The 72089-nt window shown below is 40.3% G+C and overlaps 1 protein-coding gene across 2 annotated transcripts; it reads right to left on the bottom strand.

Annotated features, from left to right (window-relative positions):
* Positions 1 to 25431: 25431 nt before the first annotated feature.
* Positions 25432 to 58789, bottom strand: LOC102027589. Of its 2 annotated transcripts, none has more exons than XM_013518596.1 (7): positions 58660 to 58789; positions 51890 to 52037; positions 49056 to 49149; positions 34149 to 34267; positions 31895 to 32037; positions 28871 to 29068; positions 25432 to 25810 (listed from the first exon to the last, which is right to left on the bottom strand). In XM_013518596.1, exons 1-7 carry the CDS (start codon positions 58704 to 58706, stop codon positions 25699 to 25701), a joined length of 861 nt encoding a protein of 286 aa, XP_013374050.1. In that variant the 5' UTR covers positions 58707 to 58789; the 3' UTR covers positions 25432 to 25698. The 2 variants fall into 2 exon arrangements, with proteins under 2 accessions (XP_013374050.1, XP_013374051.1); XM_013518597.1 differs by having other exon boundaries at positions 25698 to 25810; positions 28871 to 29010.
* Between the last annotated feature and the right edge of the window lie 13300 nt (positions 58790 to 72089).

Genomic DNA, 72089 nt, shown 5'->3' with positions numbered 1-72089 from the left:
GGGACAAGAGAATTCAAACATACAACTGAAACCACCTATGCCCTGTCCCAAATGTAAGAGAGGATATCATTGGGCAAAGGACTGCCGATCAAAAACTGACAAGGAGGGCAATCCTTTAAACTCCAAAAGGGGCAACCCTCAGCTCGACAACAAAAGAGGGAAATAAAGACCACCTCACAGATCCTATGGACTGTGCCCATCACTCAAAACAAGGCACTTTTAACCTTGGAGGTAGAACAAATGTCCATCTCTGGCCTTATAGACTCAGGAGCCCAGCACTCCTGCTTCCCAACAGACCCATATAGTAAGTTCTGGACAACTATTCCAGGGCCCCTTGTACAAGGAGCCACAGGTCAACAGATGGCACTCCAAACAGCAACTCTGTTAAGATGGAGTGACCAAGAAGGACATTCAGGACACTGTCAGCCCTTGTTCTTACAAGGCTTACCCCAAGTCCTTTGGGGGCAGGATATCTTATCACAATTAGATGTTAAATTAACTACTGAACCACTCCCCCCCTCACAGGGGCCATTGCTCCAGTGATTAAATCACAGCCCATACAGCTAACCTGGGACACTGATGAGCCTGTATGGGTGGACCAATGGCCCTTACCATCCCCAAAATTAATTGCTCTTAATCAACTTGTTACAGAACAACTCTCCCAGGATCATATAGAACCCTCTGATAGCCTGTGGAACACCCCAGTATTTGTCACTCACAAAAAAAGATAAAAACAAATACCGCCTACTGCATGATCTAAGAGAAGTAAATAAACATATAATCAAAATGGGAGCACTCCAGCCTGGATTGCCCTCACCCACCACGATACCAAAAAACCATCACATTGTCATCATAGATATAAAAGATTGTTTCTTCTCCATTCCCTTACATAAAAAAGATAGACCTAGATTTGCATTCTCCATCCCTGTGACCAATCATCAAGGCCCCACTAAAAGGTATCATTGGAAAGTTCTCCCCCAAAGAATGATAAATAGTCCAACCATATGCCAACTATATGTAAATCATGCCATTGAACCCCTTCGAGAGTTTTATCAATGCATCCATTATATGGATGACATCTTATTATCTCATACGGATTCCCACCAGCTTCAACTAGGACTACAACAATTGTTAACCAACCTAAAAATCATAGGACTTCAAATTGCCCCAGATAAAATTCAAATCAAACCACCATACACCTATCTGGGTCACCACATTTCTGATAAAATTACCCCCATAGCCCCCAAAATTAAAAGACAAATCGTCCTACTCCCTAACAGAGCTACAACAATTATGTGGGGTCATTAATTGGCTGCGCCCAGCAATGGCACTGTTGTCCGACCGATTATGCCCATTATTTGATCTCTTACAAGGAGATCCGGACCCCACATCCCCTAGAGTTCTTTCCCCACAAGCTCAACAGGCCTTAGACTACATTGAACAGGCCATACAACAGGCTCAACTTAAAAGACATGATTCTAATCAGCCACTTCTAGCCATTATACTCATCACACTGACCATGCATATGGTAGTTCTATGGCAAGAGGGCCCTCTCATGTGGGCCCATGTTGCCTACTCCTCCCTCTCCAAAATTACCCCACTCCTAACACTTATCCGTCACCTAGGAACACAACTCAGAAAGTTGGCTGTACTCCATTACGGACATGAACCAGATACTCTCATCCTCCCTCTCACAAATAATCAACTAGAGGCTCTCCTACCGCACAACTTAGACCTCCAGATGTTGCTATTACATTTTCCTGGCCAAACCTCCAATCATTACCCCTCCAGCCGTACTCTTCAAGGCCTCCATCAGTTACCACTCATGAGGCTGCCTCATTTTCTTTCCTCACCCCTATACCTCACAGCAGAGTTGCTTTCACGGATGCTTCTAAAACTACATATGCTATTATAATTCACCACCCTCATGACTATAACCACCCAAAAACACAACTTATTAGACATAATTTTTCTGTCCAAGTGGCTGAACTTCTCCCAGTGCTACAGGTTTTACAACATTGCCCAGACTGTTCTATCAACATCTTTTCTGATAGCCAATATGTGGTACAGATATGCCATGTCATCCCACATGCTGTCTTAAAACAAAAGGACACTATATTAGACAGAGCCTTGAAGACTCTACAAAATACTCTCCAATACAGAAGACATCCTTGGTACATACAACACATCCGCTCTCATAGTGGACTTCCTGGTCCTATTGCTCAAGGCAACCAACTAGCGGACAGCTTAGTCTCAGTTCAAGCTATACAAACAGTCCTATCTGATCCACTTGCACAGGCAAAAACCTTACACTCTAGATTTCACTTATCAGCAAAGGCCATTCACCAACCCCTCCCTGAAGTTCCAAAAGCCACATGCAAACATCTAGTCCATAGCTGTACCACATGCACTCTTTTCCTCCTGCTCGGCCCACTACAACCTCAAGGAGCAAATCCACGAGGACTCAGCCCCAATGCTCGATGGCAAATGGATGTCACCCATTACTCCCCATTTGACAAACTAAAATACATCCATGTCACTAAGGATACCTTCTCAGGTGCCACTATGGCCATGGCTATGACGGGAGAAACATCCCAACATGCCTCCTGAGCCTTAGAAAAGGCCATCCTCATGCTAGGAATTCCATGGGACTTAAAAACAGATAACAGACCATGTTATAGCAGTCAATCCTTTAAAAACACATGTACCAAATACAACATAACTTTGCATCATGGTATTCCCTACAATCCTCAAGGACAAGCTATCATAGAAAGAACTCACCAAACACTTAAAACATTATTAAAAAAAGAGGGGGAATTACACCCTCGGAGTACACCAGATGAATTGCTAACAAAAGCTCTTATAACCATAAACCTTTTAACTTTCGATGACAAAGGTCTTTCCCCAGCCCATAAACATTGGGGCCCATTGCTGGCCTCTCCAACACCACTTCCCCTTGTGCACTGGAAGGATTCCATGATACAATCATGGCAGCCCCCAGCCCCACTCTTAACCCAAGGCCGAGGTTTCACTTGTGTCTTTCCAGAAACAGCACCCCATCCAGTGTGGGTTCCTGCCCAAGATGTCCAACCCGCCACAACTGCCGACCTCAGCAATGAGACAACTGACCCTCGATGACAGACATCCAGGGGGCAGACCGACGCGATGTAGGAGACGACCCCTAGCTACAACCCCCCCACCAGCTCCCCCTATTACGTGGGAAGCCATCAAAGTGATTTGCAACAACGCCTTTGCAACACGCTCCCGCCTGAAGAAATAACCACTGCCAAACTGTTCCTGATGATGTGTGCCATGATTTCCCTCAATTCTACTCAGGCAGCCGAGGTTTCTATCCCTGTCTGGGCAGCCCTACGCAACCCACCTGGTCTTCTTATTGTTACCTCTGACTCTCCCACTTTTCCTAAATTCTTCACTACCCATTGCTTTCCAGGAATTCCTTGTGATCCCGACGTAAAACCCACAATGGTCTCCTTTTCCAACTGGACTCTGCCTACAAACCTTCCAAACCCCTTTACTTTTCAGGCCTGCGCCAACACCTCAGACTGGCCCAGCAACTTAACCGCTTGCTTAATGCTTTTTAATTACACCACAGCAGACTTCTCTAGGTTCAACATGAGTGGCCAACAACAAAAATTTCTCCAGATTAACCTCCTTGCCCCCATGAGCAGATGCAAGCCAGGACCAAACACCATGCTTCAAAACTTTCCCTCTTCTTTGATAAAATCTTCGATACTGCTCAACCACTATTCACCCCTTGCAAACCCATACCCTTTAAACCTAATTTCCTACTTACAGATATCACCTGGGATGCCTGCCTTTCTTCACTTAGACCTTTCAAAAATGACAACTATACAGCTCTATGGATCTCTCCTTTTCTTCACCCTGGGGACAATGGATCCCTCCCCTTTACGGGATGCAACCCATTTTCCTTCACAGGGAGATGCTCTATATTCTCCTCCCATCAGTTATGCGGAACCTTCAGATGCCTTGACTTCCTTCCGTTGATGCTCATGGGAAATACCTCTATCACTAACGGCACCTATTCCATTCCCAACCTTAGCCTCCTTAATGCCACCAGCGACTTTGGCGGTATCACTGAGATGTGCACTGGTGGTCTTGCCCAAATATCAACAATCGACTCACTCTGCTCACAAAGCTTGCCCCCCAATGACATCTCCTGGTCACCCTTAGTTAACCTCACTCACAAAAATAATTACTCATATTTTTCAACAGCCTGTGTTGCCCCCCCTTTTTACTTCTCTTATCCATGAGTGCCACCTTCAACTGCTCCTCGACGGGTACCTGCTGTCTGTCTAACTGCTGGAATGGAACCCCTCTGTATATGCTCATTCTTCAGACCCCCTCTCTCCTCTGGGTGCCAGTTAATATCTCTAACTGGGTAGCTCCCTCACTCCCTATCTGGCTTTCTTCCACTTCCCTACAGATACACAAGAGAGATTTCAGAGCCTCTGCTATTATAGCCCTTATTATTGCTTTTATTACAGCCGCAGTAGCAGGAGCCACAGCAGCCATCGCACTCACCCAATCCACTGTGACCACTCAAGGACTTAACAACCTTTCCCATACCGCCGCTGAGGCTTTCCGAGTGCAACAACAGCTTAACGCCTATACCCATATGGCTCTTAATCTCCAACAACAACTTGACCTCACAGACAATGAAATTCAAGACCTTTGGCGCGTTGCTACCACTGTCTGTGACCAACGCTTCTCGTCGACCCTACTTTGTGTCACACCAAAACCAGCCAACCTCTCTTCTGCTCGTCTTTCGCTCTGTGAGTGGATCCTTGGTCCATACAACAGCACTTACTTCAACCTCTCCCTTCAACTGACTGAACAAATACAAACCATTGACTCTATCCAAGTTCCTATTCTAACAGACAATGTCCTCTCCAATCTCCTACACAACCTATAGCGCCTATTCTCACCAGACAATTTACTTACCCTTGGATTCTTGGGACTTCTAGGACTCCTTGCACTAATTGCACTTCGTATAATATGTGCCCGGTTACAAATGTTAACCTCTAAACAGGCTATGATGGCCTGAATTCAATTGGCTTTTATAAAAAAAGAGGGGGAATCTGTGGGAAAAAGGGGTCCAGAGGTCTGGTTGACGCCGTGGCGGAAGAGGGGGTCTGAGCAAACTCAGACTTGTCATGTCCTCGGCAAACCGAGTGAGTTGCCCGCCTAGGCTGTCCCGCTCTGACCTCTTACTTCTGCACCCCCCTCCCCCGGCAATAGTACCACCTCCAAACCACGCCCTTAGCCCGCCTCCATTGCCATGCCTCTAGCCTGCTCAATAAAACACCTGGTACTTCCGCAGTAAAGTAGATCTGTGCCATCAGCCTGGTCTCCGGTGTCTCTTTCTTCACCGTACCGCCACTTGCCACGGGCTCAGGTCCCTCCACCAGAGAGGTTCAACCTCACTGTCTGCCTTGCACACTGGTCAGGGAAGCACCCCCGCACCTCACTGGGCTTGCTGAAGATGTCTGGGACTCAGCCCCACCACTTTCCAGGTTTCTGCCTGGTCTCAAGCTCATGAGTGGGGCCAGCAGCAGCTCACCTGAGTTTCCAAAGCCGTCTGAGGTGCAGCTCTGCTCTGACTGATTCTCTATAATTTTGATGAATTTATTCATTTGCTGTAATATTTTTTTCTGGGTTCTTTAAGATTTTTTTAGCATATTTTTATATAAAAGATCACTTTATCTGCAAACAGATATATTTTTACTTATTATTTTTCATCTGGAAAATACTACTTGACCTGCATAATACCTTCTAATAATACTTTTATATAAAATTGTTTTCTGTCTCAGTATTGTGAACTGCATCTAATATGACTGTAAATCACTTTTAGTCTGGTAATTTACTTCACTGTTTTCTTATTTTTTTATGATGTGGCTATATTTGAAGAAAATAAGCAACTTCTTTTATAGAATATACTTCAGTATGGGCTTATTTGGTGTTTTGTGATAAGTAAATCCAGAAATGGTACTGTGTTCTTGGTACCAGTACAAGTATTAGACCTGGGAAGTTAGCATTCCTGCTACTTGCTAAAGCACAAACACACTTGGTTAATTTTATGTGTCAAGTTGACGGGACCATAAGACTTTCAGGTATTTGGTTAAACACTATTTCTTGGTATATCTGGAGGAGATATACATTTGAGTTCCTGGATGAGATCTACATTTGAGTTGCTTGGCTGAATGCAGAAGAATGCCCCTGCCTGTGGGTGAGCTTCATCCAAACTGCAGGAAGCATAAAATTAAGTATAGAGCAACAGCAAATTTCCCTTCTGCCTAACTGTGCTTGAGCTGTGTCTTCCCTGCCTTTGAATTTAGACTTGGACTGAAGCTTACATCAATGGTAAGAAACTCAGTATCATTCATCCCTGGACCTATTTCATCCACATCATGGTTGTGTAATGATCATGAGTGTCTAATAAGGTTCATAACGTCTGTTAAGGGCCTTCTGGTTTCTTTTCCCTTTAATGATCACTGATGTGCTTGAATTTTGCCAGGAGAACAATCTCCTCTCTGCGTCTCTGCCAACCTTTATATTCTATAAAAGCTGCCACCAACTTTTCCTCAATCCTTTGAGTTTCTCATGATCTCATTCAAAAGCTTTTGAAGAGTCAATATCCATCACTCCCATCGAGAATGGGAAGAAGAGATGACAAAGGGCCAATTTTTCTTAAAAAAATACTGTGTAATACATGACCTTCTTACTTGTACTATGAGAAAGTTCTAAGGTGGGATTAGAAACTGCAGGTCACAGTTCCTCAAATAAAAAGAACAAGATTTGAATAATGACAATTGCTGAACAAACCTGATTAATACAGAGTTTTTATACAATAGGATAAGAGGTAATAATAGTGAGGACAAAGTGTAAATTATAGCAGAAAACATTTTTAGCATGAAAGTAAATATATTTAAAAGAAAAAATGGTAACAAAGTATTTAAACTGAAAAATGTGCTAAATATTTGCAAATGAGAAATATTTCTTAAAGATCGTATCCACATTTTCTTAAATTTAAGTTGAATCTATTGAATAAATATGTAAAACAAAACATAAAAACAAATGTACATTGAAATGGAGCAACCTATGATGTTTTTGACCATGTATATATTATGTAATACTTAAATCAGGTTGAAAATACCTATTTCCTGAAACATTTACTATTTCTTTAGGACAAAAAAATCCAATATACGTTCTTCTAGCTTTTAAAAAAAGGTAAAGTTCATTATTCATTTCTACAGTCATACCCAGACAGAGGAGAAGTAGCCTAAATCTTTCTATTTCCTGTGACTGCAGGAAGGGAGCGTGGTTCGGCTGACAGCTGTCACTTCTCTTCCGTTCCCCTCACTCTCAGTGGGACTCTTGAGGATGGGCTGGGAAAACCTGCCGCATTGTCACCATCCTGCCCTCCCTGAGGTTCCTTCACTGCAGCTCTCCCAGCCGCTCTGAGAGGAGGCACGGGGTGCCCCTCTCCCTGCCCCACTGCTCAAGAGCTGCTGCTGCCACCTTCCTGAGGAAATAACAAGGAGACCTAAAGGACAGGGATGAGGAGGGATGCTGGTCCATTTTTTGCTTCTACAACATTCCCAAACTTCCATGTGCCTTAACACATGCTACTCCTGGAGATTCTCCTCAAATGGTGGCTGTCCAGTTTTAGCTCTGCCCTTTCATGGAGAAGTGGCTCTTCTCCCGTATTCCCAGAACTGCCGTGACACGTGGAGCTGTCCAGCTCTCTGTCCTGTCTGGGAGATATCTGCTCTGACAGCAAGAAGCCCAAATTTGAGCAAATCAGTATGCTTCAGTCAGTAAGCACGGGTTTGGACCAAATCACAGGACCAGACACTGCTCTTTTATAGACTGTGTTTAACGTAGCACTACGTATAATTGCAGAGGCCTAGGTAAGATTATGTTAAAGAATTTTGCTTGGAAATGTTGGGTGACTCTGGGTGAAAAGGTAATTTAAATACCAATGGCATCGTAGATTGACATACAAGAACTGGGGAATGACATGGAAAATCAAGTCAAAACAAACATATAACCAAATGTTTCACATTACAACTTGACAAGTATACAGCTATTCCTTCATGGCAGTTCTTTTATGCATGTATGATCTGAACATAATGGTGATTACTCTGTCAACAAAAGTGGCTTGCAGTTTAAGCTTAGCCTGGAAATAAATTTTGATGTCATGGTGTAATGACAAGAAAATAATCTGGAATAGCTGCTCAGATTAAGGTGTTTACCCCAGAATGTAAATCTGCTTCCTGCTTTCAATATTGTAAAATCTTGGTTTGAGGAAAAAATATTAGCTGAACTGAATTGTGAGGCAAGTAGCAAACAATGTAATGCACAAAGCAAGTATACTTAATTTGAGATTAGTCTCCTTGGTATATGAGTATAAAGAAGCTGATCATAAGCAACAAGCCACACTGACACGGCTACTGAGGGGGAGCGTTCTGTTGAGAATGTTTGCGTTATGAAGAAGACTCAATATTTCTATGATGTTAGGAATCAGTTCAGTTTCAACTATTAAAGATCGTCGACAAGATGCTAATCCTACACTTGCTTGATATGGGTAGTGATTTTACTGATCGTCATGTTTTATAATTTACATGTGAAGTGTCCCCCAAAGACTTGAGGGCTTGACCACACTGCAGCAGTGCTCAGAGGTGGCACCTGAAGGAAGGACTGGGCTCGCGGATGAAGGCTCTGACTCGTGGATGGGTTGGTCCATTGGGCTCTCCTTGGGGTGTGTGGGATGGAGGTCGGTGGATTCAGGTCTTTGAAGGGTGCATCTCCCCCCTTTCTTGGTCTCTCTGTCTCTGTGCCCTTCTCCTGTCTCCCTCTGTCTGTCTCCCTCTGTCTGTCTCTGTCTCCTTGTCTCTCTCTCTCTCTCTCTCTCAGATGCTCTGAGGTGAGAGGTGGGCTGCTTTCCTCCACACACCCTCTGCCGTAGTGTTCTTGGCTCACCACAGGCCTAACAGCATCGGAGCCAGCTGACTACGAACTGGGACCTGTGAGACTGTAAACTCGAATAAACTTTGTCACATTTGAGTTGTTTTCTCAGGTGTTTTGGTCACAGAGATGCACACATGACTATTATATCATGCAAGGAGAGAGTCAATATTATTTTCCAATAGAAGGTAAAATGAAGCAGCAAAACGGAATTTACAGTCTTTGAAGAGCATTTTCTATAGATTGTGATGCGGGTCTTGCAATTGAGCAGCTCTGTATGAAGTAGGTAATGATCTGATGAGCCACGTAAACTTTACGTTTCCAGAGGAAGGAAGTAGGGTGTTTTTGCTCTAGGGGATGGCAGGCAGCAGGCGGGTCCCACACGCAATCACTCTTCCTTCACTTACCTTTGTCCTTTGTCCCGCTTACTTGGATTCCATTGCTTAATTTCTACAAAGATAATGATAGTATAAAAATGTGTAGTTTACTTTAGAATTTACTGTTTTTCTTTGCTAAAAACATTCCTTTTGGCACTGTCCCTTACTAGTGGAGGCATTGGTGGTGATTGTTAATATTACTTCTCTAGATCACCACAATTTAAGATATAAAAAGTCTCTTTCGTCCTCTTAGAAAAGTACATTTCATATTATTTGACTCTTTGTCACTGAAAGTGACACCTTTAATCTTTTGAGAGTCTTGGTATAATGCCGCAAAAGCTTTTAAAATGGCATTTCAGTGGAAAAAGATATTCTGGCTATGAAAAACCACACTTAGGTACAAATTATTACCCCAAATTTCTATTTTTTACTTTTCTTATTCTACAACATGAAATTTTCAGGGAAGAAAATCTGATTCACTTACAAAACCTGTGGATGGTTACATCACCGACAAATGTGGTTCTTTCTTGCCCTCACTCTGCTGGGAAGAAAATGAACAGGGGCGTGTTCTGCTGATCCGCTCAGGTGCACGGTGCCACATGTTTAGCGATTTTGAAACGGCTCATAGTTGCACGTTTTTGTTCAGTTCCCCGAGTGAGAGTTTACAGGTTTTGGCCCCACGTTTCATCTTAAGTCAGCACCACGCGCAGTTGTCCCCTCTTTCCCACTTCCTTCTCCTCTCCCTCGCATGGAATAGATCTGCCATGCATATGCACGTCTGTGGTCATAAAAGAGCTGAGCTGTTGAGGGGATGGCAGTGACCGGGCTTTACACGCATACCTGCACGATGATGACGAACTTCAGACCCAGGTACCAGCTAAAGTGAAAGGGCATATTGGGCGTCAGTCTTGCTAACTGGGCAGCAAGTGAGCAATTGCCTACTAGGCCTGTGTGATTGATGAAATGCACTTTGAGTCTCTGGGAAATGTCTGTAAATGAAGGCGTGGTGGCTGAAAACTGTAAAGGACGTAGGTGACATGGCAAGATCATATTCAGTGGCCCCAATACCTGGCTTGGAGTCAGGTCCACACAACACATAGCAGCTGGGTGATCTCAGAGCAGACACTCAATTCTCAGAGTGCCAGCTACCAAACCGAAACAAGAATAACGTCACTGTGTGGGCAAGTTATAAGGGTTATATATGATATTATAAGAAGTAAGTTTTAAACCTTCGATGCAACTATATAGCTTTATAGTATGAGCTTCCCTAATTTTTTCTGTGTCGGTCTGGCAGTTTATCTCTAAAACCGAGGGAGCAACCAGTAGCTCCTAGCGGGCAATGTCCTTTCTTGAACTTTATATAATTTTATAGACCCTTTTTGACATTCCTGAAGCTTTCCTGACTCTGTGTTTGGGGCAGGGGGTGACCCACGGAGATACATTTAAAATTAGTTTGTCTTTCTGTGCATCTGTCCGTCCACTGCTCAGAAACCTGCTTTCTCTGTCGCTCATGCACCCAGCCCGATTCTCCCCCCGCCCACTTCTGGGCAGCTGTGCCTCTCCCTGGCGCAGACTAGACTGGTGAAGCTGGCTTGTCATGCCAAGCTCTTTCCCTGTGTGCAGAGACTCTTCTGTCAGGGCTGCGAAGGGTGTTTCTCCAGTCTTGCATCTCTTGTACTTCAGCTCCAGTGAGATCCAGACTGTCTTCTCTAAGTCTCCTAAGATGTGTACTGCTCAGATGGTGCCTAGATGCTGCTGTGTATGCCAGTAAAGCGCTCATGCCAAAGACCCCAAACCTCACCTAGGACTCACATTTACTGTAAATAATATGAGTGAAAATAACTGAATTGGTAGGAAAATAAGCTTTTCACATAATCAGGTAGATGGTAGCAGAATAGTGAATTCTTCAAAAGCAAAACTCCTTCGAGATTGATACGGGCTCTGATAGGCTGACTCTTCTCTCGCTGTAAAATGTCATTCTGTGTGTGTAGCAGCAATTTTTATTTTAAAGTCTGTTTTTCCTGACAGCGGTGTAGTCGTTCCACCATTTTTTGTTAGCGCTTGCTTGTGTCTCTTTTTCTATGTTTATATTTTCTACTTACTGTGTGTTTGAATCTAGTGTATTTGAATCTTGTGTATGCCTTACAGGGACATATAGATGAATCCTTTTTATTAAATCACTGTACATTGATTGAGTGTTTACCTTATTTACAGTTAATGCAGTGTACAGATCCTTTGGGTCTTTGCTGTACCCTGGGAAGGAACGGCGGTGAGAATGAGGGAAAAAATAGACAAGAGACAAAATGCTGGGATCAGGTGGAGGTCCTCTCTCCTGAGCAGAGAAGGGGAACTGCCCCAAAACAGTAGAGCCTTTATTTACACCCTTGAGAGGTTGGTTAATTTCTGCCTCGCTGCCCAGCAACAAGTTACCAAGTTATAAGGCTTGTTTACTCCGAGGAGCTCCCGTGTTCTCGGGCTGGTTTCATCCTGCACATGTAATTATTTTCCAGCTTCAGCGGCTCCCAACAATGTAGTTATTGATAATGTGGAATAGTAAGTACTAACAAGTCAACATCTATTGTTCATCCTTTATAGGGAGACTGTCATTCCTGAGTTTGTGTGTAGATCAGTCAATAATAAAATATTTCAACACTCAAATAGCATAACTTTGGTAATCTTTATTTTTTCTTAAATACTTATCATGTTATTTGGTCAGCCCATTTAATTAATTAATGTTTACTTTCATGCCCCTTTTCTCCAATAAATGTTTGCTCAATAATGCCATCTGAACTTTTGTTTGACAGCTTCTTTCTTGAATTCATTTATTCTTCTTTATTAAAATTTTAATGGGAATTCTTATATTTATATTCAAGTAGACACCCACTCTTTCTTTAGAATACAGTCAATGTACAGCATTATCAATGAATATTAGTTGAATACTATTGCTTATCTCATTTGAGCCTGATATTAGCTTTCTTAAAATATTAGCACTTATTAGCAATATACTAAAAGTGCCCTGTAGTAAGCTGAGGTTTCACTCTTGATTAGCCGGGGATATGAAAGAGCACTTACCGGGAGGGGCTTCAACTCCTGCGAGTCAGTGTTACCTAAGAGCCCACATGATGTTCCCTGTAGTCCACATTTACAAACTGTAGCCCATTTCTGCTACTGTACAAAATCTCACAAGCTGGTAATTATCAATAAGAAAATGTCTCACAGCTCTGCAAGCTGGGAAGTCCAAGATCAGGCAACAGTATCTGGTGTCTGGTGAGGGTCTTCTTCCTATGTCCTCAGATGGCAGAAAAGCAGAAGAGAAAGGCCGCTTTTGCACAAGCCATTTAGTATCCCAGGGCCACTCATGATTTAATTACTGCAAAATAACTTGCAAAGAAACATCTATAATATCATTTAGCTAAATACCTGGGCAAATGATATTATAATAAAACCCTAAATACTTAATGCTATCACTTTGATAATTAAATTTCAGCACGAATTTTGAGGAGCATTCAGATCATAGCTTGTTCTACTGCTGAAAGCTGGCTAAATTTATCATTTTTTAGAGACTCACAGTTTGAACATGGAAAATACTTGGGGTTATTTCACTGAGCCTAGCTGAACCACTGATGATATAGAAATGGTGGTGTTTCTAAATGATTTTGATGTCCAAACACTGTAGCAGTCCGAAGAAGGAAAACTGTCAGCATGAAAGGATCACTGTCAGAAACGTTATTTGTGTGACTGGAGTTCTTTCGTGATAGTCAAATTGTTCACTGAACAAATCACCAAAGCTACTTACCTACCTCTCTCTCCCTTCTAATGGTGAAACCTCAATGGAGCAGAATATTTCCTTCCACACGGATCTGGGCCAGCTTGTAAAAGGAGTCCCTGGAGATAACTTTATAGGCAGCAGAAACAGTATGAAGAGCCTCACATCCCAAAGACTTATTTACTATAAAAATTCTTTTTTATTTTATTTTATTTTTGGTTTTTCTTCCAGTACCAGGAATCGAACTCACAATCTTGCACTTGCCAGGCAGGTGCTTTGCCACTGAGCTAAATCCCCAGCCCCAAGAATTATTTTTTAAAAAAAAGATCAGAGAGAAGTTACATATGTTACTGCACAGGATCTAAAATTGCTAAAACAGGTATTGAATAGTATAGCTGTTGCATAAATGTTAGTTATCTTAGCAACATTAGCAATATGTGATTTATGTCTAGAGAGTCACCATGCAACCTATCTCTTATTTAAGACTTATAGCTCTTAAATCAGATCTACATCAGATGATCTCTTTTGTGTAGATAAAAGAGCTGGAGAAGTTAAGGATGGGGGCGCAGAGGACGGGGACAGATATGCTCTTCTCAAGTGAAGAATATTTGAACAACAGTGCACGATAGAATTGATTTTCCTTCTTAAATTTATTTCCTCGTATCATCAAGACCTTTTCTATGTGGTTCACTAGGAGAAAAAGGCACAGCTTCCTACAAGTGTGCTCCGGACAGGTAATGATTGTAAAAGGATAGAAAATATTGAATCATTGAACAGGTATGTATTTGCAAAAGGAGGTACGTGCATATCTTAAGATAATTTTTCATCAAATGAGTTTTTCTTCTAAAAATGATGGGCAATATATACTACTGACACTTAATAAAATCATTCAAAAGGCATCTTTGAGCTTTATAGCTAGTGATTAAAAGATTTTGGTTTTGGAGGAGGGAGAAGAGCAGGAGATCCTCTGAATAATACAGACTAATATATTTGCTTGAATTTTATAGTTCTACGAGAATAGATACAAATTCACGTTAATCCCTTGTTTTCATCCTTCATTTGAGCACAAGTGTTTTCTATGCTATTAACTTTTTATCCAATTCAGTATGTACAGGAAATGTCTTTTACCTAACTATAACCATATTGTCAGTGAGAGAATACATTTGAGAGTACATATGATTGATATCTATAAGACATGAATACAATAGGTTTTTACTTAGAACTGTTTCATATCAATGTTCAGTATGGAACTATTAACATATTTATATCTCATATGAAAGACAGACCTTATTGTATATGAAGAATAGGGTAATATCAACATATTATTAAAGTTATATTTTGACCACAAATCTCAGGAGTATCTGAATATTTCTCCAGAAAAACACCTCCCATAAATTTCTGGACAAAAATAAATGATATTTTATCACCATCATGGTATTTTCATCATCATGATAATGAAAATAACCAGGGAAATAAAATAAAAATTTATTAAAATTAGATCTCTGCCTCAAAACCTATTGAGAAAACTGTGCTGAGGTTTAATAGGACTCATGCCTGATCTGAAGCTATGAGTAGCTGCCATCTTATTGAGCCCAGAACTGCCATGTAGAAATGACCACTCATATTAAATAAAGAAAAACACACATCTGCCCCCGAGAGAAAATAGAGACAAGAAAACAGAGAAGAGTTTTGCTTCACTTGTCTAGCACGGAGGCACCCACTTGCCACACAGCTTTCAAGCCCAAAGCAGAGCCTACTGCTGTGCCAGGGAGTGGAAGAGACTGTGTGTGTGTGTGTGTGTGTGTGTGTGTGTGTGTGTGTGTGTGTGTGTGTAGAGACAGAGAGAAGCAGGAATGTAGTTCCCTTAAAATTTTCCAGAGGGAAAAGAATTAGAAAAAGGAAAATCTAAGCCCTCCAGAAAGTTCCACCCATAGAAAATTCAGTTGTGTCATTACTCACTGACCTAGTACTTCAGCACTCTCTCCTTGAGCAGGAGGAGAGGGAGGAAAAGCACAGAGCTACTGTTGATCTGCTTTAATTTTGGGAAGGAAATAAAAGTCTGGAGTAACTTCAAGATTAATGTCTGTCCCTTAAAGAAGTTCATTATTCAGTCATATTTTTGGTTTTCAAAAAATATTTTTTCAGCGCTGCCATGGCTTGTACCTAGATGTCCTCTGTAAATAGCAGTCAATCTCTTTCTTCAGCTGCTCCTGTCATTGCCCAATGGGATCGTGAACAGAGGGACCATCCTGGCAGGGATGGAGGTTGTGCATGGGCTCAGCAACATGGACCCCCTACTTGCCAAGATTGACCTTGCTACAGTCACTGCTGAACGCCCAGTTTTGCAGCAGCAGAAGCCAATAAGTCCTCAATATGACACCTTTCCTTGGGGTCATCAGCTTGTGACTTGGTGTTGATTATATCTGATCACTTCCCCCATAGAAAAGACAGTGCTTTGTCCTCACTGGCACAGACCCTTGTTCTGGGTATGGCTTTGCCTTCCCTGTACATAATGCTTCTGCCAAAACTACCACCCCTGCTCTTACAACAGGCCTTATCCAGCGTCATGGAGTTCAGCACAGTATTGTCTCTGACAAGGAGCACATTTCCTGGCCAAAGACGTGGTGCGATGGACTCACACTCAGGAATTCCTGACTTTACCATGTTCCTCAGCACCCAGACATAGTCACAGCACTAGCTAGGTGACATTAGCTTGCAGGGTTGGGTAAGGTTCTCCAACAGGCTAGATATGCTTTAAAACAGCATCCGCTCCATGGCACCGAGTCTCCCACAGCCAGGACTCACCAGTTCAGGAATCAGGGGGTGGAAGTGGGAATGCACCACTCTCCTTCACCCCTCGTGATCCACTGGCAAAGTTTGCTTCCTGTTCCTGCAACCTTATGCTCTTCCGGCTTAGAGGCTTTGCCTGAGTAGGGGCGGCTTGTACCAGAAGTGCGATGATACCGCTGAACTGGAAGCTAAGACCCCTCCTGGTTACTCTGGTCTTCTCATCCCTCAGGCTGTATACCCAGACTTGGGCAATGACTGCTGGCTTTATGTTCCTCTCTCTGTTCTTTCCTATTGAGCTCCAGGTCTAACTCAAAATAATTCTAAGCTCAATTCAACTAATGCTCAGGATCTCTTACTTCAGCTGCATCCTACAGTAATATGGGGAGACGCTGCCTGTTTGCTGGGTTCCACTAAGGGTCAAAGTGCTTCTGCTGACTGCATAGACGCACTGACTGCCACCTCAGGGTCCTTAGCAACACCCCCTTGGAACTTTGTTTGTTCTGATAGGGCACATCAAGTGTTCATAACACTGAAATGAGTCTTTGTGTACCTGCTTTTCTGGTACCCGACCTCTGTTCCCAGGTCAGCAAGGTCTGACAAATCCCCATCAGTCACATCAGAAACACGACCCCGTGATATTGCCCACACTGGCTGTAGAGCAATAACAGGAAGTGTGACTCTTAGTGCCACAGCTATGGGTATCGGCCAACAGCACTATAGTTAAGTACCCAGAGAGCAAGAAATTTGACAACATACACAGCTCAACAAATGTTCTGCAAGATGAGATAGATTCTTTGGCCACAGTTGTCCTTCAAAATTGCAGAGCTTTAGACCTCCTAATAGTCCAGCATGGAGGGATCTGCCTATTCTTGGAAAAAAATGTTGTTACTATGTCAACAAGTCAATAAAAAAAAATAATAAAAACTCTCAACAGTTACAAGAGCATCTCAAAAAAACAAACAAACAAACAAAAAACAAAACAAAACTAAATATGCAATGGCTGACTCATCCTGGTGTGGATCTCTAGACTTTCTCCCCTCATGGACAGGAGCTTTCCTTGGGCCTAATGGCCTTCCTGACAGTTCTTCTTTTAGGCCCTTGTGTGATTTGCATTCTGACCTGCATCCTGGTAGAACGCTTTGAGGCTATACACCACTAACTCTTTTTAAAAGTTACCTCCCCTTCTCAATGCCTTAGTACTGAGGAAATTGAGGAAGAAGAATCTTCCCCTTAATAAAAACAGGGGGGAATGTAATGGCAAATTTATAGAAGTTCCTATAGCAGAAATTAAACATCAATTAGTAGCCTGTGACCACTTTAAAACAGGCTAGGCTCGTGCTGCTTGTCGCATAGTTAGACTGACAAGCTCAGGCAGCCTTGACTGACTGTGTACAGTTGCTCCTTCCAGAAAACTAGCCGGGACAGCTTGACACATGCAGCTGGGCTGTCTGTGTTTGTCTACTCAAGAGTACATCTACAGTTTTTCCAACTTGCTTCAAGGACTTGATGCCCAGAACAGACCAGCCGAGTCAAGGACACACTTAGCTCTGCCTGCAGACCCCCTTCCTCCCTTCCTCTTGAAATGTTCCTGTCTTGTGATAAACAATTCCTTTTAAGTAAACCTGCTTAGAGCAAATCTGCCTGACAACATATGCCTGAATTCATTGTTACGGTTGATACACTGTGTCAACTTGAGGAGTCTAGAAGCTTCACTGAGTAACTCAGCAGTTTTACATCATGGGGTGAAAAGGACCTGCCCTTACCTCTCTAGAATGTTGTTTATTGTGTCAGTTTGAGAAGTTTAAAAGTTCAGCTTGGTGACTCAGCAGGGAGCCAAGGTCCTTACTTTGTGGATGTCCTCAGCATGTGGAAAGGAGGGCATGGAGTTGGTGTGGGAGTGGGTGGATAGCCAATATACAATATAAGGGAGAAAAAGAGGCTTGCCCTCCCCCTGTGCTCTTGTTGCTTCTGCTTCTTCTGCAGCCTTGAAGTGTTGCCGCTGTGCCACGCCACCCTGCCTGGGAGCCAGCTGAGTATGGACTGAGACCTCCACAGACTGTGAGCTAAATAAACCTTTCCTTCCTTAATCTTTGGTGTTGGGTATTTTGTCTCAGCAACGAGAGAAAAGTAACCAAAATGAAATTTGGCACCGAGAGTGGGGCCATTGCTTTGACAATACTTGACCACGTGGTTCAAGAACCTTTGAGAATGGCTTGTGAGAAGAGTATGGAAAGGTTCCGAGATTCAGCCTGAAAGAGAAGCACTAGAACGATTTCTGCTGTCCTGACTGGGAGATTCTGGTCAGAGCTCAGAAGACCAGAAGGTTGATAGAAATTCTGCTGGTAAAGACGAGGCTTGGGAGGGTTTTGCTGGGAAGAAGGACTACAATGGTTGTTGGACTCCAGATGGTGTGCATTATGGCTTGGCGGAAAGTTTGTCTGCATCTTGCTCATGTTCAGAGACTTTGCCTGAGACTAAGATTAAGGGTGGCAGACTAATCTGGCAGAAGAAATTTCCAGGCAGTTGAATGTTGGGGCAGTGGCATGGCTCTTGTGAGGGCTTTTAGCCAGATTTACGCTGAGAATCAAGAGCAAAGAGACCAGCAGGATGATTTAAAGTGCCTTGAGTTTGGCCAGAAGAAAAGCTCCAGTAAAGCTGTGGACTGCAAAGGTAGAGCTGAAGAGCTCTCAATTGCTGAGGAGGGATGGGAGAATATAAACGATGGCCTGAGGGCATCACACGAAGCACCAAGCCTCCACCCTTCGCAGCCTCAAACCTGCGAAGATGAAAGACTTTGAGAAGAAAGCCACAGAGTGCCATGTTCCAGAATGGTGGCGGCCACAGCAGTTGCAGAATGGTGGTAACATAAAAAATTTGTTCCTCAAAATTGTATTCAGAGTGCCCGGTGACCCAGGCGCTTGACCCCTAAGAAGAGGAAAGCCTGGCTCCTGCTTCAGCTGATGGCAGACCTTGGCATCATCCGCGTGGCACTGGTTTTAGGTGCATGCAAAATGCAAGAGTTCTGGGGTTAAAAATGCTTCCACCCCAATTTCAGAAGAAGGTCTGGGAGACCGGACAGTGTGCCCTGAGAGGTCAGTGTGTGAAGCTTTGAGTAAAAAGCCTAGAGGGCAGCAGAGACCCCTAACAGTTTAAAAAAGCCAAAAACATAGATCGTCTAAGACAAGCTGCAAGGAGGGAGCAAAGTGGGCCTAACAGAGAAGCCATGAGAGCTATAACCACCAAAAGGGACATAGAGGTGAGTCACACACGCCCTTTAGAGCTCACAACTTGCCACAGATGGCTTCAGATGGTGGACGTGGAACTACAGGACTAAATGCTTGCCCTGCTGGATTTTGGACTTGCTTCGGTCCCACTCCTTTGTATTCCTGTCTGTAACTTTTGAAATGAAAATGTTTATCTTGTACCATTGACTGCTGAAAGTGTTTAACTTTTAATTTGTACAGGTGCTGAAAGTGTTTAACTTTTAATTTGTACAGGGGTTTGCAACTAAAGCATTTGCCTTACATCACTGAGGAGACTTGGGACTTGGACTTTTCAGCAGTGCTGAAACTGTTAGGATTTTGGCAACTCTTGCAGACAGATAGACTAAATGCCTTTTGCATAAAGGGATATGCATGAGTCTTTGGGGGGGGCAGGGGCAAATTGTTATGGTTCTAATGTAATATAATGTTGATAGGCCTAATACTGGTTCTTAAAGATTGTGAAACCAGTGTTATAATGTTTCAGTTATGCAATAATAAGAATAATGCCTTTGTGTCTGGTAACTGGTTTAAAGCAATGTCTCTCATTGCTAAGTGACAAGGGGTGGATTGTTATGGTTGATACATTGTGTCAACCTGAGGAGTCTAGAAGCTTGACTAAGTAACTCAGCAGTTCTACATCCTGGGAGGAAAAGGACATGCCTTTGCTACTCTAGAATGTTGTTCATTGTGCCAACTTGAGAATAAATTTTCAGATGAGATTGGGTATGTTCAGGGTGGTAAGGCTGTAGGGGAGAGGTTTAAATTTTCAACTAAGTGATTTAGCAGGGGGCCACTGTCCTCACTTTGTGGACATCCCCAGCTTGTAAAAAGGAGGGCATGAAGATGGTGTGGGCATGGGCAGAGAGCCAATATACAGTAAAAGGGAAAAAAGAGGCTTGCTCCCTTCCCTTGTGCTCTTGCTGCTTTTGCTGTCTTCTGCTGCCTTGGATTATTGCCCCTGTGCCATGCCACCCTGCCCTGGAGCCAGCTGATTATAGACTGTGAGCTAAATACACCTTTCCTTCCTTAATTTTGGTCATTGGGTATTTTGTTTCAGCAACAAGAGAAAAATAACCAAAATATTCATGTAACCCATGTATCCAAACATGTAATAACCTGATATCAGCTTTGTACTTTCTACTTGCAAAATGTGTTTAAACCGAACTCTAAGTTGACTGACTTAGAGACTGATGATTTGGAACTGGTTCCCATCGGCCTGCTAGCGTTACATTAAAGTTGCCTTCCAAAATCTCTCTGGTGCGCAGTGTTTTCCTTTTGGGCCTGAATTTTTCCTGCAATAGGATGTGCCTTAGTTTTTTGGGGCCAGGGGTGAAATGTATGGCTTGTGTCTAGGTGTCCCCCTAAAGCACTCATAGGTAGGGAGTTTCAAAGGTGGTTGGGTTAGGTTGTGTGAATTTGGATTAAGTGATACTGGGATTAAGGGTGGTACTAAAGTGGTACTAAGTTAGTCCACTTATTGGAATTAGCATAGTTCTAAGTGATAACACCAGAAAGGCTGATAGCCTACATGGGAAAAAGAGGAAAGGCAGGCTGGCTGCTTGCGCTACTGCTTGCTGCTTGTTGCCTTCTGCCTTCCCTGCCGCACCACAAGCTGTTTCTCCACTCTGATGCCCCTCGACCATAAACTCCTGCACGGGAGCCAGCTGATTATGAAATGGAGCTTCTACAAACTGAGCTGAAATCATTCTTTCCACCTTTCACTTTGAGCATCAGGTATTTTGTCTCAGCAATGAGAAAGGTACCCATGATAATCCCTATAACTTTCATTTCTTTAAACTACTAAAATACAGTATTTTTAAAAACTTTATAGTACTAGATATCTAATCTCAAGGAGAAAATATTCAAATTTTATCTAACCACTCATTGAGAACAACCCTCTTCTTGAAGTATATGCAGAGAAATTAAAGTGAATCTGTCCTTGAGGTAGTTTGTGTTTTAGTAGACATTGTCAATAATAATTAGAATATAAATTATAAAGTGAGAAATGTCGAGCTTCCTGCCTGCTGGCTCCCGGAGGGTGGGCCCCCAGCGCACGGGGAGCCTCGGGCGGGGAGCGCCAGTTTTTTGCGGCTTTGGACCAGCGACTTACTCCCGGCCTTGTGGTTTCCCGGAAGGAGGGCTTCCGGCACACAGGGAGCTGCGGGTGGGGAGCACCAGCCTTCTGGCTGGCTAGCTTCCTGCCTGCTGGCTCCTGGAGGGTGGGCCCCCAGGGCATGGGGAGCCATGCGGCGGCGAGCGCTAGTGTGCGCCGGCCCTTAGGCCGGTCGCCGCTGCTCAATTGGGATCTATATGACACAGAGAAACAGTGACACAATTGGCCCACCAGGTACCGACTGCAGTTGCCCACCCACGGATGTGTGTGAATCATTGAAACTTTGAACAACCCCTGGGAATATATGCCATACAACGGGTCACTCTTTCTCCTGCCATTGGGTACCAGAAAGGTCCAGAGCCAGCGGAGGAGCAGCTGCTGAACAAGGACTCAGAGAACATGAGAATGCAGACTAAGCCCATGGAGTCAGAGGTCCTGTGGACTGGGGTCACGAGAGCCGCTAGGAAGCTGTAAACCAGGAGGACCTTGCACAATACCTGCAGAGACTCATTGGAAGCCATTCTTCCCCTGACAGTACAGGATGTGGTGGAGCTCCGGAGAAGTCTGCAGCAGGATTCCTGCTGCCTGTGCTGACAGTTTGGGAGAGGACACTAACTGGTTGTGGGGTCCCAAAGCAATGGGAAGCTGGAGAGAAATAGCTACAAAGACTGGCTTTCACCTCAGATAGCTCACTTGAGATGTTAGTAAGAATTGCCTCCTCAGTATTCTATAGCCATGATGAGGAGGAGGCCAAGGAGAGAAAACAAAGAGACTGAGAAAAAGCAGCTGCTTTTGCTGCACCACTAAGAGAAACAGATCCCAGGTCTGATTCCCGGGGCTCCAAGAAGAACTCGACAACTGCATTCATCTGCTACCACTGTTAAAAGCCAGGGCACCTCAAGAGGAACTGCCCTAAGAGGCCCCATGGGCCATGCCCTGGATGTAAAGGAGACCACTGGAGATCGGTCTGCCCTCTGAGGTGGAGGCCCCAGAGCTCAGACCCATGCTACCAGTTAGTCCAACAGGAATGAGAGGGCTTGGGGCATGGTCTGCCTTCTCCCTCTGGCCAGACCATCATCTCCATCGAGGAGTCCTGGGTAATCATAACTATGGAGGAACAAGAAAACAGCCTGCTGCTAGTCACAGGTGCAAGTCTCTCGGTTCTTCTTTTCAATCCTGGCCTTCCTTCCAGCCATCATACCGCAGTAAAAGGAGTCACTGGGGAGGAGGTAATATGCTATTTTTGACAACCCTTAGACTGTAACTACTTATTAGATCCTTCTTGCATATCTCTGTCTTCCTGAGAAACCACTTTGAAGATACCACCACATATTACAGCAGCCATTGATATTTTCCTACTAATCTATCCATAACTGTGTTAAGTTTGTAATGTTCCTATCCTATTTCATAATGTATGTTTATTATTATGTGTTTCCTACAACAACCATTGAGAATAGTTAATGATTTTTCAATAGGTCACTCATGTATAGCTCTATTTATTTTCTTTAGAAGCCACTTTGAAGATACCAAAGTATAGCACAACAACTCTTAATAATCTCCTACCTCTTTTGTCTGTAACTCACTATTATTTGTCTATTTGTTTTCCTGAGAAACTATTTTGTAGATAATAATATGTAAAACGATAACCATTGATAATTTCCTACCATTTTGTCTGTAATTTGCTAAGTCCCCCCTATTATTATGTTATCCTTCTTTTATTCTTTAAAATAAAAAAAAAGTGAGAAATGTCATGAAATATGTGTAGCTCAAGGACACTGATATTTGGAGAAAAATTTTAGCAACAGATTTCACTATGATTTTTATATAAAGTACCATAAAGGTTTGGCGTGATCTTTTAGACATTTTAAACAAAACTCATGTAATACTTCCAGTGATGACAGAGAAAAAGCAGATATAAGCAAATACACACCCGCATGGCTCAAATATTGATGCATCTGTTCCAAAGCACTAACACTAATGAGAAATTTTGTTTCATGCCTGCAATTAACCTTCAAAAAGATGGCCATCCATTAACACAGCTTGCTAGTATAATGACAAGCAATTAGTTATAACTGTTCTATTCTGGAAAGAAATAATTGAATGTAGATGACTTCTCAAAAATTGAAAAATAAGTTTGCTAGCTCAGTTTTTAAAATTTGGTGTAGCAGATTCATGTTAGGCATCTTCTACTTTGGTTGAATAAAGGATATGGAAAAAATAAAGTTTTTTTTTTGCTTTGGTTTTATTTTAGTTAGCTTTCCCTACCCTCTGGCCATCCCCCTCCCTTCACAGAATCATAGCTTAACTGTTTATATTTCCTAAGTAACAACACATAAAATATCAGGGTACTTTCAAGAACCTTGAAGCTGAGGAAAATTCCTTACAGGATGGAATTAATTATAATAATTTGATAAAGTTGAAAAATTACAAGGAAGTTGCAGAAGGCAGATTATCAATTCAGTGTAAAGGAGAACTTCCTAAAGATTAGGATTGCTGAGTATTACTCACAGTTCAGTATATTCAAATGTGAACTGGAAAATCCTTTAATGAATATTGTAAAGTTGATACAAGCATTCATTAGGGTCAGTGAGGAGCTAGACTACAAGAGTAAACTATGTAAGTTTTCTTTTCTAAGAAGAAGTGTAAGCTTTAGTCACTGGAATTACCTTACAGTAGTGGGGTTATTTGCATTATGCCTCTCTATTTTCCTTACCACCCTTAATATTCTGTAAACCAACTGTTGTGAGAAGGAATATGCCTAGAGATTGGAGTCACTCTTTATTGTGGCCTAGTGATACTGTGTTGAGAAACATGGGTGACTTTTTGCCAGCAGTGAAGCTAATTTATGGAAATTTTAAGTATAAGTGACAAAGATGGCAAAGATCAAGTGAACAGATATGTTTTGAAATGAGGCAATGCCGTCACGTGACATGTCACCACTGGTGACTGCTGAAGCTCCTTCCCACCACTCCAAAGAGTGGACAAGACTAAATTTCAGGTCTTATGATATTCAGTTCCTCCTGAATACACCTTCCTCTATTCGTTGCCCTTGTGAGAGAGAGGCATCAGCAACTTAAGCAAACCCCTTCTGCCTACACTGTCCGAGAACATGCACCTGTTCAGAACAGAATATGAGATTGCAAGCTCGGCATAGTCTGTCTCCTAGGAATACGTATGTACACCCTGAGACCTTTATTAGGGAGCATAGCCATTCTTTCTCAGAGTTAAGTGCAACAACCCAGCACCTCTGATTCTCCATTATGAAACCCATGATTTTTCTTGTCAAAATGTTTTTGCCTGCAAGTAAAAGAAAGCCCAATTTAAACTAGCTTAAACAATAACACACTTACAGGCTGTCATATCTCCCTGATTTTTTTTTCATGCCCTCATTACTTCTATTTCCAATACTGTTACTCTAATTAGAATTTTTAAAAAAATTGACATAAACCCTAGTAGTTGTTTTCTGCCTGATAATTCCCCTAACTATGAACGATTTCCTGCAATAGCCATTTATCCACCACTCACTGTTTTGAGGTTTTACTGCGCTATTTCTGGGAGAGGGACACCACATTACACAAGCTTTGCTGCAGTCTCTAAATTTACAGTGCCAGTGGGGAGAGGTGAGCCTAGGGTGTGACAACAGGAAACCCCCAAACTGAAAGCACAGATGCCCTCTCTCTTGCTGTACATCCTCTGTAGGATAACTGCTGTCCTCACCACAGGCACTGCAGATCCTATATAGGCTCAGTGAGGAGCCACACTACAAGATACGTAAGTTTTCTTTCTGAAGAAGACGTGTAAGCTTTTGTCACTGGAATTATTTTCCAGTGGAGCACCTTTATTCTAGAAGCTTTCCCACTGCTGTGACACAAGGAAAGAAAATGTGACAAAATACAAATAGTTTCTTTGAATGTCTGACTACTAGGGACCTAAATCAAATTCACCTATTTCACTGGTCAAAGCAAGCTGCTTAACATGTCCAGCTTAAGGAGTAGGGGATACTGCACATACAGCTCTTCCAGACAAGGCATGTGGATACTGCTAAGGAGCAATGCAATCCACCACAAGACCTTAAAATTCAAAGCAGATATTAGCAAACTGCACTGTGCCATATTTTTTACAAATAAACTTTTATTGGGACATAGCCACATCTATACATTTACGTATCTTCTATGACTGTTTTTGTGCTACAATGGCGGAGGCTAGTGTCTATGACAGAGACCATAAGACCAGCAAAACCTACAGTGTTTACTTACTGTCTGATCCTTTACCGAAAGTGTCTTCCTATCTTGATTAAAACTACAGTATTTAATCATGCAGTTCCTGCAGCTATTATCTCTTAGCAGTAGTGGTGATTGCTTCCTTTCTATACATATTACATTAGGATATAACACATATTTGTGAAAAAATATTGGGTTTTGGTGACGAACAGTCTTCTGGTAGCTTCAAGATCCCATCCAGCATCTTTAAATTTGGCAAGCAGGAGAACACTCTAAAGCAAAAATATAAAAAATAAAGTAACTACGTAGAAAAAAAGCATTTTCACTTATTCTTTATAAATGACTGGCCTTGCTTATTATTACAGGAAAGATGACTGGCTGTCACTTTATTCTTTGCAGTGGTGTTAAAATAAACAGTATTATGTGTGTTCATTGAGCTGATGAACGTGCCACGTTGGCCCTCTCAGGCATCTAACAGGTCTTTCGGCAGATGATACATATTGGTCAGAGAGGCTGCACACAATCTGCCTTTATGAGAGAACTTCATTCAGTTTTTACAAGTGCTACAAGGAAAGAATCAATGCCTGGATATAGTCAACTTACCCTAGAAGAAGGATCGTGACAAATGTACCCATTATAAAGTTAAAAGTTTTAAAAGAGAAAGGGAGAAAGCAAAGAAAAAGCCCCTGTTGTTTAATGATAGCAGGGAGGTATAAAGGGAGGTTAGGAAATAATATTGTTCTGAGTTATTTTCTCTTGACAGAGAGCACTTTTGCAGCTCATATTTCAAGTTTAGCTATTTCCAGATTCAAGAAGAGATCTGTCGGGGGCTCCATTTAAACAGTGCTTAATGCACAGCAGTGTTATGAAGCAGCACTGACTTCCAAGAGGACAGTTTCCCTAGATCTGGGAATTCTACTGGCTCAGGTCAGAGGAATCTAGATTTCAAGTTTTCCGGATGGAAAAGACTTCAGCAGATGTGTTGAGTCAGCTAATGCTGGTCGGTCCTGCAGTCTTAAAATTTGCTATTGTCTCGCTGATTTTAAAAAAGCTAAATGCTTGCTCACATTATCTTAATCCTCATAACAAGCCTATGAGGTTGACTTTTATTCCTCGTTTTAAGTAACTTCTCCAAAATCATAAAGCCTGGAGATGAAAGCAAAGATTGAAATCTAAATTCTCCTTCTGAGTCCAAACTTATGCATAGGTGGCAGGAACTCCTAATTACTTGTATTTTTATTTTTAAAACATCTAACTATGGTGATATAATACCATACCGATTTCTAGAAAATGGCCAGAGAATTTTGCCTGTGGGTGTCCCATGAAATGTGGCTACCCTTTTCACCCACTGGGACTTACACTGTAAATTCTATCATTAAGTCCTTTCCCTTTTAAATTGTGCTATTTTCTTATTAGAGCAGCTGAAACAAAGGAGGAAGAGAAAAACAGTCTCAATTCTAGATGACAGTAATCAAAAAAATCTATACTTCACATGATTCTGAGAACGGCATAAAGGATCTTTGCAGGTCTGGTCCGAACGCTCAGTACTGATACCCAGTCACAGAATGAATAATGCCACAGTCTTCAACATGTGGACTATTCTCTTGGTAACTGAACCCAAAGTTAGATGTACCTTGAACTTCAGCCTAGGGTCTCAGTACGAGTGAGCGCTTGAACCCTTTCCTCATTCTTTAAAATGAGCACACTTCTCTGTTAAAGCATTCTACACCACCTAAGTCAACATAACCTGCCTCTCTAGTTTTAAGAAGTCAATATACATCCATCTGGGACACGATAGAGTGGAGCTAGAACTGGGAAAAGAGGAGAAGCTTGTTGTATTCATTTTCACATAACTTTATACCACATCGTGAATTCTGAGGACAGAATTATTGCGAGCCCACGGGCATGCCAGCTGTCAGACGGTCTTCACACTGTTGTGGCAAGTCACTTCAACGGAAGCGACTGAGCTGGAACCAAAATCATTCATAAAGTCTCACATACAAATGAATAAAATTGAAACATAATACTTTGAAGTGTTCCTTCTGACTGACAATGTCCTCCTTTATGAATGATGCTGAAATGTCCAGCTAAGGCTCCTGTGACTGCAGGAAATATACTTCTAAACTTCAAAATATTATTTTGCCTAAATCTTAGTCCAATATTAAAGCAACTGTGCCACCAGTTTTTACTATTATATAAAAATAATTTGAGAATTTACGATCACAGACAGAAAATGCAGCTTTCAAACTACACTCATATGGGAGACAACAGCAGTAATGAGATTTAGACAGTAACAAGAGAGTAGATTTTTATTTCAGCAATTTTTCCTTGTGCATCAAGAATTGAAAATGGTGCTATTATATAAGTCTCTTGAATATACTTGTTATCATGGGAAAATGCCGACGTGAGAAAGGAAGATGCTAAAAACGACATCTTTTTATTGAAGTTGAATGTAGATAAAGGACTATAATCAAAGAGTGGAATATGCTGCCCTAGAAGTAATCTAACTTCTGTAAAACATAGTCATCTGAGAGGAGATGACCTGAAGTCCTCTGGGAGGAAACAGAAGTTTAGAATTTAGTTGCTTGTTTTGGTCTTTTTAATTACTTTAAGTACATGAATGATGGTGCTAATAATTAGCTGGAGGTAAATAGGTATATGCTGCTATTAATCCTGATGTCAATTGGACTGAATTAAAATGCCTAGAGGATCTTTGTATCTGCAAAATCACACTACAAAGGGAGCCTAAAATCTTTACAGCAATCTGGAAGCAGCCAAGGTAGAAAACTGTATTAAAGATGAAGAAAGATTACTTCAGAGTTCTTTAGGTGGCCTTAGAAGCACGAAGCTTTGAACGTATGACAAACACTAAGTGAAAATAAACAAGAAGGGAGCAAAGTAAAAATGGTTAAAAGTGTAGCTTCAGCGAAGTCCTGCAGTGTGTCAGTGTGAGAAGTTTAACTGAGGAGTCAGCAGGGGGCCAGGGTCCTCACTCTGTAAGCATCCTGAGCCTGCGAAGAGGAGGGCACGGAGATGGTGTGAGTGCTACACCTGCGCTGGGTGCGGGCTGGCATGGGTAGCCCGCTTACAATATAAGGGAGGAAAAAAGCCCTGCCCTGCACCCCCTTTGCTGTCCTCTGCCGCCTTGAACTGCTGCCCTCCGCCATGTGCCACCCTGCCTTGGAGCCAGCAGATCATGGACGGAAACCTCCACAGACTGTGAGCTAAATAAACCTTTCCTCCTTAATTTCAGGGGTTGAGTATTTGTCTCAGCAAGGAGAGAAAAGTCACCAGACAAGTAGAAACAAGTCCTTAGGCATTTGGGGCCTCACCTTTTTCTGTAATTTTGGTGAAATTCACAAGGGTTCCTGGTGAGCACGAGGGATTGCAAAGGCGTGCACTGCAAACTGGAGAGTGCATCCAGGGTCTCAATGTGGTTTTCAGCCAGGGATAAATGCTGTATCTGAGGTATCTTTGGCAATTTTTTAAAAGATGTGAGACAATTTTTGTTCATATTTAAAATTCTGCAGCTGAATACAAAACACAAAGCGCTTGTTACATTTTTGTATTTAAAATGTTGAAGGGGTTGCCATCACACCTTACCCAGGACTGGCATGCATCACCTAGAGCAGGGGCTCTCAATACCGGGACACTGATATTTCCTACAAATGCACTATGGTATCAGACGTTAAGAGAAAATTACCAAGATACATGAGCCAGGACTACACAGCAATCAGTTTTCTTTTCCAGTGTGCGTACTGAGTATCGAGCACAGTACTGGGCCCGTTTGGATTCCTGATACATCCTGAATGAAAGCATGCACAGTTGCATATACTCAGTGTAATACAAAAGTGTACACAGAAATAGAGTAACTTGGGAGGAATATCATCCTACGTAATAAAGCTATTGTCATTTTTCTACTTTTCTGTATTTGAAATGTTCTATATTGAGCTCTATATATCTAATTTAAAATACAGTCTTTTAAATCAGAAAAGGGGCTTTTTTATATAAAGGAAAACTAAAAGTACCCTTAGGGGAAGAAATTTGTATTAGGCATTTTAAATTCAATATACTTTTCTGATAATATTTTTGCTGTAAAACCATAATTGTACAAGACTGTATATGTGGAGAAAATAATTCAAAGCCTATCAATGACACCATGCAATGACAAAATATTTCTTTACCTATAACTTGGAATTTAATATCATGAGGGAAACATAGGGAACTTCTTTATGGGCCTTGGATTCCACAGTGACACGTGTAAGTAATACCTGCTAACGGTAAGTGGGTCACCCCCAGAGAGAACTGCTGCACAGAGGCTGCAGAAAAACACTTGTGGTCTGAACCCTAGATTTCATTCCCATTTTTTCAAGTGCATTATTTTCATTTTCCTTGTTTCCCTCCAATCCCTCTCCAAATACACATTTCATACAGTCTTAATAATACCCTTGATAATTTTGGTCACTTTTTTTCCAGGTTACACACAATATTTAGGAACACTTTCCTCCTAAGGCAGTTTTTCATTGGAAACACAGCTCAGGTAGTTTCGCCCGGTCTGCCTTCTGTGACTCGCTTCTGAAATCTGTTCTTTTCTTGTTTATCAGTCATGTATCCACTTTTAAATGCATGTCCTGTGACCCTTTCAGTCCCTGAGAATCACGCCATCACAGACAGGCCATGCAGTAGAGGTGACGGGGCATAGTCTGGACCCACCTAATGGCTGTGACACAAATTCTCTTCTCTGGGTGAGAAGAGGAGTGAAGATGTATCCACTGTTTTTCTTCCTTGAGAAACTGATTTGGAAGCTGTAATGTTTGAATTGCAGCTGTGTAATTTCATGTCATGTTGTCTTATTTCTAAAGAAAATAAGAACCAAGAGTATCCTTCTAGAGAACGTTGAAACCGAGTCTTTTAATGACCTTGTTGTTTTTTTACATAAAATGATAAGATCTCAAAAGCCTGTTAATCTGAATCAAGTCAAGTTCAAATACTCCAAGTGAGTGATCTTTTAGGTCAGTATTTCCAAAGTATGCTGTGGACAAATGCTACCACTAAAGTATTTCTGTTGTGCATTCACTTCAATGTGCATCAGAAAAACCTAGTTAATGCCTCACTATCACATCCCCAGTCCGTATCTGTGAAGAGAAATCACCTCCCCAAAATACTCACCAGATAAGTTGACACCCAGTGATACTGATTTTTAAACAATTTGTTGATGTAATGTTTCTCTCTTTCTCTCTCTCTCTCTCTCTCTTTCTCTCTCTCTCTCTTAATTGCTCTTGTTTTCTTTTTTGGCAGTTTCTCTTACACAGTCCAGGCTAATTTTACAGTTGGTGATGCTCCTGCCTTAGCTTCCAAAGTGCTAGGATTTACAGGTGTGTACTACCACCCCTGGCCTTAAAGTTTACTTTGAAATGTTTTGTTTAGATATTTTAAAATTAATTATTTCAAAAGAGCAGAATTAAATTCACCTGCTATACAAGTAATGTAAAATTTCAAAACGACTTTGAACATGGCAGGAGGCGGGCATGGACACCCAGGTGGACTGCATACACCTGCCTGCCTGGGTCCCTCTTCTATTTCTGCAGCCTACCCACAGCTCCAGATCAGACATTGTCTATGCTCTTGAATCTACCTTCCCATCTGTCTAGGCTCCACTTCGGTTGTCTCCTAACTCACTCCTAAGGACTCTTCTGCTTCTGAAGCTCATGCCACCTACCAGTTCTGCCTTGTGAAGCTGACAGAAAAAGCGTTCTGCCACAGTCCTGAGAAGAAAAGCCTGTTGTCCTTCATAGTAGCAATTTGGGATCTTTGGCTGATCTAGTACAGTTTTTAATTTTTAGTTTTATTACTAATCTGATCACCAACCTTCATCACTACATTAGAATGGAAGCCTGAAGCTCACACTCAGCGACCTTGTTGAGTCTTTGCTCGTAGGTTTTCTGTTAGTATAGCTAACAGTTACTATCTCACAACTATAGCAATATGTAAGTAATGGAGTTATATTTTCCAGTGTATAACACAAGAAAAATGGCAAAGTTTTCTGCACATAGTTTCCCATTATCACAATTATTCTCCTAACAATCAGTAATAAGAGTATTAATTTGCAAAATGTACAAGTAAGTGGTATTTAAAACAAAACAAAAAAAGAGTATTAATTTACAAAATAATAGTTTCTTCCTTCTAAGATGTGAGATTTTTAAATATAACTTTTTCTTACTGTCTTGCCATATATGTCACTTTGGCAAACATATCACTCGTAAGACCTGACCACATAAGGTGATATATAATGTGTATAGACAAAGTCACATATATTCAAATAGCGAAGCTTTAACTTTAACATAGTAACTAGGTACCTTGGCAATCTTATAGCACTTAAGTCCACCAGCGAATTATCCACTAACCAGAGAGTTTCAACTCGAATTAATCTTCGAAGAATCCTTTTAAAATTTTCAATTTGATAAGGGTCCCCCAAATCTTGAAATGAAATGTTCAAGTTCTAAAGCAAAACAAATAAAAATTAAAAAGTCAGTTTTTGTCAATTATGGAAAGGAGCTATTAATTTAAAATATGTTATATATATTACTTCAGCCAGTAGTTTTCATCTCTTTCTTTTTTTGAAATTCATAATACACATTCATGAAAAAACTCACAGCTATGTTGCAGGGATTCTCGATGTACGAGAGGGTAAAGAACTGGGTCAGGATTACTTCCTGTTACAAAAAATTTTCAGAGGTACAGGAAGGGGAAAAGAACAGGACCTTCAAACTTATTCTGATATTCTCTAGCGGTAGAGTGGAGGGCATTCATTTCTCTTGGAGAATTGCTAGCCTTAGTTATAACTTATCATCAATCTTTCTCAGAAATACTCAGAATTCATAGCTATAAAAATTTCAGAGTAAGCAGTGTCATTTAAAAGATGAAAACTATTTACAAGTTTTTAAAAGGTGAAAACTATTTTGTTTTAGAGCAACTAGCGATACATACCTAGAAACACGTTTGCCTATTTCAAATGCAGTGGCTACTTTACTTTCAGGGTCAGTGAATTTGATGCAAAGTAAATTAAAACTGCTGTTAGCAGTAGCATTGCTCTTAAAAAAACTATTCCTAAAGGTCAGTTTAGCCTTTTTATCTATCTTTCACTACCAATTGCAACCGATGGAAACTATGAACGTTGGATGATAATCCTCTTTTCAAGATTTTGATATCTGGGGGACTCTTACGATATGCTATTTAAGGAAATAAAGAAAACTTTATTTTTAGAAAGACTAAGTCTTGATATTTTTCAACAATATAAAAATTTGATACTGCAAATTCCATTTCCAAAAGTATTAAAGGTCTTCATTTTAAAATAAAATTTAAGAAATGGTAAGTGTATACCTATCATATATAATTAAATGTCACCTCATTTTCTTATTTACCATTATTTCATAATTAAATTTTCTATGACAGCTTAGAGTTTGCTTCGCCATTCTCTTAGAGCACAGGTAATGAAAGGTCAGTTAAGTTTTCTTTATTAGCAAGGCCCCATTGGCTTTTACGGTATTTCCTTGCTTTAAAATGCCGCTATACGGAATGACCGTGTATAAATGCCAAAATGGCTCCCAGAAAGAAGAGTCATGGGAGGGGCAGTCAAGGCTTTGAGTGTATTGTTCACATTTTTAGAATATGTCAGCAGGTATAAGATGTACATGTTTAAAGAGTAATATGTATCCACTTACTATATGTGAATAAATTAAAAATAAGTTTTTTTAAAAAAATCACTGGACTAAGATAAGATATTCCACATTTAGATCTTCTTCTAACAACCTGTGCAACCTTGGGCAAACTGATTCGTTATGGACCTCCTTTTCCTCTCGAAAGGACAGGATCTAGACCGGTCCCTCTCTGAAGCTCCTCCCCACTGCTTATACTTTTATGACATACAAGATCAGTCTGTGGGGCAAAGGAGGGACCGAGAGACCCCAAAAGGAGCTCTCAAACTCACTGTTGTTTCTGGAGAGTTCCTACAGCCAGTTACCATTTGAGCATTCCACTTTTGGGTGAAGAAGTTGCACTGTTCTTTTATTGCTGCAAACATTTATCTTTCTCAGTTATATCTTCAACCTCCTTCCAAACAGGACTTAGCTGGCTGGGACTAGGAGCCTCACGGAGGGCAGCCAGCTCACTGCAGGCCTGTGCCAAGGCCGGGCTCAGCGCAAATCTGATTTGTCGCAGGGCAGCTCTGCGTGGATCAGGCCGGCGCCCCCACCTGAGCAGATCTGTTCCCCTCACGCATGATTCAAGGGATTCCAGATTGCATCATGACCTCGCTCAAAGAGATTATTGTCCAAAATCTGACTACTTTTTAAATGAAAAGAACAATTCCATTCTTAACTATTTTAAACATTTTCCGGAGGAATTCAGCAATACTTGCATAAAATCGTATTTAAAGTATGTCCCACACCTTGTGATGAAGAGAAAGGTAAAAAAAGAAAAGTAGCCCCAACTCTGAACTTGTATGAGAGCTCTGAAAAGGTTGAAAGGTTTGGTACTTACGGATAACTGCCCCACAAAAAGGGGCGTCGGGCTTACTCAGTGGGGAGCATAGCTCTGTTTTAAAGTTCTCACCGTGCATTCTTCCCAGTTTTCTTGTAGCCATGCTTCCCATTTGGTTTTTTCAAGGGTTCTTCTCTTTGGCGGCAAGGAACACCCCACCTCTCTGCAAAGCAAGGCTTCTTCAGACGGCCCTAGGGAAAAATTACTGGGTGACATCTTGGAAGGAGGCTAGGGTACAGGAGCGCCCTCACTTGTAAGTCGGCCAGTTTTCTGGGAGCTCCATGTGTATAATGCGAGCAGTAACAAAATGTCCTAATCCGGGGGCAGGATTAAAATCTTCTTAGTAATTTCTTTCTCATCACTTCTAAACAAAATAGTCACACTCTGGACCTGCAAGTTCTCCAACAGTTGAATTCGTGGACGCAGAACCTATGGAAAGGGAGGGCCAAGTACGGGCCTCTGATTTGGACACACTGACTCGGATTCGTAGGACCTCAATGGTACTGAAACGACCCAGTTTCCTGTTTCCCCCAGAGCTACAGAAGCTTTGGGTGACAGGCTTACCCCAGGTCCTCCCATCACAAGATGATTTACACACGGCGGAGGAAGCACCAACCAGAGCAGCAACCTCCTTGCTTTTCATTTATTTTGTTTTTCAAGAAGTTTAGAAGAAAGTGAATATAGTTATTAAAAATTATAAGCTTATTTAAATTACTCATATTTATGTTGCCTTGAGAAGCTGCTCCTTCCTGTCCAGTGTTCAGGGCCTCACACCTACGTGCGCTGCAGCTGCCTTCTTTGGGGTCCCTGCTCTGCTTGCGTCTCTCCTCTAACATAAGTGACACGAGCGACCATCCAGCCTCCCCGACAGTGCTTCTACGAGGCTCACACGCTCACAGCACTGCCTACAAATTCCAGTGTCACGCAGCACTGTGCATCCTGTCCTGGAGTCCATTTCCAAACTTGTATCCCACTATTTCCAGCCTTATCCTCCAGACAAGTTTCATTCAGAATTGCCGTGGTTAGGGAAGACCGCAGTTTCCAGTGCAGAGCTGGATGTAAGGCAGTAGTGCTACTACAGGTCACTAAGTTTGATTTTCTGGGTTTCAGTTTTCCAGGTGTGCAGATACAGGGAAGGCATTAAGGAAGGACCCAACATGAGCTGAATTTGGGGATCTCTGAAAACTGATTTCTATTGCGTTTAGGCCAGCAGGCCAACATCGCCACAGGCCCTACCGTCTCTGCTGTGCCACCAATGGAAACGTCCCTTTCTTATACCCCCAGCCAGCCCGTGCAAACAGTCCCACAAGGGATTATTTCAATTGCCTCCCAACAACGTGTTTTATGTGTGTCATACCTGATGCATCTGTATTCATTTCCCCACTGCATTTTTCTAGTTTGCATGACTCTCTTCATTTTGCAGGTGAACACACACACACAAAATAGAAAAACAACACTTAAGAACAAACTTTACTTTGCTTTTGTGGCCTGTGTGTCCGGGTTATGATAGGAAATAGTGAATCCATTTGTGAAGGATTTATGGAAGGCCGTAAGAGAATAGTCTGATATTTCATTATTTTGTTACAAACATTAGTTTTTTCACCAGAGGGCAGTGGAGGCCAAGCTCTTACCTGCTGTTAAAGGACTTTTCTCATAATGAACTCCACTGTTGCCACCCAGAAATCCTTTGACCTTCAGTGTGATAGGGCTAACCAATTTATAAATGAAATATCCTCAGACAGGAAAAGTTCTTTATTGATGATGACTTGAGTCAATCGTAAAGTGGAAAACCGAAACAATCATCTAATTGGCCAGGGATACGTTTGAGATGTATTATCTTTAATGCACCCCTACTCTCAATTTGGTATCTAGTCTGTGTGAATGAGATACCCCAGTGTTTTTAAACTCTGCCCTGTATTGCTTGTTTGAGTGTTATTGATTCTCTGGTCTTTTAATTATTTGTGTTTACCAGAGCTTTCAAAGATTTATTTGATGTTGGAAGCCGAAGGTCACGTCCACTGTGAGACGTTATATTAAATTGGATTCGTATTTTTGCCCAGGCTTAGTTGGTATTTGAAAATATATCTGTAGTGAATTCATAACCGGTGGTCAACTTATAACCCCCAGCTGAACTGAGTGAGCATGGCGCTGGGTGTGGGAGGCCCACCTGGGGACTGTTGCCAGCAGCATAAGAGACAGCTGAAAAAGGAGAAAGTTGGCTGTTGGGAGTGGACAAAGGCTGTTGGAGCTGGTAGAAGCTGTAAAGAGCTGTTGGTTCTGTTGGAGGAGCTCACCATGCTGGCTTTCCTGATGAACTCGGCTATTTTCATCCTCTGAGGAGCTCGGGACCTCCTTGGCACTGAGAATGGCCTTATTTCACTTTGGGGGAGCTCTGGTCCTCACTTTGAGCATTACTTCCTGGCTCCAGAGGGTAAGTTGGTGCACTGCCGGTCTCCTAGAGAAGCTTACTGCATTGGCTTTCTGGATGGGAACTTGGCTATCTTGACCAGTGGAAGAGTTCCGGACCTCACTGTTGCTGAGGATGGCTGTGGTACATTTCAGGGGAGCTCTGGTTCTTCTGAGCATTGCTTCCTGGTTCCAGTGCAGATCCCTCAGCCTGCTAGCACAGGTCCTTCTTCCTGCTGGCACAGACTTCCTAGATTCCACCACTGACCTTTGGGCCTTCTCAGCGCAGATCCATGAAACAGGCCTGCATGAGATATTGGTATGGGCTCTGGGCCTCCAGGTGGACTCCTGGGAGGCATTATTATGGGCTCTAGGTCTTCAGCTGGACTCATGCAGGACATTTCTGTGAGATCCAGGCCCTCAGCTGGATTCCTTGGTCTTAGTGTATGGACAGATTTCCTGCATTCTTTTGTATATCATTCTTAGGTGATTATTATATATATAATCATATAAAATATGTGTCCTGTATTATATTGTTTCACCTTGCAAAAGAAGCCCCAAACCAACACAGTATCTTAGAAGCTAAGACTGCGAACTGGAATACCTGACAGTCCAGGGTTGCTGGGTTTTGCCTGCTACCTCTGAGCTTGTTATTTATCTTCTCACTGGATGTGTAAATTGTAACAGTCACTGAGTTAACTTGCTGGAAGTTTTTCAAACAAATAATGTATCCTTTAAAAGAATTCTGCCAACAGTTTGCTCTTTTGCTTCATTTAATTGAGAGAAGTTCAATTGCTCTTAATCTGGCACTCAAACCTTTGGGAAATTGCTGTTTGTCACACACATTACCTTTCTTTTCTCACAAACTCCAACTTTGTATACAATTTGGGCCATTGAGATCAACTGAAATAGCTCTGAAGAGCGCTTTAGGACATAATCTAGAAGGAGGAGGCGTCTTACCAAAACGCTTTTCAAAGCACTTGTTCTCCGTCTCACAGCACAAATTTCAAACCAAGTTAAGTGCAGTGAAGATGGGACATCTATTTTCACGGTAGTTTGAGAGCATAGCATTTTCTAGTGTTTTCCATCTTGTAGATCACGCTGTGTTCCTTTATGACTAGTCACTTAGAAGCGATTGGGTGCTGCTGATCATCTATGCACGGGGAACATGCCTTTCCTCCGCAGAACCAGGATGCCCTCTGGGTGATCAGTCCCCGTGGCCATTACGTGTGAGTGGTTTTGCTGATAGATAACCACAGCACATGACCCGGTCACTTAAATCAGGGATGAGGGAGCCAGAGGACTCTCTTTACTCATGCTGATTTTCAGTTTACTTTCACATTTTATTTGCATCATCTCCAGTTTTTGTAGTTCCTCTAGCCTGGTGATGGCAAAACTTTCAGAGACGAGTGCCTGAACTGCAGCCCCAAACTCACTCACTTATCACAAAGTACCAACACTGCAGTTAAACCCAAATGTTGAGATTTTAGTTTAGAAAAAAACTCTCACACATTAACATCTTTTGTCTTCAAAGAAAAGCAAATACCACTTGTACCATAGGTTCACCACCACTGTTCTAGCCTCAACCCTCCTCGTGTACTCAGAATACAATTTGTTTTTGCCTTTACGTACCCTGCGTGCATACACATATACCAGCATACTTATTTAATCACTCTTGTGTTCTGTTCAAATTTCTTTTCCTTTCCTCAACTCTCTTAAATTAGTATTTCTCCTAGGATAGCGATCAGATCATCTGCAAAAGGATTTTCCGCAGTACTTTCTAAAAATGCGTGTTCTGGAGCCCCATCTTATACCAGCTACCTCAGATTCTTTGCTTGCACGGACTTGGATTCTGAATTTTTCACATGCTACACTTTAAGAACCAAACTGAAACCCATCATTTTAGCCCATAACATAGCATTCTCTTCCTTTTACTGAAGAATTCCTTACAAATGTTACACATGTGGCTTCTATTTCTCTAGTCTATTCCTTCTGAATATCATAAAATTTCTCCCTCTTTGAAAAAATATTCTTTCCAAATATTCTTTCCAAGTTGTCCAAAAGGACAACTCTAACTTATCTCTAGTAGTATTATTTACTAACATTTAAAAAATAAGAGTCAGTGCTTAGGTGGCAATAGAGTTGAGTTAGACATGAGAACACATTTTACTCAAAATGTAAGAAAATCATGTGATTTCAATCTTCTTTTGCTAAATGACTTTGAACAAAAGAAGACAGGTCTGATTTAGGTAATGCCATAGAGAGAGAGAGAGAGACAGAGAGACAGAGAGAGAGAGAGAGAGAGAGAGAGAGAGAGAGAGAGAGAGAGAGAGAGAGAGGAGGGAAATGAGCAGATGAATACACCTAAAGTGGCTTTTTCCAAATCAGTACTGCAATTATACGATCTATAGTATTACTACAAGACTTCACATACTGATGGAGGAGTGCCGAGATACTTGATGTTTTATAAAAACTAAGCACTCACTGCAGCAGGAATTATGCTATCTTATTTTCCTGGCTTTTGGAGATACAGAAAGGATCTGAGAAATGCACTGTCTATGGTCTTACAGTTTATAATCTACTGACAATAAAGGCCCAAGCTGTTAGAAATTGGAGTTTTGATGTCAAAAATAAGGAAAAGGTGATTATTCTGGCTCCAGCAGACCCAATTTACCTTCAACCTGTGTTCTTTTCTATCTGGGATTTTAACTAACTGGATAGTTCCCACCTACACTGGAGTGAGCGTAGGTCTTTCTTACTTAGCTTTGACTCAGCAGGTTAGGTAAAGATTTGTGTTCACCCATGTGGGCTGGCATCATCTCATATGTGGAGGGCTCGGAACAAAAAGGTGAAGGGTGAATTCACTCTCTTTTGGAGCTGGAACATCCATCTCCTCTTGCACTCAGAAAGCAGAACTCCAGGTTCCTTGGTTTTTAGACTCAGGACATGTACAAGGAGTCCCCTGGGTGGTCTAGCCTCTGGCCTCATCCTGAGAATTTCACCATCAGCTCCCCTGGATCTTGGGCCTTCAAACTCAAAGTGAATTGTAACACCAGCTTTAGATGGCATAATGTGATAGCATATTGTGGGACAATTGTGTGAGCCAGTGATCACTATTATAGAGGTACTAGTCTGTTGGTTTTGTTTCTATGGAGACCATTGATGAATATATTTAAGATTCTCACCTAGGGCTTTTTACAATAAATAAATCAGCCCCAAATCATCAATTGAAGTGACACTGTTATTCATAGTCATGCATGAAAAATAGTAATTAAATTAAATTTCTTATTATTGCATATCAAATATACTGAATAATGGATTTCATTTTAGCATATTCAAATGTACACTACATATTTTAGGCACATCTACCACCCATTCTCAACCTTTCCCTTCCCCTTCCCGGTTCCTCTTCTTTTTATCTAATAGTGTCCTTGTACTTTATGTCATCTTCTGGTGTTTCCCCGGAATTCACAGACAATAGAAATATATGGTACTTACCTTCTGGCATTCCATCCATTTTCCGGTAAATGACATGATCTCATTCTTCTGTGTGGGTGCTCCATTGTGCATATGTACCACATTTTTGTATTCGTTCATCCACTGATGAACACCTGGGCTGTATGTACCTGTTCTGATATCAGTGCTGTGCTATCTTTGTTAGCACTGCTCTGTAGTATGTATTGAACTCAGGCATTGTGATACTTCCAGCATTACTCTTTCTTCTGAGGATTTCTTGTCTTTTATGAGTCTTTTGTGCTTCCATATGAGTTTTAGGGTTCTTTTTCCTATTCAGTGAGAATATCGTCATTTTTGTTAGGATCACACTATAACCTTAAACCACTTTCTGAAACATGGGCACCTTAACAGTATTAATTCCCCAGATGCATAAACATGGAAGATATTTTCATCTTCTAGTGTCTTCTTCAAGTTCTTCAGAGTTCTGTAATTTTCATTATAGAGGTCCTTCAGCTCCTTGGTTAAGTCCTTCATCTCCTTGGTAGCTATTTTTAAAAGTGAATAAAGTTGTTTGGCTGATTTATTTATCAAGATGGTCATTTAGAAGTCACTGATTTTTATGTTGATTTTATAATTTACTACTTTTGCTGAATTTGTCTGTGAGAACTAAAAATTTTCTAGAGGAGTCTTTAGAGTCTTCTAAATATAGGATCATATCAACTGTAAACACACGCAGTCAAACTTTATCCTTTCTAGTTGCTATCACTTTTATTTCTTTCACTTTCCCAATTATTATAGCTTAAATTTCAAGAATTGTATTAAAGAAGAGTTGTCAGAGAAGATATCCTTGTCTCACTCCCGATTTGAGGGGAGAGTCATAAATTTCCTCCATTCAGTATGGTGTGCTTGTGGTAATGCCATTCATAACCTCCACTATGTCAAGGTAAGCTCATTTGTTTGTTTTTAAGTTAAGTTTATTGGTACATTTTAGGTATACATAGTGATTACATTCATCATAGGGAATTTGTACTTGTGCATGATATAATGATATACCGGTACCACGATTCTTTTCTCCTCATTCCCCTCCCTTCTATGCAATCCTTCTTCCCCTCCTTATTTACAAATGCTTTGTTTCTATTTTTTCCTTTTCTCATTTCACTTCTTTTCCTGTCCTTCCATTCCCCCTACCCACTCCCTAATTTTCCTCATTTTAACATCTTCTTCCTATTTCCCATTGTCTATTACACGTTTTTGTCCTTATTTACACTTTTGGTTTCTCACACCAGAGAAACAATACACTATTTAAACATGTGTGTCTGATTTATTTCACTAAAGAGCATGATCTAAAGGTGTCTCCATTTACCTAGAAATGTCTAAAGTTTATCCTTCTTTATGACTGAGTACTACGCAAATGTATAAAGAAGCCCATATCTTCTCTATCCATTCATTGATTGATGGGTATTTGGGCTATTGCCAAGATTTAGCTGTTACAGATTGTGCTGCTATAAACGTGGGTGTGCATATAGTGCTGTGGTATGATGCTGTAATTCTTATGGGAAGATACCAAGAAGAGAAATAGCTGGATCTAAGGAACATTTAGTTTTAATATTTTGAGGAATCTCCACATTGATTTCCACAGTGGTTGGACCAGTCTACACTCTGACCAAAGTTTTCCTTTTTTCCTGCAACCCTGATAGCATTTGTTATTGGTTGATTTCTTGATAATAATCATTCTTTTGGAGTGAGATGGAACCTTAGCATTGTTTTAAATTGTATGTCTTGAATGACCAGGGATGTTGAACACTTTTTCATATATTTATTTGCCATTTCAACTTCTTCATCTGAGAAGTGTCTATTCACTTCAGATGCCCATTTTGGATTGAGTCTTTAAGTATGAGGGGTCTGATTTTTTTTTTTTTTTTTACTTTTTCATATATTCTAGATATTAGCCCTATATCTGAGGGACAGCTGGCCAAAATTTTTTCCTACACTGTGAGTAGTCTTTCACTCTATTGGTGGTTTGTTTCTTTTTCTGGGAAAAAGCTTTTTAATAAGATGAGAGTCCAGTTGTTAATTCTTTGTGATAGTTCCTATGCAATCAGAGTTTTGTTTATGAAGTCTTTGGTTACACCAATGTCTTCAAGAGCTGTACCTATCCTATCTTCCAGTAGGTTTAGTCTTTCTGCTTTAAAATTTAGATCTTTGATTCATTTCAATTTTAGTTGAGTGCATGATGAAAGACAGGGGTCTAGTTTTCTTCTCTGTTGTATGGAAAGCCAGTTTTTCCAGCACCATTTATTAAAGAGACTATCCTTTTTCCAGTGAAGATGTTTGGTCCTTTGTTAAAGATAAGGTGGCTAAGTATGTCTGGAGTTGTTTCTGCATCTTCTAATCTATTCCATTGATCCTCAGGTCTGTTTTTTGCTGATATCATGCTGTTTTTACCACACTAGCTTTGTAGTATAATTTCAAATCAGGGGTTGTGATGCTCCCTGCCTTGCCTCTGCTGCCCAGAATTGCCTTTGCTATACCAGGACTCTTCCACTTCCAAATGAATTTGAGGATTGTTTTCTGTAATTCTGTGAGTTATGCTGTTGGAATTTTGATCAAGACTGCATCCTATCCAACCAAGAACAACGGATATCTTTCCATTTTCTGATATTACCATTCCATTTTCTGATATTGTCTTCTGTCTCCTTTTCCCCAGTACTGTAGCTTTCAATGTAGAGGTCTTTTGCTTCTTTCAATGTAGAGGTCTTTTGCTTCTTTCATAAGACTGATTCTTAGGTATTTCCTTTTTTTGTATGCTATTGTGAAAATTGTTTTCATAATTTCTCTCTCAGTGAATTTGTTATCTGTTTACAGGAAGGCTATTGATTTTTGAGTGTTGACTTTGTATCCAGCTGTCCTACTGAACTTGTCATTAAATCTAAAAGACTTTTGGTGAAGTTTTTGGGGTCTTCCATGTAGAATATCATGTTATCTGCAAATAATGATAATTTAACTTCTTCCTTTCCTATCCTTATTCTTTTTATTTCTCTCTCTTCCTCCTATAATTGATCTTGCTAATGTTTCCAGGACTACATTGAGTAAAAGTCATGACAGTAGACACCCCTGGCTTGTTCCTGATTTTAGAGTGAAAGTTTGCTTGTTTGGTCCAGTTGGTATGATGTTTGCTATTGATTTGTCATACATGACTTTTATCAGAATGACGTAAAGACCATCTATTCCAAATTTCTGTAGTGTTTTTATCATGAATGGATTTCATCACTTTGTGCATCTATTGAAAGGATCATATGGTTTTTGTCTTTGGCTTTGTTAATATGGTGTACAATATTTATTGATTTTCATATATTGCTTGTTTGATGTTCGTGAATTTCCTCAGGTTTTTTTGTCATGGTAGTATCTTATTTATCAATCAATTTTGAAAGATAGTTTTGCAGGGTACATCAATCTGGGTTGGAGGGTGTTTTATTTTAGGGCTTGACATACTTCACTCCAATATCTCCTTGACCTGTCGATGTGTGACCTGAAGTCTGCTATGATTCTAACAGGTTTTCCTCTATAGGCAATTTGTTTTTTATCCCTAACAGCTTTTATTACTTTGTCATTGTGTTGAAATTCTGGAAACTTGACTATTATATGCCTTGGTGTAGAATTTTTGATCATGGCTAATTGGAATTCTACATGCCTCCTTTACTGATTGACAAATTCTTTTTTTTCTGCTTGGGAAGTTTTCTGCCATGACTTGTGTGTGCAAGTCTTTTTTTAATGTCATTTGTGCCACCTACTTCTTTGCCACTGATAAATTGTACATTATTTTTCTTTGTATCATCTAGCAACTGCTGGGTTGATTTTTCCTAGTCCTTTGTTGTTTTTAAGAAATCTTTGTTTGTCATGATCGTTAACCACAATCTTCTCTTCTGTATCTGAAATTCTGTCCTCACATTGACCCATTCTGGTACTTATACTTTCAATGGAATTTTTAAACTCCTGGATGTGTGTGTGTGTGAATCTGTTTCATGGATTACATTTCTTTCCTGTGCTGGGTGTTGATGGTCTCCATCATTTTCCTAAGCTCCTCTATTTTTTTACTTTATCTGCTCTGGAGTTACTAAGCATGTCTTTCACTGTGGTCGCCATCTTGTAGTTATCTGATAAATTATTTCTGATTTGATTCTTTTCTAGAGCCTTGTTCATCTGTTACTTTTGCTGTTACCCTTCAGCGAGGTCAGGTTGTAGCTTTCACATTGTCCCACCTCATTGCCCCCTGGGTTTGCCTTCGGTGACCTGGAAATCTGTGGTTGCATTTTGTTTAAGTGTCTTCTCATTTTCTATTTTTAAGGTTAATTCCTGAGTTGATGCTTATAAATTGCCCATGGTCAGTAGCTTTATTACTAGTATTTCAAACCCTTAGGAAATGACTACTTCTTAGACATGTCTTCCAGGTATAGCTGGCTTTTGGATTTTGAATTTGTTGCAGGATCCTACCTCTTCAATTTATTGAGGATGAGAAAGTGCTGCCTATTTGGCCCACCTCCTGGTTATTTGGCACTTGCCTATAGTATTTTTTATGACCCTTCACCAATCTCAGTCTTGGTATACCAGGAAGAACAACTGATTAGAACAGTTATGTCATTTTGGCTAAAATGATACAATCAGTAATATCAGTAACATCAAACACTGAGAAACTCAGGCAACTATTAATTTGCCACCTTTAACCATATGTACTAGATTTGTGGTTATATAACAAATCTACAATGAATCAGAAAATTATATGTAGTAAATATACCAATTTTACCCTCAGAGAAAATTTTAAAGAGGTCAGGGGGAAAAGTAGAGAAATTGAAGAAGAGGAAGAGCTTAGAATGCTGGAGGACAAAAGAAGATCATGTAAATTTTGGGAAACTGATGAATACAGGAGGAAAAGAGAAAGAAGAAATAAAAACAAGAACAAAACAGAACAACAACACCAAAACTAGAAACTATGTTCATATTCATAAACACTAGAAAAAACAAAACAAAAATAAGGAAAGAGAAAATAAGGAAAAAAAAGTCCACTTCAAGGGATATCTCTGCTGTCATTGGTAGACAATGTGGGCAGACAGAGGCCAGATCTTAGTTGATTAACCCTGGCAAGTCAACTCTAGCTTCATGCTGAGGTAGTAGACCATCCCAGTGAGCCTGTACCATTAATTCCACTGAAGTTCAGGCTGGTTTTGGCTGTGAGGCTGGAGCCAGATTTGTTCAGCCTGCTGCAGTCTGCGTACCTCCTCCCAGCTTGAACGTGGCTCCCTGACCCTGTCACTTGAAGCCATTAGATGCAGCAGGCCCAGTCACAGCAGCAGCTGTTATGAGTTCTGAGCTCAGTCGGCCCTCTCCAAGATGGTTATTGGCCAATTTCCCTCTCCCGGGGGCCGTCAGAACCCAAATAACTTACTGCAGACCACTGCTGCACACTGCATCCTCTGCTCTGATTTACTCGTGTGTTTCTCCATGGAGACCTCTGAGGTTACCGGTAATCACAAAGCTTCTGAAGGTTCGAGCTGCCACTCCCGTGCAGTGAGTCTGGATCCAGGGAGAAAGCGCTGCCTGCCGCCTCCTACTTCTTCACTGAAATCTCTCTTTTCGTTCTCCTCATGGGCTTCGATTCTCACTTCAGATCCTTTCTGTGCCCCAGAGACCACCTTCCTTCCTTCTCCTCTGCACTGCTGTATTCCAGGATCTGGAGACATCAAATCTCAAAGAGGCTTTTTGTCTGTTGCTCACAAGTCCACCATCTTCCCAGAATTCCCTGGTGAGCTCTTTCTGTACGCAATTTCTTCAAGGTTTTTAGGATGTAGTGATGTTGAATTTTGTCAAAAGGGTTTTTTTCCTGCATCAATTGAGATAATCATTTGATTTTTATCCTTGCCTCTACTTACATGGTGTATTACATTTATTGATTTTTATTCCTGGAATTAAACTAATTTGATCATGGCATATAATCTTGTGAATGTGTTTGTCCATTTAGTTTGCAATATTGAAGATGTTTGTGTTTATGTTCATCAAGGATATTAGTCTATAGGGTTTTTTGTGGTGCCCAGTTTTGGTATCAGGGTGATACTTGCTGTGTAATATGTGTTCAGAAACACTCTATTTCATAAAATAGTTTGAGGAGCACTGACATTAGCTCTTCTTTAAAGGTCGGGCAAACTGCAGCAGTTAATATCACAAATCCAACATTTTACTTGTTAGGTGACCTATTACTGCTGCCTCAATCTAATTTCATGTTATTGATACCTTTAGTTTTTTATATTCTCTTGATTTAATTTTGATAGGTTGTATGCATGTAGAAATTTATCAGTACCTCTATATTTTCCAATGTATATGAGTATGCTTTCAAAGTAGTCCTTAAGGATCCTCCGGATTTCAATAATAGGTTTTATATCTCCCTTTTCATCTCTGATTTTGTTATTTTAGGCTTTTATTTCTTTTGGTTAGCTTCCTTAAGGGTTTATCAATTACATTTATCTTGTAAAGAAACAACTCTCTTCATTGATCTTTTGTAATGTTCTTTTAATCTTTTTTGTTAATTTTGGCTCTCATAATTATTTTTCTTTTCTCCTACAATTTTTAGGTTTGACTTGTTTTTGTTTCCTAAGACCTTGAGACAGATTATTAGGTTATTTATTTGAAATATCTCTGGTGTTTTGATGTGGGCACTAATAGCCATAAATATCTCTGTTAGAGCTACCTTCACTGTTTTCTACAAATTTTGGTATGTTGTGTTTCCATTTTCCTGATTCTAGAATACTGATTCTAGTATTATAAAGTTTCATCTCTAATTCCTTCAGTGACCCACTAATCATTCAAATGGGTATTGTTCAATCTCATGGTTTGTATATTTTGTGTAGTTTCTCTTGTTAATTTCTAGTCTCATTCCATCAATATCTGATAAGATGCAAGAAATTACTTCATTTTTTATATTGTTAAGACTTATTTTTATGACCTAAAATATGATATACTTTGGAAAACATGCCATGAGCTGCATTTGTTGAATGGACTATTTTATAGATGTGTGTAAGTTCATTTGTTTTATAGTGTAGCTTACTTAACTCTGAAGTTTCTTTGTTGTTTTTTTTTGTCTGGTTGATTTTTCTATTTGTGGGAGTGTGGAATTGAAATCCCCTACTATTACAGAATTGGGGTCTATCTTTCCTTTTATGTAGAGTAGTTTATTTTATGAAATTCAATGTGCCATTGTTGGAGCCTGTATATTTTCAATTATTATATCTTCTTGGTGGATTTTCCCCTTTACCAATATATGGTGACCTTCTCTGTTTCTTCTGACTGAATTTACCTTGAAGTCTGCTCTGTTGGGTATTAATATAACTATTCCTGCTTTTTAAACAATTTCAGTTGTATGTAATCTCATATGCCATCCTTTTGCTTTCAGTCTGTGAATATCTTTGTCATTAAGGTGTATTTCTCTTGCAGTCTGTGTCTTTTAATTGGGAAAGTATACCATTTATATTCAGGATTATTGTAGAAAGGCTTGTGCTAATTCTTGTCATTTCATTGGCTTTTTATTTGATTCTTTCTGAATTCTCACTTGCTTTTCCATTCTTTTTCTCTGTACATAGGATTCCTTTACATAACTTCTGCAATGTTGGCTTAGTGGACATAAATTATTTCTAGTTTACTTGAAGGTGTTTATTTCTCCTTCATTTTGAGGAAAACTTTTCTAGATATATTAATCTAGGGGGGATTTATTTGCTTGAATATCTTCAGACACATCATTCCATGCCCTTCTGGCATCTAGAGTGTGCGCTAATTAAGCTGCTGTTATTCCGATGAATTTGCCTTCATAGATGGCTTGGTGTTTCTATCTTTTAGCTTGCAATATAATTTTTTTGTTTTGTACTCTTTTCCTTTTAACTATTCTATGATGTGTGCAAGTTATTTTCTAGTCATGTCTCTTTGGGACTCTAAAAGGCTCCTGTGCCTGGGTGTGTGTAACTTTCAAGATCTGGGAAATTTTTTACTATTTTACTGAATAGATTTTCTGTAAAAATAAATGTAAATGGATTTTCTTGGCACCCATAGTTCCCAAATTCATGATATGGTCTTTTAATTTTGAACCTGCTCATGTATGCTATGTGCATAATTTCTTATTCTTTATTACTATCTGAGTAAATCAACTCTTTCCAAGCTCTGAAATCTTCCTCCCATTTAATCTAGTCTATTTGTGACACTTTCCACTGATATTTTTATTTGACTTATTGAGATTTTCCTTTGAAAGATTTCTGTTTTGCTATTTTTCACAATCTCTATCACTTTATGGAATTTTTTCATTCCTTCTCTGTACTCTCATCTTTAATTCATGCAGAGATTTTCCTGTATTGTCTTGGAATTTATTGATTTTTTAAAAAAGAATGATCATTTTTAATTCTATATCTGGGTTCTCATCTACTTCAGTCACTGAAGTCAGAAATTACAGAATGAGACATGTCTGAAGGACTCATGTTTCTTTGTTTTTTCATATTTTATTTCTATGCTGAAATTTGCAAATATGTTAGATTGAATATCTTGTCCACTTTTATATCAGTCTTTCTTTGGCACAACCTTCTCTTGATAGCGTGTTCTAGGGTACTGGGTTGCTGTGAAATGCTGAATATCATCCAAGTTCCCCTTTTACCTCTCTGATAGTGATAGTGTACTTTGCCCTAGTGCAATATGCTGACATGTAAGGGTCCTGTTTTCCCTGTAAGTCTCATAAGTATAACATCCTTCTAATGGATCAGGCAATTATGTTACAGACATTGAAATATGTGTGTCATGGCGTGTGTCTATTTTAAGACAAAGGAACTAAAATGCATAGCAGTTATTTTAACTAGTTTTAGTTTATAGATTTCTATCTTTTGAGTTTTTCATATTTAGTATAGAATATTGATTATTTATGTAGTCAGTTTTAAGAATATTCCTCTACAGGAATATTTAATGATTTTACTGTATCAGCCCCATGGTAATAAAGAAAGAATATTTTCTACTTTTAGGTAATGTGTTTTAATCCATAAAATAAAATAAAGCTTCTCAGAGCATGTACACAAAGAATATGCACATTTGTTATTTTACCTTCTCTTACTCTTGGGCAACGCAGCTGACTTCCTTGAACGTCATGTTGCTCTACCTCATGCCAAGTGAGGTGCTTGCAAGAATCTGACGGAAGCTTTAAATAAGAAAGAAGAAAAGTATCATCAGGCAATATGTAATTTATTTACTTCTCTGGGTAAAGGCAATGTGAATCCATGCCAAATATTCAGGCAAATCTGATTCCAAATATTCAGTGATGTGCTTATGAAAATCATCTTAGTCCATTCTAAATTATATGTTCCTATTTAATACTGTATTCTCAGTGCCTACAACTGATGTATGTTTGATGCTAAATGACATAGCTAAGTATATGCTGCATTATTACTGTACTTACAGAAGCTCTGATAAATCACCCTTTAGTATTAATTGAATATTTCATAAGGCATCTCATTCCATTTTAGAGTAGCTCTAATTGATATCTTCACTGTGTGGGTCTGCTTCATTATTATAAATCTTTGGTCTTTCTCCAGTTTTGCAAGGTCTGCCCTTGTAAGTCGACGCAAAATAATCCTTCTATATGTGATTACTATTTTATTTATTTACTTTTATTTTTAGTAGTACATGTTTGCAGTACAGTACATAAAGTTTATACTCACATGGAGTTGGTACACATATATAAAATATCTTAATATGTTTTCCATCCCCTTTCTCTCCCTCCTTCCCCCTCACCCTTCAGCTCTTGATCTCCTTCTCCTGGTAGAGTTGAGAAAGCTCTATCTCCCTACTTCCCATTATCTATCTTCTATTTTGCTCTCTATTTATAATTTGGGTTTCTCATGTGAGAGAAACCGTGCAATGTTGAAGGTTGTTGTCTAATTTATTGCACTTAATGTTATGGTCTCAAGTTACAACCATTTTCCTGCAAATGATTCAAGTTTATCTTTCTTTATGGCAGAGTAGTATGATATTGTGTGCAAAAACCACATTTTCTTTGTCTGTTCATCTGGTGACGGACAGACAGCCTACCTCCAAAATTCAGCTGTTATGAATTGTACTGCTGTAAACACGGGTGTGCAAACATGGGCTTGGTAACATTTGTCGTCTTTTCCCTAAGTCATTTAGTTGTTACAGATCTTGGTTTATAAATTATGAAATATCCTCGTGGTTCTTGGGAAGAGTTCCAATTTATAAACATGCTTTAAAATGTGCAGCCAGTACTGAATTAAATATTTCAGGCCCAGTTATCTGTCTTGTTCTGGACGGTATGTTATCTCCCAAAACATGTACTGAGATCACATTTTGGGCAATTTTATACTGTTTTTGAACACTAAGGTTTTAGTTGCTCAAAATTCCCACTATTTCATATAGTTTATGATGGTTAAAGTTAACATAAACGTGTCATATTACTTGACAAGAATATTATATTAAATACCTACATATACCACAGATTCATAATTCTGTTAGTCAGTTTTGCACACATGTATAAACAAACCAACCCAAAATATTTCAAGAAATGTCATTAAAGTATTTGAAGCAGTTGTCTTCATTTTACTGACTAGACTCCACATAGATTATGCTTTCTTTCACCTACAAATTTGTCTAACTCATAAAAACACAAAAACTATTTCCATCAGATAAGCTTAAGAGGCTCTGGGTTAAACATTTTTCCTTCAGGAAAAAGACCCCTCAGAACCTTAGTATGCTAACGTACATTGTTGGTCCATGCTATCAAGTATTCCTACAGACACTGAAATCATAGAACGTTTTATTCATGGTGCAATACATGCAGTTAGTGCATGCCATGGAGCGGAAGTGGGACAAGGCTGCCAGCAAAGTAAATAGGAAAGAGGTTGATTTCTGAATCATAGGTAAACATAGATCTTAACTATAGTACTTATTAAATGGCATTGATTGCTCCAAAAAATATCTCATTATCTTTATTTTAAAACTAGAACTAGCAACAGAAGCTCTCTGGCTTATCAACAGTAACTCTAGAAGTTAATAGATGTATTTTTGAGATAGTCTGAGAATTTGTTCGTGAGATTTCAAATTGTTTACTTATCTTTTTAAACTGTGTTTTACAACAACTAATAAACAAATATATTTCAATTACTACAGAATATAGCAATCAGATCTATTGCTGGTTATTTAGTTTACATCTTTATAGAAGCTTCTTTCCTAACTTGCTGTCTTTGTAGACTTTTTCTTTTCTTTCTTCTATTACAGAATAAACATTTTTTAAGTTAAATTCACTGGGGCTGCTACACACTTTTTCCTGTTTGTACTATTTCATAGGACTTGTACTGGAAAAAGAAAAGAATTTAAGTTAAAGCTTTATTTGAGAGTAAATGTTTCATTTTTTATCTGACATCTAATTTTGTAGGAAAACAAGCTATTGTACATCTTTGTTTTCAATGTGTTATGACATGTTTCTTTCTAAAGGAAGAATGAATATTTGTGTTTTCCCCTGTTCTTTTTCTCTTATTAATTTTAATGAGCCATTTAACTAATCTAGAGTCTTACTAGCTCTAGATTCCTTTAAAATATATATTCTGGTTTATTTGTTTGTATATAGAGAATAATAAGCTTCATTTCTTTGCATTCAATCAAAAATATATATTTTACCCCAGTTATGAGATCAGGCAGTCCATCGGACACTGGGGATAGAAAGTTGAATAAAAGGTGGTAATTTTGCTTCAAATACTAATTTTCTATAATTTGTAAAGCAGGAATATGAATAACACATCTTAAGCCAGTGGGATAAATGAGCAATAATAAATGAAGGGAATGAGGAAGAGGTATACATAAATTATTTTTAAAATGTTAAACATAAGATAGCATATATTGTAGGTAAAGGGATAATGAAGACTTTTTACCAAGGATGATATTCCAGAATCTGAACGTGAATATAATGTTCTTCTGTCCCTTGACAGAGCTGAAAGAGTATGAGTTTCCCTTGGATCAGAGTAGTAGGAAGAATTAGATGGACGAATCTCTTGACTACTTGTGTTCTGATCTGAGGAACTGAGTAAAATAAAATGTTGATAGTGTTTATATATCTCTTTTAAAGTCTTTAAATGTAAATAGCTTTGTTTAAACACAACAATAAATTATAAGCACAAATTTTTCCGTTTGAAGAAGAGATAAATTATGCCAGAGCACTTTACCTAGATCTTAAAAAGACTTTTACATCTTGTCATAATCCCAAACATTTGTTTTTGGCTAAGAGTTGCTTAAAACAAGTTCTCACCAATGTTAAGAGCTGCATGCACGAACTACGTGTCATAGGAAAATTAGTCTAATAACACAAAAAGACACACCCGTATAAGATACTAAGGAGCGCAGCCTTCACATCGGAATGCGGTCCCTAGTGTGGCCAGGAGTGGAACTTTGGTTCATACACATTCTTAGACTCCAGGCGTGCTCATGAAGCTGGGCCTTAAATGTTCCCGGAGAATTCCTCTTGATATTGGTAATCATTCACTGCAAACGTGAGCTAATAAAACTATTTAAAATTTAGTAGAGAACAAAGGGAAAAGCCAGGTTCCTTGGTCAGTTTTCCCCGACATTTCAGGTATTACTACTTTTACAGTCCCATCTTTATAAAGCTACAGTAGAAGATATCCTTTTTGTTCTTCTATACTAATGTCGTTTACCCTTCATTGTTATTATATTTTTCTCTTCCTCCTCAACAAGAGTGACGAGCTTTTCTTCCTATAATTGAAGGTGTGCATGATTTTAAGCCAATAATTAAAAACAACATCTAAGGATGATTTGTTTTGTGTAAACCTAGAAGTAATTTTACTATTTCTGTCCACTTTTTTCTCTTGATAGATGTTTTCGGCTTTAAGAGTTTAAAGAAATAGCATTTTATATTTTATAGCACAGTTATTAGACCACTCTAGCAGTTTTTCTTACAGGGAAATGTGTAATTCTTATACACGGAGCTCACATTTATGAAATATAATACAGAAATGTCTTTCTTAAACTTACAGAATGAGTTGATACCATAACACAGTCTATATAGCCATTATTTTCTAAATTTCCTTACATTGTGAAATAACAACCTATTATATAATTGGCATTATCATGTCATAAAAATAAAAGAAGAAAATTATTTCTCCAATCTGCCACTAATATCTAACTATTTTGGCCACTAAATTTTAAAAAAATTAATAATTTTTTCTTAATTATGTAAAAAGTCAGAAAATACATGCTCTCATAAGCTCCCATTTGATTCGTTTGGACATCTGAGAATGTCTAGGCATTTGTTAATACTAGAAAGTAATTAAAATTTTGGCAATACAGTATGTACACAGGTAAAATTTTCCCTCCCTCATTTCTCTTTCTGTCTTGTTTTCTAAAGAATGAAATGAAGAATAGTCGAGAGTTCCAGCTCAGGAGATTCTAACGAGTAGATGACTAGTTTTTCCTCAAGTGTGAAATCTCTGGCTTCTTGCTGTCACATTCTCCCTTCACTCCTGGGCACCGTGTCAGGGAGCAGGGATGGGGGTGGGGTGCTGGAACCATCCCGGTAAAACCTCGGAGAGATTCGAAAGATCTTTGTTATGTTACTTCTATCGCAAATTCCATGTGTAATTTTTATTCATCCTGCTTTTTTAAATGAAATCTCAGCAAAATAAGTAAATTCTGATTCTCTAGTTCAAAAAGTAAGTTAAAGCAGAGGCATTTTCCAGAGACATAACGAACCCCAACTTCTGTCCTTTCTGTGGCCGCAATGTGCACAGCACCGGGGCAGAGTTGTAAGATCTGCTCAGGAATCAGGGTGAGAATCTTCTAGGGCACCGACAAAGCAGTTAAAGCCTCTGGTCACTGCACCTTTTATCTCTGATATTTAGAAGATGGTGCAAACTCTACCTGAATGATAGATGTTATTTTGTTGGGTAACACTCTTGCTACCAGTATTACTAGCATAGTAATCATAGCTAACATCCACTGAATACTCACCACATGCAAGACACAGTTCTAAGAGCTTTACAGGCAACTCCTTCAACACTCCATTCATTTAATGAAGCAGGTAACAATATCATGTTGATTTTGTTGACGAGGAAATTGAGGTACAGGAAGGTAGAGTAACTCTCCCAGGACACGCGGGCAAATGTCCATGTGTTAGCCAGTAGGACTCTAATAAGATTCAAATAAGCTGTTGTGCTGCTTTAAATAACTGTACAGCTCTATCATTACTAAGATGAGTTGCTATTAAGGACAACCACTAGTATTGATTTTCTTATTCTAATTGCTCTACTTAAACAAGTAGAAATAATTTCACTGGTGAATAGGACTGTAAATCTGAGCAGTTCTTATTTACTGAAAGTAAAAATGAAGCCTTCAGTAGCTGAGTCTATGGAGAATACCGTCCTCGATAACATCGCACTAGCTTTAAAAGCCTCTCCTAACTCTCCACTCACCCAATAAAACCGGACACACGCACTTTAGTTGGTGTATTGGCTTACCCATTTTTAATCTTTTTGCCCGCAGTGAACAGTTATCGTAAATTACAAATCTGAGCTTTTATGAAAAAGGAATTAATTTTATTAATGTTCTAATATAAAGCTGCCATGGAGAAGGTGCTATGGTTGAAACTGTACAGCATTCACTGGCCTTGATTTATAGAGTCTTTAAAAGAGGTGATGTTATCTGAATTGGCCATCTATTCTTGTTTTTTTTAAGTATAGAATGACTTATAAGAAAGAATCAGGTGAACTGAGACTGCTAGATAAAAAATAACAATAATATAACTTATCAGTTCACGGGAGCCTTTCATCACAAGATTGCCATGTCCTTTACAATCACGAATTTATAAGCCTCATAAATTGTCTGCAGCAAGGGGTGCTATCTATTTAATTAAAACGTCAAGTTAGTGACTCGGTAACTTTGTAAGGCGAGTGAAGGAGAAGCGGCGGATGGCCTAGTTTCTGAAGGGAACCGGGCTCTGGAGCGGGAGGAAGGTGTGCCGGGCGCGCGTCACCTGGAAGGCCGAGGGGCTCCTTTGAGTCCGGCAAGGTTAGCAAAACAGTCAGTTAGGGGCACTTTCTAATTGTGCTACATATATTCTTCGCGTGGTCGGAGAGCTGTGTAACATTCTTGCGTTAACATTGTTTGTATTTAAGAAAGAAGGAAAGAAATAAGTTTCAATTTTATTGTACTGTTAGCGAAGGGTATTCTTCCCAAACTTTCAAACACCTTTTCCCCGAGGAAGATTACCCAGCTAGGTTCTCAAATCCAATGCTAAAATTTATCATTTCTGAGACATAGGGTAGAAGAAAACTACTATTACCTCTAAAACATTACATTTGAATGAAAGGAGATACAAATTTAGCCTCTTTGATTTCATATAGATCATTTTAGAAGGACTAAGAAGTTCTGTCTTTTCTATACCTATACGATATTTATCTGTAATCTTGCAATGATTGTATAATCTCTGTGCTGGAGACGGTAAAAGAAATAATAGAAAATTTTCTCACCTGAGCTGTCATAGAATCAGGAAGAAATTTGATCGTATAGTTATTAACTGCTGAAATGGCAAATAAAATACACTAGGTTTTTAATTTGAAGATTATGACTGCTTTCGGATCATTCTAAATATTCTAGAGATAAAACCTTAAATTAAGTACGTAATAATTAATCAATGAATTCTTTTCCAGGAAGCAATTTTTACTAGCCAGCCTGTGTGGTCCAGTGTGTGCACTCCTGGTGGGGCGTCGGCTCGGGTCCCGAACGTACGTCAGTTCTCCTCCTCGCGCCCGCCCGGTCCCTGAGCCCCTCCGTTCCTCTCCCTTCGGCGCCCCTCCCAGCTCAGGGTCTGCGCCCGTGTGCAGCTGGCAGGCGCTCGTGACACACCTTAACCCGTATTTCACCCGTGCTCCCTCCTCCCCCATCTGCCGCTCCCTCCCCTTTGGGAAGGCTCTAGCTCCCTACTTCCCCTTGTCTTTTATTTTGCTCTTTATTTATACTGTGAATTTCTCCTATAAGAGAAACCAGGAAATATTTTCTTCTGAAAAAGTGTTTTAATAATATTCCAAAAGTATCTGTTATCCTAAAGTGTAGGGTTTTAACGGACATACCTCAAATTACTTAGATTGTTACTATATAATTACTATATAACAATAAATTTTAATTTTGAAAAATATACAACTGCGATTAGAACTTTTTGTACTTTAACCTGAGTCAGATTTCAATTTTATGTGACGCGCTTTTTATTTTTGTAAAATTTGCATGTACTCATTGCTTCAGCCGTCTGCTCAGTCGTACAAACAGCAAAATGTCCCACGTTAAAGTACAGAAAAAGAAAATCACATTCCTTCTCTAAGAGAGAAGGCTGGTAAATTTTCATGTCTATTACTGAGTTCGCTGACATTTTTAAAAGGGAAAGACATACCCAGCTATCAAAGCAGTGGAGACAGAGGGACTGAGCACCCCATGCTCTCTCTAGGAATTATACTTAGAAATGTATAAAGCTTAACTGTCACAACACTCACAGCTGCACTTAGGTTTTTAATAAATACAGGAGGGACTTGTACTACTCCCTGTGTTGTGAAAACTTTGGACATTTAACTGCATACAGAGAAGATTATAGATGCTAAAAGAAAATATGTGATTTAGATAGACCTTGTGAACACGGTAGACCTGTAAAGTTCCAGATGAAATCAGCTGTAGTCGAGGAAGGTCAATGAGTGAGATTCTTGCTCTACCATGTACAGCTGTGTGCAGCTGTGTTACTGACAGAGCACTGGTGCTGAGAGACCTTTCTCCTCCTCTCCCTCCTCTCCCTCCCTCCCTCCCTCCCTCTTTCCCCTCCCCCGCTCCTCTCCTGCTCCCCGTCTCTTTCTTCCTCACCATTTCCTTCCTACTTCCTTCCTTTCCCTTCAAACTTTTTTATTTTAAAAATTAAAAAACTGACAAAACAACAATGAAGACAAAATCAAAACAGCACAAAAACAACAGGAATGATGCATGACCTCAAAACAAAATCATAAAAATTTACAGTGGTTGCTACATTACATGCTGTTATCCTCAACGAAGTTGCTCAGGTCACTAGACATAAGAATGTAAGCTTGATCAAACAAAGACAGTAGCAAGTAAAAAAAAAAATTAAAATAAGTAAAAAAATAAAACATTGGAAATGATGCAGTGATGATAGGAGTTCAACAATGGTTCTTATACTGCACACTGTCGTTTTCAGATCAGTCGTTCTAATTACCAGATTCAAGCGTGCAAAATTGGTCAAGGGAAAAAGAAAATTTTAAGCATTGACTGCTCCTCTCAATAAACCACAGACAGCAATACACCTATTCCAGCTCTCCTTATATATACATATAAATTTTGTTTCTCATTTAAAAAAAAAAACCAAAATAACAAAACAAATGTATAAACAAAACAGCATAGAGAGCAATAAAAATGATACAGCATTTCCAAACATGGTGATAGGATATTAACAATGGTTGTTTTCTTACACAGTGTCATCTTCAAAATAATTGCACAGATAATCAGACATAGGCATGTGAGATTGATCAAACAATTACACATTAACTGTTCCTTTCAATAAACCAGCAGATATTAGCAGTAGTTTCTGAAGACTGAGATTTGAGTTGGATCACTTTGCACACTGTCTCTAGATTGTGTTATAAATGTTTGCTGGTTGATAGCAATATTGGTAGTAAAAACTCATTTTATACAAGGCCTGCAAATAAACCTCTTGTTAGTGTAGTGCTTTAAAAACTTTTAGCAACTCAGAAAAAATGAATTTCATAATTCTGCACAGAACTTCTAGCCATTTAAAAAGTATTGTATTGCATGAAGCCTTCTCCAAATTATGACACGTTTAGATTTTAACATTAAAATCAACATAATATTTGGACATTGCTTGAGAAATATATAGTTGGCTAACGAAAATAGAACGCTGTCACTCCTTGGCCTCTAATCCCCCCCACCCATATTTCTTCTCCTAACTATAGGCAGTGAGTGGAAAAACTATAAGTTTTATACTTTTATGAAGCTGAAGTATACTTAGTCCTAAAAGCCGAAGGTGTAAATTTATTTTTTAAAAAAATAAGGCCCAGGATATTCACCAGTAAGTACCCCCCTCCAAATTCAAGGCAAACCCCACGATTACATGTTGTTTAATGATCAACACGCTCTGAGAAGTACTCATGGGGCAGCTACGACGTGCAGGAGCGAGCAAACCAACGCTAGGTTTTGGCCTCCTAACCTGCGCTGTGGCCTTAATGACCTCTGTCTTTTTGTGTGGTCGTAGTAGTCTCATTTAAACCTGTCTAGCTAACATGAATAGATATTGCCTTCTGCCGGTCTTACCTACTTTCCCCCTGAAACTTATAAGATTATTTTAAAGAGGCCCTGTGTATCCACAGACGTGCCGTCGTTAGCGGAGCAAGCCCAGCTCTCTTCACCCGGAGCCATCACAGAAACTGCACTGCTCGCAGCAATCTGCATGTCATTGGGAGCGGGGGTGTTTGTGGCTCTGTCACGCAGCCATCAGGTGTCACGCACGTCGCATGACTTTACATCTTTATGAAATTTAACCTGGTAATACTATCCACGTTTCTTTGGCCTTTCTCCCCTCGCTGTCAAGCAACGACTAAGGTTACTTTTAATGGCATTTTCTTACCTTTCGGACATGGCTTGCTGGTGGAAACACTTTCCTCTTGCACTCATGAAGCTATTTTTCTGAAGCTATTTTTCATCACATTCCCACCAAGGGACAGGCGAGCTGTCCACTTCTGGGGGTCTTCCATGGATTCACTGTGACCGAGGAAACAAGCTGTTACCTAGCAACACGGCCCTTAGGAGGTACTGTTACCCGTCTCTTAGAGCTCATCAAAGGAATTCCTGTGCTCTTAGAGCAGCATTAATTGTGAGTATTGTTTACAGGGAGTGTCTGAACTGTGGCAGAACTGAATCTTGACTACAGAAGTATAAACGATGGCAGAGAGGATGAACACCCACCACACACCTCTACTGTTTACTGCCTTCACCTCATTATGTCTTCAGCTGTTTGCACCCGGCTGGGGTTCTGCAGAAGGGACAGTTCAGCAGCGTGTGTCCCCGTGCTTGGTTTCCTGCCGCTCTCCTATAGTTTCAGAGCTAAAGGAGCATCGGACGGATGGCATCTAGTGCTTCACGATCTGCGCTCAAAACTCCTTCAGACGGGACATAGAGAAGCAATTCTGACTTGTCCATAATGAGGAAAAGCTAGTACTTTCATTTCAAAGCAAATATTTCACAATTTTGCACAGAAGAGGAGGGAATATCACATCATATGTGTCATTATTTATCGGTCCAACAAGTGTGCTCAGAGTGTCTTAGACGCATGGATAACACTGTCAGTTTTTTAACTTCAACAGCCAAAGAATGAAAGTTCTGTAAACCCGCGACGTGCACCTCTCTTTTTCCAGGACAGAATAGTTAGCTGTGTTTCTGAAAGCTAAGGAATTGCTGTTTGTCAAAAGCACAGTATTCTTCCATAGTCTTTTCTGCTTCAGAGAACAAGATATTTGGGAAGTGACTTTATTAAAATCTAATTTCAAAACACCATATTTGGCATTTCTTGGAAAAAGCATCATGTTCTCCTTCTATTCTTCTTTTCTGTACAGTAGTGATAACCCATCTGCGGACAAAAAAATGACCCTGTAACCTCATGAAAGTGTTTCCTATCAAAAGATTTAAAACATTTTCCTCCACACTGACTTTCTGTCAGAATGCCAATTTTATGTACAAAATACCTCCGGCTAAAAATTGCATAAAAATAGTCTATGCTAAAAGATGTAGTTAAAATATCTGCTGAAGATCTGCAAACTGATTTTTTTCTATTGCAGTTAATAATTGTTTTTGAAAAACTGCCAAATACCTAAAATATTATATCTTAATTTTCTGGATTTTTTTCCTGTGGTAAAAACAGAGATCACAATGTCAAACATTTGTTTTATTCTTATCTTTTTTCAGCATCCTAGGAATTTCCCCAAGTCCTAAAATTCTAGACTAGATTTATACAAAAATTAATTAGAAAAAGTAAGCAAATTGCATTGGTCTTAAGTAATCTGTTTAGTCTCTAGACCCCAACGACTGCTCCTTACCTCTACCTGCTTTCAGTAAGAGCTATATAATACTTCAGTGGCTGAACTTTGAGTTTGCTTAAAATAAGGTTGAAGACTTTTTAAAAAATCCAATGGCAAGGTCATTCTTCAACTAAATGCATAAGATATCTGAAGGCAGGTAGGACCCAGTTATCACAATGCTTGAAAAGATTACCATTATAAACTCCCAATTCCTCATTGCCTGAGTCCTCATTTGTCCATCAGAACTTAGTTCGAGAGCTACCACTACCACGACAACTGACCTTACTCCCTCTAAATGTAACCTCTCCTTTGGGGTGCTGTCTGGCAAAACTGGAATCCCAGATCCGTTCTCAGTGCCTCTGTCTCCCTTTTCTGCTGACCTCTTCCATCTCTCTGTCCATTCATACCCTCAGCTGAGCAGTCAGCAAAGAATTCCCAGAGGGTGCCATCAGCCATGTGTTCCGCTACTCACTGCAGCCTTCCCATTCTCTCTGCCTTACCCTGTGTATCAACACCTTATTAGCGTTTCTGTTCTTTTGTTTGTAAGTTAGAGCCTATCCCTGTCAGCTTTCCTTCAAAGTCATTGATCTGTAAGTTCTCTACCTTCTGCATCATGAATTTCTCCTACCCTACTGGAGCATTCCTTTTTCTTTCTTTTTTTTTTTTTTTGGTACCAGGAATCGAACTCAGGACCTTGTGCTTGTTAGATAGGTGCTTATGCCACTGAGCTATATCCCCGGCCCTGGAGCATTCCTATAAGGATATAAATTTGGAGTAACTTTTCCCACTTGAAACGAACACTCTTTGGCCCACTTTTTATTTCAATTTCCATTCCAGCAATTGCTTTGCATGTAAAGTGTTACAGCGTGTGAGTAATGTTTCAGTGTTATCAGTGCTAGCTGCTGCTAATTCTTCTCTTTCTGGTGTCTCTTGAACTAACTCAAATGTTTTCATTCCATTACTGCATGGAAACTACCTTTGACAAGGTCATACATGACTTGCCAGCTATTAAAATTCATAGCCAGTTTCTAGTCCTTGTTTTTGACCTAACTGCTGCCTCTGAAACATCCAGTTTCTCGCGTCTTTCTGAGTTGACTCCAGGACTCGCCCTCCACCGGGTTTCTGTTTACTTCATAGTCCATTTTGCTGCTTCCTTCTCATCCCGTCTCTTGACACCGTGTGTCTGGAACTCAGTCTTCAGAATGCTCTCCCTGTACACTCTCTCCTTTCATGGTTCTATCCAGTGTTTTTGGGTTTAAAACACCATCTATATGCTAATGACTTCAAAATTTAAAACTCCGGTCTGCACCACCCCCTTATTTCTCTTTCTTGAATTTCTGACTTATATATTCACCTATTTGAAATTCATCTTTGATATCTATTATGGTTGATACACTGTGCCAACTTGAGAAGTTTGGAAGGTTAACTAAGGGACTCAGCAGGGGGCCAGGGTCCTCACTTTGTAAACATCCCCATCCTGTGCGACAGGAGGGCGCGGAGATGGTGGGGGCGGGGAGCCTACATACAATATAAGGGGGAGAAGAGGCTTGCTCCCCCCACTCCGCCTTTTGCTCTTGCTGCTTCTGCTGTCTTTCGCCACCTTGAAGTGTTGCCCGTGTGCCACGCCACCCTGCCTTGGAGCCAGCTGAGTATGGACTGACACCTCCACAAACTGGGAGCTAAATAAACCTCTCCTCTCCTAATTTTGGGTGTTGGGTATTTTGTCTTAGCAAAGAGAGAAAAGTAACCAAGATGATACCAAATAAACATTTCAATCTAACATTCAGAAGCTAAACTTTCTACACCTTTTGTCCAAGTCAGCTCCTTTGGTATTCCCCATCTAGTCAAGGCACAAACCATAGAACTCTCCTTTGAGAAAAGCAGTCTCAAAACCCACATCTCCCTCATCAAGAAACCCTGTGAGCTCTACCTTCACCGTGTGTTCAGAGTCTCACCCCACCCACCCCTCATGGCCACTTTCATGATATGAAGATCAGACATTTGCTGGTCCCTACAGCAGTTGCTGTCCTGTGCTCCTGCTTTCCTGTAGAACACCTTCAACCACGGCACTTGGCACTCAGTGATGCTATTAAAATGCAAGTTACCCGCTTGTTCAAAACACTTTAATATCCACCTCACCTCTCAAAGAAAGAATAAACATCCTCACAAGGCATCAATGTATCTGATGTTTAAAAAGAATTGTGTCAAAGTTTTTTACAGCCAGGTGTGGTAGCGCACCCCTGTAATCCCAGCACTGAGGAGGCTGAGGCAGGAGGATCGTTGTGAGTCAGGAGACCAGCCTGGGCTACAAAGTGAGCTTAGGGCCAGCCTGAACTGCATAGTTGTCTGGCAAGGTCCAAGTTGATTAATAGCACTTAAGAATACATAAGCACTTGGTAGGTGTTACTAGACAATTAACTTTAAAAACTTACTAATTTTTTTAAGCCTCAGGATCGGTTAAATAAGGAGTAAACAAATTTGAATATGAACTGCTTTTAAAAATGCTACCATTATACTTACTCATGCAATAGAATACACTATTTCCTCAATATTGTGAAATCAAAACAAAATGCAGAATGTATGGTTACATTTAGACAATGGCAGCAGGCTTCCCACAAGCCTTCTAACTTTCTTTTAAAACGATACCAAACAGAAAAAGGAAAATTGTACCTACAGAAGTCCCACAAAGTCAGCAGACTTTGAGAACACAGACCACAAAAACTTCAAAGTGACCGAGAATTAGAAAGTTCAGGGTCTTCCGCACCAGCCTCCGCCTCATCCCACAGCAATGCCCGAGGACAAACCAGGGAAAGTTGTGGGACGGTTGAAAAGAGAAAGGGCCTAAAATTGGCCTAAAACTATTATCAGATTAAATTCACTGAAATAAAAAAGTGCAATGAAAGCGTTCAGGAAAATCAGAGCGAGGATAAAGGAGAACACTTCAAAGCGCGCGAAGATGTGAAAGCACAGCGCTCACCGAAAGGCGTCGTGTTTGAAGCCTACAGCTTCCGGGCAGGGAGTGACAGCGCCAAGTGAAAGCAAGGAATGTCCTTCAGCAACTGGAAAGGAAAGAAAATGAAGATAAAGGTTAAAATCGTAGAAGACAAAGCAGAGCGGGCTAAATACAAATACTCATGAGCCCTCCTGTATCAACATTATAAGCACAAGGATCACACGCACGGAAGCTGCCCGCATCTTAAAGCCTAGTGCTTGTGGATACATCGCTTTGCAAGGCAGAGGGGAAGTAGGGCTGCAGACGGAGTCAGGGCCGTGGCTGCTGCTCGGATCGCAGGCTTCGTGTGGTCCCCAGCCCAGACGCTGTTAGCCAGTGATGAGCTAGGGCTTAGTGACAGCTCTCCCGGTTGTTGGGAGCAAGCTCTCAAAGGGACTCTTCAGGCCTCCGCGTCTCTCCCCCTGGCTCTTGCTCTTTGATGCCGTGGCCACTCGGTGGGCAGACTTCCTTTGCCGGCTGGTCTTGCCCTGACGTCTTCCTCGCGACAAGCCCAACAGCAATGGGCCACTGACGACACACTAAAGCGCACAAATCTATGAGGCCAAGTAAGCTTTTCCTCTCTTAAATGTGATTAACTCAAGTCTTCTGTTACATCACGGAAAACTAACACAGCTGCTCGCTAAAGACTGGAACACTTTCCTGGCTCACAGGTAAGCACGATGTGATCATAAGTGTCCTGACGTTGGAGGAGGGAGGAAAAGAGTGGATATCAGAGTGACGCAACGGGAGAAAGACTCAGGTATCTATTTCTGGATTTGAAGATGCACAAACCAAGGAATACAGGCAACCTCTAGATTCCAATAAGGCAAGAAACAGATTTCCCTAGAGCTTCTAGAAAGTAGCCCTACCAACACCTTCATTTTGGACCAGTTAAAATCTATTTCTCACTTCTGGCCTCCAGAACTGTAACACAATCAATGTGCGTTTTTTAGAACTGCTAATTTGGTGACAATGTGTTAAAATAACAACAAAAATCCTAATACACCTTCCCACCTTATCTCGCTGAATACCATTAACACAAACAATACAAACCTGCTAGAGTCCTTGAAGGTTACCACACTGTTTGAACAAGGCATGACTGAGACTAAGGCTCTTGGAAATCAATTCTCTGCCATAAAATTCAAGCCTACAAACCTTTATGGTATTACCTACAAATCAGGAAATAAAATTGTCACACATAACTGAGAAAAATTCTTGCAGAAAATCACCAAGGAAAAAAGTTGACTGTATTTCAAATCTCCAAGCAGAATTAAATACACCGCTGTGATATGTTCTGAAAAAGACATCAGTCGGTGATTTCACCACCCTGTACAAACCCCCTGGGGTGTGCTTACGCAAACCAACACGACTACAACTTCACTACGTCATGGAAACTTATGGGACCCCTGTCATACCAGCAGTCTGCTACTAACCAGAACGTCATCGTGTGGTGCATGCCTGCACTCAGAAAATACTTGAGGACATGGGCTGTGTTTGAACTTGGTTTGTCCCTGTCAAACTTGTTGAAATTTGCTTTGCAATGTCATGTTACTAAGAAATAGTGGAGACTTTAAGAAGTGATTAGGTAGTTAAGAGGGCTTAGTTCTTTTCTCACAGGAATACCATGGACGCTAGTTCTCCCTCTCCTAGGACTGGATTAATTAGTAAGGGAACAAGTTATCATGAAGTGTAGTGCCTCTCATGTTACCTACCTCTCTGTAAGGACAGCTGCAGTAGATCCCCTGTCTACATGGTTCGCCACTTTTTCTGCCTTGTGCTGAACACAGTGACTGATGTATCCTCAGTATGGAGTAAGTATTTATTAAATGAATGCATGAGAGTACAGTGGATTCATCTCATCCCGTTGATATGAGAAGTAAATAGTTCACAGCCAGCTGAGACGTGGCCATTAATCTGGAGAACATTTCACAGTGTGACTACGGGGAAATTTAACATGCTCACAATTTTTGCTTATGGAAAACACTTCAAGGGGCTTCTTTTAGTATAATTCCATTTTACTTTTCCAAAATTTGGCCTGGAAGCCTCAGAAAAATAAAGGTTTCTTTTTTAAAATAGTATGAAGGATAGCTCAGCAAACAAGGAACGAACTGGAAAATGTCCGTGGAAGTTTTGGAGCACTATCAGTCAGCTTCCCCACCAGTGAGACAAAGTATTTGACACCCCAGCCAAGGCTGGGAGAGGTTTATTTGGGCCGATTGTTTCAGAGGATTAAGTGCGTTGCTGGCTGGCCCCATGACAGATACGACATCATGAAGGGCCTGGCAGAGGAAGGCTTTTCAACGCACAGCAGCCGGGAAGCAGAGAAGGCAGGAGCTGGGGCAAGACTGTCTCCTTCCGGGTGATGTCCCAGGGAGCCGCCTCTGCCAGCCACGCTGTGCCTGCTAGCATCACGTTCAGCTGCGCACTCATCAGTAAGTCAGTTCACTGATGAGTGTAACACCTCCATGATCCGAACACCTTACACAAGGCCAGCTCCAAGTGCGTGAGACTTTGGGGGGATATTTTATACTTAAATTAAACATTCCACCCTTGGCCCCAAAGGGCTCCTGTCCTTGGTTATGCAAAATGCACTCAGTGTATCTCTAAGAATCAACAGCCTTAGAATTTGCAAAGTTGCTAAAAAGACCAATCCTAAAGTCTTCTATGAGACTCAACTCAAACTCTCAGGTGTGAGCCTCGTACAAATAAAAGTTAAACACTTGCAACATACAGTGGAACAAAGTAAACATTCCTAATCCAAAAGGGAGAAAAAAGGCATAGAAAGGAATCATACCAAGGCCAGAATAGGGCCCAGCTGGGCAAAACCGAAATCCTTTAGTTCTAGGTGATACTGAAACCAGGCTATGTGATACTGAAATGTGTACTCAAAATAACTTGGGCAAACCAGCCTCTACGGCCTTACCAGTGGCAGCCCACAAGGTCTCTCCCTTGGGCTAGCTCTGCTTATTTCTTGTGGCTTTCTCTGGCAGATATTCCACATTCCTCATGTCTCCAGCTTTCTGTGGTCTCCACTGCACCCTGTGCTTTCCTCTCACAGGTTCATGAAGTCCTCTTCCAAGGGCACATTGCCTGGGCTCCCAAGCCTGCCTTTGAAATCTAAGTAAAGTCTCTGTAATGCCATAACTCCTGAATTCAGAATGCTGAAAAAACCCACTCTACACCTGCTACACCCCTTGGACCATACGCACAGCATCCTCTGAGGGTTTGGATGGATGAACTTGAGGATAATCGTCTCTGACTCTGAAGTAAACAGGTTACCCTGGAGTTGTCTTCTAAAGCAATGTCTTTCAAAGTAGTTTATCATTTTGTACCAGTGAGTCTGCAGTGGGTGGGGTGTGACCAATTCTGAAATGGCCTCAAGGGATCTTCTCTACAGTCTCAGTGGAAAGTATTTGGTTTCTTTTCAATTGCCTTTATCTTTTCAGCAATCACACTATCCTTGGCCCCACCTACACATGCACTTTCTTTCTGAGCAAGCTGCAAAATTTGTACAGCAGTTGCCATGCATTTTTTTCTCCTGATTCTCCTTATAGATCTGGCTAAAAGCAATCAACAGTACACATGCCACAACCTGAACACTGGGCTGCCTTAGATCAATTGGTCTACCATCCTTAAACTCAAACTTGTGCAAAGTATTAGAACATAGGCAAAACATAGACAAATTCTTTGTAGTCAGTAGTGCTCATTTTCAACTAAAACCTCCTGAGCCCAACTTTGACAGTATGAATTCTTATCGGCATTTTGGCCTTCTCAGCTCAGACAAATATCATACAATAAGCTTTGCCTACAGAATTCTAATTCTTCTCTAGTCTGCATCTCCAAACTTTCACACACCTCTTACAAACAAATACCAAAGTCTTCTAAACCACACAGTCAGATATAGTCACAACAGTGACCTCATTTCTGCTATCCACTTTCTGTATTAGTGCAGTTTCTCCCTTGGAACAGAATACCCAATACCCATAATTCAAAGGAAGACAGTTTATCTTGATTCATGATTTCATAAGATTCAGTTCATATCTCTCTGACTCCGAAGCAGAAAGAGCATGGAAGAAGGACATGTTGGAAGAAAGCTGTTTAAACCACGGCAGCCAGGATGCAGAGAGAGAAGGGAGGAGAGCAGGTATGAGAATACCCAGCTTCCAAATCGTAGCCCTGGTAACCCACCTCCTCTAACCAGGCCCCACCTTCTAACAGGACGTTCATCTATGACCTCTTCAATGGCTGATACAGTGACAAGTACAGCACCCCCATAATGCAATCACCTCCCAAGAGCCCCACCTCTGAACCCATGAGACTTGGGGAGATGCATTAGGTTTATACCATAACAGTAACATGAATACATGTTGTGTATTATATTTTGTGGGGAGGAAAACAGTCATGAAAAAGTTTGATTTTTGCCCTTTGCTTTTCCTGTGTTATGACCAGTAATGCTCTAAGTCTAACACAGCTTTGAACGCCTGACCCAGTGTATAGATGGGCCACTCAGTGGCAGGGTGCGAGTCAATGAAGAGTGCTTGGAGAGACTGACTTTCCCAACTGGAAGAGAACAAAAATCTTCTTAAAGATATAAGCACAAAATTTACACATTTTTGTGCAGTATGTTATGGCAGATTAGCAGATCTATACAGTGTGTATTAACCAAATCAGGGTAATACGCATTTATATCTTTGAAAATAGTAGTCATTTTTATGTTGGGAGTTCCATACTCTTCTAGTCACTTTTAAATATAGATCGTTTTAGCCAACAGTTACTCTGCTGTGCTAAAGGAATAGCAGTTATTCTTCCAGTCTAGAGAAGACATAGGTCCTTAGCATAGAAACTATCTACCTACTCAGCAGAGTTATCATCCCACCAGCATCACAGGCCATGTCATACTGACAGAACTTGTGTGTCATGGTACAGCGCTGTGCACAGGGATCCTGTGAGACAGGAAGAAAGGTTTTCTTGTCTTCAGATAAATAATGGAATGTTATCAACTGATTTAGTCTAGGGACCTAATGTGTGAGTAGAGAATGTTTCTGATAAAAATTGCAAGAGAACAAGCACAATGATTTTTAGGGTTTGCCCAAATCTGACATTATGGCACTGCTGATTTTTAAAATATTAAATTTTTATCTTGCAAGCATTATCTTCTTTATCCTAAAATAAATTACCTGAAATAACTAAAAATTTTACTCTCTACAGTAGAAATTGCAGCTAGCCAAGTATAACTCAATTCTTAAATTTTCCATTTCCAAAAATATGATGTGATATGTGATAAAAGTTCCACTTTGCTTTGCCAAAACCAGTTAAAATTACTGATGTTTCCCAATTATGATGTCTTACTTTTTAAGGAAAAAGAGACAGTAAGTGTCTCACATATAAGGAGTCAACTGTGTATAATACATTTTTAATGCACTCTACTGTTAGAATCCAAATTTTGGTCAATATACTGATGTTTGCCTATATAACTCCACACTTCAAAAAACAGCACTTTCTTTGACACGTGTGTTTTTGTTACTTTCCATTTTGAAGTCAATTAATCTGTCATGAACCAGTAAAATTACTGTGATGGCTTGTATCTAGATGTCTCCCCATTATTTTTCAGAGGTGGCTGAATCTAGAGCATGTAATTCTGGTATTAAGGGTATGTGGTTACTAAATTAGTCCACTGATTGATTTGGAGTGGAACTGGGTAGGATTAAGTGTGCCTCACTCTGTGTGTGAGTGCTCCCACCCTAAGGGCAGGTAGACTGGCTAAGATGTAAGGGACAGGAAGAAGATCCTTGCTTGTTGCCTGCTGCCTGGTATCTTCTGCCCGCCCTGCTTTGCCATGGACTGTTTCCCCTCTGCCATGCCACCCTGCCTGGAGCAGCCAAGTATGAACTGAAACCTGTACAAACTGCAAGCTAAAAAAATCTTTCCTTCTTTAACTTTTGGTGTCAGGTATTTTGTCTTAGCAATGAGAAAAGTAATCAAGACAATCACTATCAATCACTTATTGATAAACCCTAACAATGAGACCCCAATTCTGACCTTCTTGTGTGGAAAATCCTTTAGAGTACTAACCTGCTTTGTGTGCTGTGAGCTATCCAGGGTGGGCAGGATGGAATTTCACTTAACTGGCTTTTGGGTTCACCCCGGGCATTGGTGGAGCACGCTTCTAGGGTGGGCTGTGGGGACATGGCTTTGGGGTCTACTTACCGCCTCTCACCCCCTTGATCTGCCACCTTCCCCAGCCCAGCAGTCACCGTGCACTGAGCAGTGTTGCTTTACTGTGCCCTTCTGCAGGGAAGTCTGTGCTTTGGAGCCGGCTGATCTTTAACAATGAAGATTAAAGCAGTACTGTAAGTTGTGGGTGCTGGGTTTTACATACAGCAGTGATGACAAAGCTGACTAATACATTATCTTAGCTGGTAGGAATAAATCTCAGATAGCAAGTAATTTTACTATATTTGAAATCATTTTATTACTGAAGCTACCAATTAGCCTGAGAGTTCTGAAAGAAGTGATTAGAAGACAACTATTACAGTAAAACTAAAAGTAAAATTCAAAACTATTTTAAAACTGTTTTTGTCAATGAATTACAGGGTTCATTGTACACTATGCTCTAAAGGCAAAGTTTGACTTCATAAAAATGGTGAATAAGGACATAGGCTAAACAGTCGGTGGTTATTAGATAAAACTGTTCAAACTGATTAACAATTCTATTATAGTTCATTAAGAAGCATTTGGCTTCTGTGCAGTCTTAGGGTTGTGCTAGTTGATAGAAATGCAATAGTGAACAAGTCCGATTTCTTCAAACAGTAAATTTACATTGTGAAGAGGAAATCAATAGCAGGAAAGCATTACTAAACATAAAGGCGACAGTGAAAGCTCCTATAGGACAGCGCGGATCGCTCAGAAAGGCCACAATCTGTGGGGTACAGGAGGGAGAGGGAGGGTTTTCGGAAGCACGGGCACGCAGACGACGCTTGAGGGTAAAGCTGAAGTCAAGGAGGGAGACCAAGGACGTAAAGACGCAAAGGCAAGAGTGGAAGACAGCGTGGCGGCCTCGAAGCTTTGGTAGTTTTGAATGGAGGAGGATAACGAAGGAGAGAAGGGCTGAAGACGCAGCCGAAGGCTACCTATGAAGAGGTTTATACGTAGGGTGACGAGAGAAGCTATCATCCCAACCAGGGCCCTCTGAGATACATGCAAGTGGAAAGGGGCACTAGCTCATGCGACCCTGGGCCTAGTAGCACCGTGTTAACTGTCTCAGGCAAACGGTCACAGGTTTCATCCTACTTTATAGTGGCTTTTAACTTGATATGTATGAATGGGGATCACTAAGGGGTTTTGACATTGAGAATGATATGATGGGTTTTGGGTTTTAACACGATCAGCTGGATGCTCTGTAAAAATAAATTGAAGGGAACAAAACTGGAGGCCAGGGTTAGCTGAGCAGAGGTCCACGGAGGTCCAATAACAGTCCCAAGAGGGTATGCCTGGGAGGATTTGAGTGGCTCTTTATAAGTCATCATTGACAGGACTGATGGGGTGGACAGCAAAATCAAAGACGAAATCTGAGGTTTCTGACACTGACAGCCAGGAGAACGGTGGCACCGTGCGCCAAAAATGGCAAGGTGATTGACTCACCTGAGGACTCTCAGGGACAGCCTGGCAGAGCCACCTGCAAAGGCACTGGGAGAAATGCAAATCAGAGGTATGGACATGTCTGATAGTCCAAGCCGTGAGGCCGATTCCTCGGCTCAGAGGAAATGAGAGGAGTAAGGAGAGAAGGGAGATCAGTACCGAACACGCTAGACAATGGAGGGCCCTTAGGCAAAACCAGCAAAGACTGGGAGAATACAAAGGAGGGAGGAGAGGGGGCCGAGTATTTCAAAGGCCAAAGGAAGTGGTGCAGGAGGAAGGCATCAAAAGCTGCCGCAGGCACTAGGACAGAGCAACTACATCTGGAGGTCTTGATAGAGCCACTTTCATAGATGTGACAGAAAATGAAGAGAGCTTACATCTCCAAGGCTTCTATTTTCTCAGGGAAGTGGAACCTAACTTTTTTATTTTGAGTGGGAGAATGTGAATACAAAGAATATTTGCCTGACAAAGAATAATTTTCTAAGAAAAAATAAAGTCATGGGACTGGGGATATAGCTCAGTGGCACAAGTGCCTGCCTGGCAACTGCGAGGTCCTGAGTTCGATTCTTGGTACAAAAAAAAAAAAAAAGAAAAAAGAAAGGCCAGGGATATAGCTCAGTGGCATAAGAGCTTGCCTGGCAAACCTGAGGTCATGAGTTCGATTCCTGGTATCAAAACAATACATGGGTAGAAAGAAAAAATAAAGTCATGATTCTCATATAAATTTAAAAATGCATCAAAATTTTGTAACTTGATGAGAAACCTGGTGAGATATTACTAATAGTTTAAGTAGGAATCTAAACAACAGATATGTCTAACTGGGTACTGTAATATTTGCCAATATTACCAGCTCTTGAGATGTTAAGATGTCAGGATCACCCAAGTCTAGGAGTTCAAGTCCACCCTGGGCAACATAGCTAGACCACATCTCAAACAAGCAGATGCGCTTATAGGTTGGGAATATTAAAATTAACTTGCACATATAAGAAAATCCAGTTTCTTTTAAAGTTAGTAAGGAAATTCAATTGGGTTTTTAAGAAGAGAATTTGCATGTAATATCTACCAATCAGAATTACTCTGTGATATGTGAGTTATTTACAAGCTATAGAGTTGCACAGTTCCTACCATTAAATTATAGTCAGACAACAAAAAATGCAGCACTGTGCTTAAGAGGCCAGGAAAACTACTAACGCTGGAAAAAATCTGCCTATGCTTACTTTTGTAGCTAAGAATGTGAGGTAAAATTGCGTTTACATTTTTAAAGGTTTACAAAACACAAAACCAACAAAAATGGGCATCTTTGGCATAATTATATATATATAATTTTATATATATGTCATCCCACCCTACCCT

Source organism: Chinchilla lanigera, unplaced genomic scaffold (genome assembly GCF_000276665.1).
Source record: "Chinchilla lanigera isolate Chin_1 unplaced genomic scaffold, ChiLan1.0 scaffold00047, whole genome shotgun sequence".
NCBI lineage: Eukaryota > Metazoa > Chordata > Mammalia > Rodentia > Chinchillidae > Chinchilla > Chinchilla lanigera.
Note: the sequence above shows the minus strand (reverse complement) of the source record. Positions and strands in the feature narration are given on the sequence as shown.

Excerpts from the sequence above, each read along its gene's own strand:
- LOC102027589 (XM_013518596.1), bottom strand. The coding sequence starts at position 58,706 with ATGAGTGCAAGAGGAAAGTGTTTCCACCAGCAAGCCATGTCCGAAAG. Across the intron at positions 49,150-51,889 it reads ATTCTGGAATATCATCCTTG|CTTCCGTCAGATTCTTGCAA; the intron begins GTAAAAAGTCTT and ends TCTTATTTAAAG. Across the intron at positions 25,811-28,870 it reads CACCAAAATTACAGAAAAAG|AGTGTTCTCCTGCTTGCCAA; the intron begins GTGAGGCCCCAA and ends TTTTTGCTTTAG.